At 34.8% G+C, this 55,500-nt stretch overlaps 6 protein-coding genes and 1 non-coding gene across 7 annotated transcripts; 4 read left to right on the forward strand and 3 right to left on the reverse strand.

Annotated features, from left to right (window-relative positions):
- The first annotated feature begins 591 nt into the window (after nucleotides 1-591).
- Nucleotides 592-1,784, forward strand: LOC133876310 (uncharacterized). Its single transcript, XM_062314586.1, has 3 exons — nucleotides 592-707; nucleotides 797-1,125; nucleotides 1,222-1,784. The coding sequence occupies exons 1-3, from the start codon at nucleotides 592-594 to the stop codon at nucleotides 1,782-1,784; spliced, it is 1,008 nt and encodes a 335-aa protein (XP_062170570.1).
- A 5,809-nt stretch (nucleotides 1,785-7,593) lies between these two features.
- On the forward strand, nucleotides 7,594-13,779 carry LOC133874600 (electron transfer flavoprotein subunit alpha, mitochondrial). Its single transcript, XM_062312458.1, has 8 exons — nucleotides 7,594-7,749; nucleotides 8,885-9,067; nucleotides 9,643-9,854; nucleotides 11,294-11,457; nucleotides 11,689-11,847; nucleotides 12,039-12,091; nucleotides 12,673-12,813; nucleotides 13,591-13,779. The coding sequence occupies exons 1-8, from the start codon at nucleotides 7,672-7,674 to the stop codon at nucleotides 13,666-13,668; spliced, it is 1,068 nt and encodes a 355-aa protein (XP_062168442.1). The 5' UTR covers nucleotides 7,594-7,671; the 3' UTR covers nucleotides 13,669-13,779.
- A 694-nt stretch (nucleotides 13,780-14,473) lies between these two features.
- On the forward strand, nucleotides 14,474-14,544 carry TRNAG-CCC (transfer RNA glycine (anticodon CCC)). Its single transcript has one exon. It is a non-coding gene; the product is annotated as a tRNA-Gly (tRNA).
- A 2,982-nt stretch (nucleotides 14,545-17,526) lies between these two features.
- Nucleotides 17,527-18,453, reverse strand: LOC133875959 (vascular-related unknown protein 4-like). The gene is made up of 3 exons (XM_062314249.1): nucleotides 18,059-18,453; nucleotides 17,898-17,948; nucleotides 17,527-17,769 (listed from the first exon to the last, which is right to left on the reverse strand). Exons 1-3 carry the CDS (start codon nucleotides 18,365-18,367, stop codon nucleotides 17,629-17,631), a joined length of 501 nt encoding a protein of 166 aa, XP_062170233.1. The 5' UTR covers nucleotides 18,368-18,453; the 3' UTR covers nucleotides 17,527-17,628.
- Nucleotides 18,454-32,542: 14,089 nt separating this feature from the next.
- Nucleotides 32,543-38,042, forward strand: LOC133876311 (homeobox-leucine zipper protein ROC2-like). Its single transcript, XM_062314587.1, has 9 exons — nucleotides 32,543-32,691; nucleotides 32,847-32,917; nucleotides 33,803-34,365; nucleotides 34,620-34,724; nucleotides 35,631-35,831; nucleotides 35,928-36,099; nucleotides 36,487-36,761; nucleotides 37,505-37,600; nucleotides 37,689-38,042. Exons 1-9 carry the CDS (start codon nucleotides 32,543-32,545, stop codon nucleotides 38,040-38,042), a joined length of 1,986 nt encoding a protein of 661 aa, XP_062170571.1.
- A 2,032-nt stretch (nucleotides 38,043-40,074) lies between these two features.
- On the reverse strand, nucleotides 40,075-50,077 carry LOC133874592 (uncharacterized). The gene is made up of 16 exons (XM_062312448.1): nucleotides 49,891-50,077; nucleotides 49,613-49,753; nucleotides 48,629-48,720; nucleotides 48,117-48,213; nucleotides 47,837-47,880; nucleotides 47,266-47,354; nucleotides 46,498-46,589; nucleotides 46,260-46,406; nucleotides 44,108-44,255; nucleotides 43,872-43,948; nucleotides 42,748-42,819; nucleotides 41,377-41,424; nucleotides 41,161-41,288; nucleotides 40,899-41,061; nucleotides 40,565-40,775; nucleotides 40,075-40,354 (listed from the first exon to the last, which is right to left on the reverse strand). Exons 1-16 carry the CDS (start codon nucleotides 49,999-50,001, stop codon nucleotides 40,305-40,307), a joined length of 1,710 nt encoding a protein of 569 aa, XP_062168432.1. The 5' UTR covers nucleotides 50,002-50,077; the 3' UTR covers nucleotides 40,075-40,304.
- A 2,926-nt stretch (nucleotides 50,078-53,003) lies between these two features.
- Nucleotides 53,004-55,112, reverse strand: LOC133874725 (aspartic proteinase nepenthesin-1-like). The gene is made up of 2 exons (XM_062312602.1): nucleotides 54,511-55,112; nucleotides 53,004-53,827 (listed from the first exon to the last, which is right to left on the reverse strand). The coding sequence occupies exons 1-2, from the start codon at nucleotides 55,049-55,051 to the stop codon at nucleotides 53,022-53,024; spliced, it is 1,347 nt and encodes a 448-aa protein (XP_062168586.1). The 5' UTR covers nucleotides 55,052-55,112; the 3' UTR covers nucleotides 53,004-53,021.
- Nucleotides 55,113-55,500: the final 388 nt, after the last annotated feature.

A 55,500-nucleotide genomic window follows, 5' to 3' on the forward strand; every position in this document is an offset into this window, starting at 1 on the left:
GGAACATGCAAGCAAGAAATCAACAAATTCAATAGCCACAAGCTCCTAGTCCACGCGAGAACCAAAGCCCAACCTCTGATCCAAAACATGGTTTTTCACTTTTTCCCTTCCCTTGAAGCTGGTACGCAGATAGCTAGAAATCCTTAATTACAACATTAATAGTCATTAAATTGCACCAGCGTCTTGTTGCCAACTGCTATCAATTGTGCGTACTCCACAGCTGTAAAAAGTGAAAACGTGTGTATACGCTTCCTACATTTATAGCTATTAAACTAGTCGGCAGTTGGCAATGGTGGTTGTGAATTAAATTTACATTTATAGTTTGTAGTTGAAACATGAAACACAATCGAACCTGAGTGTTCAAGAACAAATTTAAATAGACCAATTGCCTTATTGTTTTCCATCCATTTTACAACCAAGCTTGTGTTCTTTCAATTTAAATAGATTCATTGTCTCACTTATTTTAATCCATTTCAATATCCTTTCCCTCTATGGATCATATTCTTGAACTTGATAGCCTTCAATATGATTCTTCCTCCGATGATGAGTTGGAAATAATTTCAACTTTTGCTATGGTAAAAGAACGATTGGATGGCGAAGGAGGATCAAGATCACGACGTGTTTCTGGTCGACGTCGCAATACTATTTGGCGTAATTCTTTGTAAGGCCAAGAAAACCTATTCCGCGATTATTTTGCGGAATCGGCGGTATATCCTCCCAACAAATTTCGAAGGAGGTTTCGTATGCGCCGTGACCTTTTTATGCGCATTCACGACGCAATAATATCTCATGACAGATATTTTGTTCAAGAAAGAAATGCTGCTGGAAAGCTCGGACATTCTTCTCTACAAAAGATGACTGCTGCAATTAGGATGCTCGCTTATGGAGTAACTGCAGATTTGATGGATGAATACTTACGGATTGGAGAAAGGACAGCAATGGATAGCTTTATACATTTTGTTAAAGCGGTAGTTTCAATTTTTTCTGCCGAGTACTTGAGGTCGCCAAACTCAGAAGACATTGCTAGATTGCTAGCAATTGGCGAAAGTCGTGGATTTCCAGGAATGCTGGGAAGCATCGATTGCATGCATTGGAAGTGGAAGAATTGTCCAAATGCTTGGAAAGGTATGTATTCTGGTCATAAACGTGAACCTACAATTATTTTGGAAGCCGTAGCGTCCCATGATCTTTGGATATGGCACGCATTTTTTGGGTTACCAGGGTCTCATAATGATATAAATGTGTTAGAACGATCTGATGTATTTGCCAATCTAGCTGAAGGGCGTGCTCCTCCGGTCAACTACTCAATCAATGGTCACGATTATACAATGGGATACTATCTTGCCGATGGTATATATCCTTCGTGGGCAACATTCGTAAAAACAATTCATGCTCCACAAGGAAACAAGAGAAAAAATTTTGCTGCAGCTCAAGAGTCGGCAAGAAAGGACGTAGAGCGAGCGTTTGGAGTGCTTCAAGCACGATTTGCAATTGTGCGTGGACCTGCACGGTTATACCAACCTGAACTTCTTAAAGATATTATGATGGCGTGCATAATATTGCATAACATGATCGTTGAGGATGAACGAGATATGTATCTTGGAGCAGATGAATTCAATTATGAGCAAATCAATGACGTTCCACTCGAACCACCGTCACACGAAGTTACAAATGAAGTTGTGGAGTTCATGCAAAATCGTCATCGTATTAGAGATCAAGAAACACATTTGCAACTTCAATTAGACCTCATTGAGCATTTATGGCAAATACATAGTCAATCGTAAGAAATTGTTCTCTCTAAAATTTGGTGTCATGTTATGTAGTTTGGAAAATTTGGTATCATGTTATGTAGTTTGGAAAATTTGGTATCATGTTATTTAGTTTGGAAAATATGGTATCATCTATCTATGAGTTCAGTTTGAGAACTATAAAAATTTCCATGCCTTCCCTTAATTTTTGTTGATTGAATTGGTTATTCGTCATTGCAAAAAAGAGTAACTTTGATTCAATAACCATCGAGTTGAACAATGCACCCTCTGTTGCACACACTGATGCTCATGTTTTTGCACTCTATAAATTCTGAACATGACATGCCCTTTTATAAGCACTGTTGTCGGTCAACAAAAGCTTAATAGGACTTGCAGATACCAATATCCTCCTATTTCCCATGAGTGACTTCTATGGAAGGGGTATATATATTTATGGTCATATTGTCATCATATTGCTTCAGATTATTTTATTCAATCCCAAAATAATTGAGAGTGGAAGTCGGAAATGCAGCTACTGAGTCATTGGACAGGATGAGGGATGAAAGCAAGAAAGCAGCCTTGCAGTTAGTTGACATGGAATGTGGTTATCTAACTGTTGAATATTTTCGCAAGCTTCCCCAAGATATTGAGAAGGGTGGAAATCCAACGCACTCAATTTTCTTCAAGTGTCCAACTTTCTCTCTCTGTGACTGGGTGTGTGCGCAAGTGTGGGCTCACTTGAAGAGGGGTCAAATTTTCTTCAAGAGAGGTCAAATTTTCTTCAAGTGACTGGGTGTGTGCGCAAGTGCCTTTGAACTTCAAGTGTCCAATTTTCTTCAAGTGAGTTTACCCCTCTTGAGAAAAAAAAAATTGTCCTAATTTCCTATCTACAACAATTTTTTTTTTTTCTCTTCTTTTTGCAGTCAAAACAGTTGTCTAAATTGTTGGATGAGGATCCAGCAATCATGCAGCGCCGGGGCAACCTTGGGAAAAGGCTAGAATTATACAGAAGTGCCCAACAAGAGATTGATGCAGTTGCTTGGTCCAAGTAGAGGGGAGCAGATTTATGCCAAAGTTTGAAACAAAGCAAAGGCAATGCTGATTGCAATCGGGGAACCTTGAACATGGCCCCTGGGTTACGGATTATGGAACCAAATGCTTCAAGCAAGCCTATTTATATTCAACTTTTTTTATATATATATATATAGTTAAGTCAGCCAAAAAGAATAAGTAACTCATAAGGCCCCACTTGACTTGATTAAAGGCAATTGCACAAGAAGAAAAGGACATCAGATAGAACATAATTAACAAACCATACATGTGCTACATCATAAGGCCCCACTTGACTTGATTAAAGGAAAACACGTACAGGTGCTACATGTAAGCATCATCTTAATTGACCACAAACCATAAAACAAAGCTACCCCTAATTAAAGTTGAATGAATTCCTCCCAACAAATACTAAGCCAAATTTGACCTATGATTCACAGATTCAATCAACTGCAGAAGCTTCAATCTCCTTGTGTGATGGCATAAACAAAAAAACACTTAACCATCTAAGAGATTTCCCTTTTGTCTTTTCTAACTAACAAAAAACCAAAGGTATAAACAAAAAGCCAATGACATAAACAAAAAGCCAATAGCATAAACAAAAGCCAATTACCAATGACTAGTTAGTCCTACGCTTCTGCATGATTTCCATTTGGAGAGATTGAATATATTCAAGCTGAATTGGTGACAAGCAGCTTGTATCCATCATCATAATTTCTCTTTCCTCTTTCTTTTGTTCTCTTGCCTCTTTCCTAAGTTCAACCTCAAGCTTTTGTTTCTCAATACGAACAATCTCTTCCTTTGCCATATCAATATTTTTCATTCTCTCCTCATACGATCTTTTCTTCACTTCCGTTAATTGAGTCAAAACCTCCGTTATAATCTCTTTATCTCCACAATCTTTGCTCTTTCTTTTTTTCTCTCTATCTTTCGCGGCCTTCTTGCCTATAGGTCTCTCCAAGTCTACAATAACGTCTTCTTCATCATTGTCAACACTTAGATTGATCACAGGTTGAAGAGAAGGACTTATGGATTTCTTTCTCAGCATTGTTGGCTTCAACTGCTTCCATTTTGGCAAGTTCTTCAACAACTTCCAACAATGTTCAAATTGAAATCCGATAGAGTATTCATCCCGGTACATATCCTTTGCCAAATTAATCTGAAAAAAAGAAAAGAAAAATAATTAGAATCTTCAAACTAAATATAAGGTTAATTTACTCTACTAGTAACAATTCATTTTTACCTTATCTTGCTCAGTAGCACCACTTGGATTCTTTGTTTCAACTTGTGCCAAGTACCCACAAAATTTGTTTGTAAACTTTTGGATTGATGACCATCGATTTGATAGAGAATGAGCGGAACGTTCCACCGTGTCTTCTTTCTTGTTCTCATGATAGTTCATCCAAATTTTATCCCAAAATTTGTTGCCTTTTTGATCAGTCCCTTGAATTGGATCAATGCTAGTACTAATCCAAGCCTTTACTAGTAGAATGTCTTCTTCAATAGAGAAGTTTGTCTTCTTAGTAGATTTTATTTTAGGTTGGGATGGAATTTCTTGGTAGTTTTGCAACCCTGATTGTAAGAGCGTAATGAAGCTTTGGTTTTCGTCTTGTGAATCCATGAGAGTAGGCTACCAAACAACAAGAAGTTAAAAAAGCAAAAACATGAAGATTTAATCAACCAGTATTTAAGCCAAAGATTAAATCAACCAGTATTTACAACTGAACTACAAAGATACAACAGCCAGTATCAGAACCTCTTTACAACTTCTCCACAAGACCCAAACAAGAAGCAACCAAATATACAAAACAACATTTAAAAACCAGAAAAACAACTCCTTCACTTTTCAACTGCAGCAATTCTGCAGAACCATAAACTGCATAACTAAACTAAAGTTTACAGAATCAAAACTCCTTCACTTCTCATCAACAATAAACTGCAGAAAAATAAACTTAACTACTGGACCCTCAAGATCAATTTTTACTCGGGTAAACATTCAACTGCAGCAATTCTGCAGAACCATAAACTGCATAACTAAACTAAAGTTTACTATATCAAAACTCCTTCACTTCTCATCAACAATAAACTGCAGAAAAATAAACTTAACTACTGGACCCTCAAGATCAATTTTTACTCGGGTAAACAGTAATTCTGCAGAAAGCATCTCGTAAAAATCTCACTGGGACCGGTTTACCACTTATACCGACATCTCCTCTCTAATAATGCTCTAATTACGACACATATCTACATTCTCAACGTTCCTTTTAAACCCATCTTTCCCCAAAACTCTGGTTCTCACCTCCCAATTTTTTTTTTTCTTTTTCAAGATCTGCTTCTCTGTTTCTGATTTCCATGCTTGGTCTCATTTCTATTTCTCCACATATTATAAATTGTGGAGCTCAACACAAGTCTACAGATATTGGCAGCCAAAGACTTCTTTTTCCAATCACACACTCTCAGCCATACCACATCGTCCCAATCATATGGAGGATGACCAAATTCTCAAAACAGAGAACAAAACCAGAGCTGGCAAAACACCTAGCAAACCATATTATCCAGCAAGCAACAGTCTCTATGGAAGATCTTGTGACAACAAATGCTCCAAAACCCATAACAAAACTTTCCATAAACAAACATAAGAATCCATGGATACCAGGTTCAATACAGAACAACAAAACACACCCTGTACTACAAAACAAAAAACCAGGGAACTAAAAACACTCTACAACAAACTTAACAGAGATTACAAACTCCATAAATGAACTAAGTGAGCAAGTGCTAGGAATGGGTATTTGCCAAAACTTCTGTTCTCATATATATGTTTCTATGGCTAAAACAAAAATCCATAACAATTAAAATTTTGAAAGACCCAGATCAAGAATTTCCCATATGTCAACAGAAAAATTTCCATGAAGAATCCGGTAATGTTCTAGAGATAGAAACTCCAAAATGCCCATCCCATGATTTACGACATGTACAACGAAAATATTGGAGACAATAAGAATAACCCACATTATTTTTCAACATTTTCTCGTGATAATCATGAAAATAGGAAGTGTACCTCATGAAACAGCTCGAAAATACACGAAAGAACCGTCAAGCTGGAAGAGAGATGCGAGAATCAACCCATCGACAAAAGAATGCAAGAATCAACCGCAAACTTGACTTCAACTAACAAAGAAAAAAACCCAAAGCAACGCACAACAAGAAGTTGGTTAAAATTTAAAGAAGGAACACAAACAAATAAGTAGAAACAAAGAATGGGAAAGAAAAGAACGGGTCTGGGTGTTCACCGGCGCTGCTCCAACCACACATCAACTACCGCAAGACCTGCAGCTTGTCTTCCTCGCTCCCGCCGTGCAGAAAGCTAGTGAAGAATTTTTCATCGAAAAAAATAAAGCTAGTGAAGAATGAGGGTAGAGGCGTGATGGAGGAGTTGTTTAATGGGTATGGCGCGGGAATGAAATTCAGATGGAGGGAAATGAAAGCAGAAATGGGGTTGCGTGAAAGGCAGAGATATGGCCGATTTTTTTTCGATTAAAAAATTTGATTGGGAAGCTACAGTGCTACCCAATGTATTGGGTAGCACTGTAGCTACCCAACCAAAATGGTTAAAATTGGGGTAGCTATTCTGGGTCACTTTTTTGTGTTTTTTATCAAATTTTCCCTATATATAGGGAAGGGAACCATTATAGGGAATCTGCTACTAGTGCTCTTAGAGGGTATAAGAGCATCCTCATCGAGCTCGATAGTTCAAACTTTTCACCAAATTTTGCTTAAACTTCTCAAAATCTCTCCTGCATCAAACTCTTTATTCTTTCACCAAAATGGATCTTGTCATATTCTATCACCAAATTTAACGCTTAAAATCTATTCGCCATTTTTTTTTTTTTTTTTTTTTTTTTTTTTTTTTTTTTTTTTTTTATCTCATTCTCGCGCCTTCTTCCCTTCTTCACTGTCATCTCCCTCTGGCCTTCCTCCCTTTCTTCACGCCCAAGCCCAAGATTTTGTTTTCCACACCTGGCTCGCACTGGCGGAACCCTCGGCACCCACAGCTTCCTCAGCAACAACGGCGCTGGCGTGTCGTGCATCCAGAGAGAGACCGGCGCCAGAATCCACTGCGAGGCAGCGGCGCCCGGATCCGACCACCGGATCGTCCTCCTCGTCGGATCTGCGTTGAAAGCCGAGCTAGGTTTTCTAGCTCCTCGTCCCCCTGAAATTGGTAGAAAATCCGAGCTCCTCGTCGTCGTCGTCGGAGAAAATCCCTTTTCTCTAGCTCCTCGTCATCGGATCTGGGTTTCTAGCTCCTCGTCCCTCTGAAATTGGTAGAAAATCCGAGCTCCTCATCCCTCTGAAAGTCGTCCGATCTGGGTTGCCTTCAAATTGGTAGAAAAATATTTTTTTTTTGGTGATTGTTGTGCTTTGGAATTTGATTTAAGAGAGTGGGATGAAAATTGGTAGAAAATCCTGCAACCTAATTTGAAGTTTTTGATTATGTGGGTAGCCGACTGTGGTGAGAGTGTTTTTGTTTGGAAAATTTGATGTTCATACAGTTAAATTGGTTGGTGTTCAAACTAATAAAAAATAATTTATAATTAAAATAGAGAAATGTTTAGAGAGTTTGATGTAGGAAGTGTTTCAAAAGTGAGAGATAAAATCAAAAAAGTAAATTGTTTAAGTTAAATTTGGAGAAAATTTTGGAGTTTGATGAGGATGCTCTAAGGGTGTGCTTTCTGCCAAGTCGGAAAGGCGAAAGCAGTCACTTAGCTGAACTACTAATACGACGACGTTTGGAACTCTTCATTAAACAAATCGAGCTCCCATCAGCCTCGTCGTTATCATCTCTCACCGCGGAGAGAAGCTTGCACAAGCAATGGCAACCCGCGCGATGCTCAGACTCAGAGCGTTCGCGAAACGCACCGTTCCGTTCCACTCTTCAATTTCTCGATCCGTAAGTTCTCGACCATTTACATGATTGTTATCTGAACTGCTTTCAAAGAATCCAAGCTTATATATGTATTTATGTACGTGAATTTGAAGATATATATGATACGGATTTAATTCCAATACATGTGTTCTAGCGCTTTCTTTGTTGAGATTTGCGCTGGGGAAAGCTTTGTCACAATCATAAGGTTTAGGCACAATAAGAGAATATCTGAATCAAATATGATTTAATTGGTTTTTTCACCACACTCAAGCAAAGGAATCCATTGAGTTCTTAGTCAAAGAGAAAAATTTTATTGGTACTTGAACTCTATACGCATACTTCTCAGTCCTCGCTGGGCCTTCTATGCACGAAACTTGAAAGAAAATGAACTAAAACGTCTTCTATATACACTAACCTGTAAAGGCATATGCATCACCCAGACCAGCTTTTTGTTTAACTGTATATACTACTTATCCCATAAGCTTGAACGGATAAGAAATAGTTAATTTAATTATTTGATTAATTCTTTAACACTCCTCATATTTGGGCTCAAACTACATTTTAATAAGTGTGACTCAATACGTAAAATATTTAATTGAAAATGAGGCGTGAACTGTGAAGTCAGGGTTTAAACTTATAACCTTTGCTTTGATACCATGTTAAATCACCACTTATCCCAAAAGCTTAAGCTAATAGAAAATAATAAATTTAATAATTTAATTAATACTTTAACATGTACGAGTTGCCTCAACTGGCAAGTGGGTATACTCCACACATTGTTGGTTGAGGTTCGAATCCCCTCATTGACCTAATGCTTGGGTAAGGGATAGCTCAAGTGCTCGAGGTTTACTCATACATTAATACATTATAATCCCTAGGTTAGCTGTGGTACATAGTTTTTCCTGTTATGAAAAAAACATTTTGTTAAACTAAAATGCCAATCATGTGGCTGATTCTTTCAATCAAAGCACAACTCTTAAGAAATTCAAGAAACAACTCACACAACCAAAAGACAGAAGCAAATGCATTAGCATTAGTCTTTCACCTATTGAAATGCATGCAAAGAAGAACACACATGCAAAGCATGCTTCTATATATTAGGTTCACAGACCTACAAGTTGGAGTTGAGGATGACTCTCAACAGTCTTTTTCTATATAGGCGAGCACATTGGTTCTTGCTGAGCATGAAGGTGGTTCTATCAAGGCCTCATCTGTGAGTGCAGTAGCGGCTGCAAGTTCTTTAAGCAAGGACAACTCCATCTCTGTGCTATTGTCCGGCTTGGGTCCTTCACTTCAAGAAGCTGCTTCACATGCTGCCTCATGTCATCCTGCAGTTTCTCAGGTAGCTTAAGCTCAACTTGTGATCCTCTTACTCTGCATGGACTTCCTGGTTGCTGCTGCTATTTCATATTTGTTTTGTTCCTATAGTCATTTCATTTTTGACGCAAAAATGCACTTAGTTGTATATCAAATTTGAGGTGCTTTTTGGGAAATCTACTGAAATGGGATTAGCACTTGCTCTTTAAGATAGAGGCAGAATTGGGTATATTGGATGTTAGAATAAGCGTTGATTTGGTTTTCTTTCATAGAGCCCATTAAGTCGAAATACTTGTATACTTAGGAGCGCCTTATGCTTTTTTAACGAAATGTTCTTACTTATAAAAAAAAAGTGTTGCTATACTTTTCAAGAGTTACATATGAACAGCGAGATTTTCACCTTGCCAAAGCCCAGAAGATTGATGACCTCTGAGATATTGTTGTCTTTGATTTTCTCATGGTTAATGTTCAAGGAAGAAAACAATGTATCAAGACTTTCAACAACATCCTGTCATCTCACAGTGATGTGTCTTTGAGACACAGTTCAAGGACATAGTATTATGGGATTCTGAAAGTCAGCCGACACTATTTCTTGCACAGGTGCTTGTAGCTGATTCGGATCAATTTACATATCCTTTAGCAGAACCTTGGGCTAAACTAGTCCATTTCGTTCAGCAGAGAGGTGGCTATTCGCACATAATTGCACCTTCAGGTTCATTTGGGAAAAACATTCTACCACGCGCAGCTGCTCTGTTAGATGTTTCTCCAGTTACAGATGTTATTGAAATATCTGAACCTAATTTATTTGTCAGGTACATTCTGTTGCTTAGCCCCATTGCATGATTTTGATGCCTTCTCCTTCTGTGTTGTCTATTGATTAATATGTGAGTTAATGTTGCTTAATTCTATGTTAGTTACGCACTTCACATACTTGAAACCCTTTGTACAAAGAACCCTCTATCAGGTAACAAGCAGAATTCAAGCATCGAAACTGATATCCTTCCATTGATACCATGTCATTGGTTATTTGAACATTGAAAAGCTACTCCATCAGGTCTTGAGTGAGGTCTAATTATAAAACTATGTTGAAGTTAATTAGGACAGATTGCAGTACTTTTACCTTTTAGGGCCATATGTTCTTGTATATGCTATCAAGATACTATAGCATTCTTGTGAGTTCAAAGTTTTTTTTTGGAGTTCGAATTTCCATCCCTATTGTGAAACCATGCAGCCTACAGCCTACAGGGATGCTAAAGTTACATCAGCTTCTAGAAGTAATATAGCTTACTCTGAAAGTTGTTGATCATTGTTTAAAGTTATCCAACGGAAATACAACACATTGTTAGATATCTATGTCCTCTGTCTCTGAGGAAGGACCCATTTTTATTTTTTATTTTTCATTTTAATGGTTCATATCTTTTCTTCCCTCTATGTGTTTCCCTTTGTGTCTATAAGGAAGGAATTTAAACAGACAAAAGAAGAGGTAGTTACTACTTTTATTATTTAATGTCCCTATATCTGTTTTTTCTATGGGTCTGGCTGGTGCCAAGTAAAAGTTACTTCCCATCTTTATCAGTAACTTTAATTATTTATGACAACTTGCTGCTCTTGTTTTGAGAAGTTAACAAAACTGTATGTGTGTGTCTATATATATATATATTCAAACAGTAAAATGCAGAAGATTTTCATACATTCTACAGGTTTCACAATCCATTCCATTTACCTAAAAGTCCAAAACATATTGAGTAATATTGCTAAAAGAAGTATCGTTAAAATTCTAGGCATTCATTTCTGCTGTATTGTTGTCATTATCATGTTTCTTCAGTTAATCTACACTGGTAGAATGGTTTTTGCATATCACATGACATTAGCAAAGAAAAGGATTAGCGATTTCTAGAAATCAACTTACTTTACCTAGTAACCGTTCTTAAGGTAATGCTAATTCATAGACGGTTTTACAAGCTCATTATGTCATATAGATAATCAATATAAAGCAATGCTTGAAAGTTGAAATATTTGAAATCCTCAATGAGGCATCACATTCGCATAAAATTTGAAAGCAAACACAAAATGCCATTCAAGTTCACTCTTAATGGTGTCTTTTTGGGTCCTGGAAAGGTGCTAAAGTGAACCATTTTCTGGTCCTCGTGCTTTGGCATTATCCAAAGTAACTCTTAAGCCTTAACTACGTGTCTAAGGTAAATGAGATTTCCTCATCTGACTGAAACTAAGATCTAAAATCATTTGGCAGGCCAATATATGCTGGAAATGCACTTTGTACAGTTCGATATAATGGTGCCAACCCTTGTATGCTGACCATTAGATCCACATCTTTCCCAGTGCCCCCAACCTCAGCTGATTCAAAATATAATCAAGCTCCGATCTCCCAGGTTGATCTCTCAACCTTCGGTGAAGGTCTGTTTTTCTTTTTCCAATGGATAGGAATTCTTTTTGTCGGCAATTCTCTGCCTTGAATATTTCCGAAGAAGAGAATGTGTCTAGTCCTCTGTTTATCTATTGATTTGTAGTTCTTGTTCAATATTTAAAATGCTAGAGAGTTAATAATCTATTGGGTGATTCTTGGTAATTAGATTTATCTGGTAATTACTAGCATTTCCTGACAGGTTATTGTGTATTTATTAACAGATTCTAAAGGTAAATCTAGATATGTAAAGCAGACATCTCAGAATACAGAACGCCCAGATCTTGGGAATGCACGAATTGTAGTCACTGGTGGCCGTGGGTTGAAAAATGCTGAGAACTTCAAGATGATAGAGAAGCTTGCAGAGAAACTTGGTGCAGCAGGTACATTTTACATTTCAGAAGAATTTTTATTCTTGCATCTTGGACCTATAAGCATATGCTATTGTTGTAAATATGACCCTGTCTCTGTCTCTGTCTCTCTCTGTCTCTGTCTCTGTCTCTCTCTCTCTCTCTCTCTCTCTCTCTTAATAATATAAGTATAATTTGGTGATTCTTTCTTTGTTTTTGCTTAGTTGGTGCTACCCGTGCTGCTGTTGATGCTGGATTTGTTCCTAATGACCTCCAGGTAACACCTATTATGGGTATCTCCAAATTTGTATATATCATTTAATATCATTACATGATATCATCAGATAGCCCTTTCATTCCATTAGTTCCTTGTTCTTTATTTGTTTGAACCCATTTGCTCTAATTGCTGTTATGCAACACAGAAGCATAGAATTGTTTCAGCTGTTCATTCTGACTTGAAAGCTGTGATGATTCTGAATTTGGAACCTAGAAAAATAGAAAGAAAAGGAAAGAAGGAAAAAATGTTTGCAATGTAGATCCTTCATCTTGAGTACTTATTACAATACTCATACACGCAATAACGCCGTTTATAATTTGAAATATGTACAGAATCACATAATATATTTTGGTGGTACCTCTGCCTGATGCTTGTGTATATAAGTTTGGGATTCTCATGATGGCATGAGAACTTATTCAGTTGCTGTCTTTTGGGGTTCTGAGGTGCCTCTGATAACATTAAAAGTATATTTAAGGTTCACTTCTACATGTGTTATAATTAGTTGATCATGTTATTGAGGGGGGGGGGTTCTTATATTTGTTTTCTCCCGTGGTCTTAGTTGTGAGTGCCTTTTGTGTCAGGTTGGCCAAACTGGAAAGATTGTTGCCCCAGAGTTATATATGGCTTTTGGTGTATCAGGAGCCATCCAGCACTTGGCAGGCATGAGAGATTCCAAGGTCATTGTTGCTGTTAACAAAGATGCAGATGCAGCCATATTTCAGGTGACGGCTTAGCCTTTTGTGCCCTTTTGCTCTCTTAATACTGTCAAGGTCATTTTACCATGTTAGTACCCTTGGCTATTCAAATCTCAAGGTTTATAATAAGATACAGTTTATCTCTTCCTTTCATGAAAGTAATACCTAATAAAAAAAACTAGTTTTTTTTCCTCTGGGGTGGGGCGTGTTTGAAAGGAAAACCTTTCCAATTAGTTGAATTTGTGCGTTTCAAACCTATTTTTCATCTTTTTGTGTTTGATGAAATAATACACTTACATGGTGGGAAATGGTAACTAAGTATTCAAATGAGACTTGCAATTCCATGTCTTGTGGTCAATAATGCACTTTGCCAGTTTTCTCTGCTTACGTTATGCAATTGCTGGTTACATTTGGGATATGAGATCACCAGGAAGTTGTCTTATGTCTTTTCAGTTCGATAAAACAGTTAAAAACTTATAAACTGAAATTTATTTGTCCCATACTAGCGAAATGTAGTCCTTGAGCAAACTGCTGATGAAGAGTACTTACACTTTTCAGAATAATTGAAGTTTTCTTTATCTTACCTTTCCTGCTTTGACTGCCAAAAAATAGAAACTACTTTCAGATTTTAGAGCTAGATAACCTCTTTTCAATTGCAATAGAATGATGCATTAGCCTTTGCTCAATGCTTTAATCACTGTATAACCTGCTTTGCTTTCATTTTTTTTTGGATGCAAGCTTTTGTGGAAATAGATTTTGCTTGCATCTGGTTCTCGCCCTTCTAATGCTCTCCTTGAATTGCAGGTTGCTGATTATGGACTCGTAGGTGATCTTTTTGAGGTGATACCAGAATTGCTAGAGAAGGTTCCAGAGAGAAAATAAACCTCTAACTAGTGCATTTCCAGGCTCCTTGTTGCTGAATATCTTGTTTATAAGAAGTTTCATTCTGTATGAATAATAATAATCATAATAATTGAAATTTGATTTTGAACACGTCCGTGTATCACTGCTTGTGCTGTTATCTTATTTTCTTTGAACTTCCTTCAACATATAAGAAGATTTGAATTGGTCTCAGCCTGTAGCCCATAGATAAAATTCTCATTTAGAGGAATTGTTAACAAACAAGAAAATGGGAAAGAGTGGGTGAAGCTTCTCTATATAACATCAGAGCCACTTCTCTAATACAAGTGGATTGCCCGGACAATGTAAACTCCTTTCCTTCAAAAGTATCAATACATTTCATGATCCCAGATTCCCAATTACCAAGGTTGCTGTTGAAACATAAAGAAGATGTAAAATTCTTTTTCCTGATTTTACTTATAAGGGAACAAATTATGGTATGTGATTTCTGCTCTTTATATTTGCCTTCCATCAAAGGTCCATCAAAGCTGTTTTTTTATTTGCTGAAAATTCTATCCAATATGAATAACCAAACCATTTAATAATAATAATAATAATAATAATAAAGTATGTTTAGGGATAGAGTAAGGATACAATATGAGATGTGACCGAAGTAATCTTTGGTAAAGTGATTTTTATTATTTTATGGCTGCCCACTTATCTTCTAAATTATATTTATCGGATTTGAAATTGTAATTAGGTTTATATTGCTTTGAATATAATTTGTGGAATCTTCTGATGTAGAGAACGGTAAAGTTTTGTTCTTGTTGTAAAGAAGTTTCAACAGGCGCATCTAGTGTAGTGGTATCATAGTACCCTCCCACGGTACTGACCGGGGTTCGATTCCCCGGATGCGCAAAATTCCTTTTATTTTTTTGTTTGGAAAAAAAATCTTCTCTCTTTGGTCCTCTTCATATGATATCATTCATTATGGGTCACATTTTATTCATTAAAAAAAAAAAAGGAAAAAAAAAGGATAACTTTGGTCTCCCAAAGGCTTGAACAGTCAAGTGAAAACGTGTTTAACGTGTTGGGAGGGACACCCTCTGCATTGTGAGGAATCGAGGACACTGAAATCATTTTGATTGGATAGCTTTGTGGCGATAGCCACTAGAGGGTGGCACAAAAGTTAAAATGGGGTCAGAATAAAATCCGTTCTATATCAATCAATTAATGTTTACATATACGTGGATTGCTATTTGTCGAACACCATGTCTCCGGGTCTCATCCACATCTTACCATGTGAAGGTTGTCCCTTGAAACCATGAAAAATGTTTCTAAAAGCTTCAATTCTCAAACATGTGGGGATTATTGCTAACTTCTTCTTAAACATATGGCCACTTGGATTTTAAAGGCAGCTACCTGCTACCAGCCACCGGCACTTGAATTGTACTATCGAGCTAGGGTTTGAGTTCACACGAAAACAAAAAAAAATAATCAAAATTTTAAGATTCTAAGATAAGTAATGACGTAACAGTTTGATTAGGTCGGAACAATTCGGTCTCGACATTCCTACAAAGTATACAAATGCTAGCTAGCTAGCAGCCTGATTTGGGCAAGTTGGTTTGGAACTTCCAGAAAGCAATTTGTAGTCAGATTTGTCATCCTAGTTAGAAGAAAATCTATGGGAGATTGACTTTATGAGATGAGAATAGTGTCAGGACAGCAATCTGATGGGGCCATGGAGACCCATTTAGGTAAGTGACAAAGCTCGAAGAAGAACGCCCTAAATTACAGACAAATTAGCTAGGTGGCCGGCATGCACAGGCACACACATTTTAGTTATGGGCATCCCATGAATTTCATATTCAGCTTAGTTCAACGAATGTAGGCATATCCATGAGGTTGCTTCTTCATTTCTTTTACCAATTAATTAATTAATTAATCAATGAACTATATGTAGCTTTTGCTGCTCTTCCTTGTAACGAAAAGCCTCTACCTTAAGGCAACATGAACTTGTAAAAAAAGGTGAAACTCATTGTCTTAACAAGTTTAAAAGGTCATAATTAATTAATGATATTTCGTTAAACTATCTATTTAGATGATTTTTTTTTTTTTCGTTTGGTTTTTTCCGATCATACACATTAATTGACAAACTATATATATATTAAAATTGATTTGTCTAATTTTTATTTAAAATCATAAATTTGAAAGCCTCTAATTAATTAATTTCAAGAAACTAATAACTTTGGTTTCTTTTCCAAACTATAGGATAAGCTTTAAAGTAACAAACTTTTTTTTTTTTTTTTTTAATAAATGTCTACATGTTAATTTTTATTCTTCTAAGGGCTTGAAAGTTTGCATGAGCACATATTTGTATGACCGAGTATATGTTAGTGATCTGTTCTCAATGATTGAAGGACTAGCAAACTTCGGTCCAGGGGTTAAAGATCATTTTCATTTACGTTTCAGATTAAATTTTACTGATTTAATGATGTATATATTGTCAAATTATTTAAAATTTTAAATGACATGACGTTATAAGATATGGCAAAATAAAATATTAATCGTAGAGGCCAGTAATTCCATTTACTAAAAGCCCCCTCATGCCCAACAAAGCCCCACTCAAGCCTAATAGAACTTATTACCCTCGAACTTTGGAAGATCCAATATATTCGCCCCCAGGACGGTCTGTGCCTAGCGGGTTATCCCTCTCTCGGGGATGGCCCGAATTAACAACGGTCTCCAGATTGACGGTCGCTTGCTTGCTCAATGAACACACACACGTTGTGGGAGGACCATAAAAGAAAAGGTACGTACCTTGAGTATCCCTCTAGTTATAGTCTTACGTACCTATTTAGACTTGGCCGAATAAGGGAAGGATTCGTGGGAGCACCAGTGACCCGCCTAAGGATAGCAATTCATGAGAATATATAACATCTTCCATATTGGACCTTGACCTATGATCCTTGCCATAACTAGCCTACTTGCCTTAACAACGGCATTCCTATAATTAGTAGAGGTGTCAAGCCATGCACACTATCCCTTTTCACTCTCTTACCTCCCAATGCATTCTTTAAACATCATACTAACTTAGGCATTAGAGTGTCTTCCGCTTATATGTACCTTCAATGAGTCACCTATGTCTGTTTTTTTGCTTTTGCAAGTCTCTTTACCTGAATTATCGACGTGCGGTCAATTGTACCAACACATCCTATTCATCCATCCAGATCGCAGCGATATTGCAAAGTATGAATAGTTGTTCAAATTGTTAAATTATTAATTAAATGATTAAATTTATCATTTTTTATCAACTTAATTTTTTAAATAAGTAATGATTTAATATGATATTAAATCTAAGGCCATAAATTCAAACTTTTACCCTACAATTTACTCTTCCTTTGGTTAAATCATTTCGGCTTTAAGCTTTAAAATAAATGATGAGTTAACAAAAATTACTCTCTTTTTTTTTTTTTTTTTTTTTTTGTCGGTGATCTGGAATCTGGATCCCAAGGAATGTCGACGTACCTCAACTTGATTTATGGTTGTCGTACGGGATATCAATCTTTTTCCTATACTGCAGGCCGGTTATTATGGCCTTTTTGACTTGTAAAGAATAAACAGGAAGGAACATTAAAAGATTTTTTTTTTGGCTTTTTTTTCTTTTTCATCTTTCCTATATTATTTTGCCGGTTAAAATTATCTCTCCATTTATTCTGAATATATTTACCATTTCTTTGTTGCATTTAAGGCATTGATGGGACATCTTAAAAAGCAAGCAAGACGACTTAAACCTTTTTTTTTTTTTCCCTTTCTTTTTCTGCATAAATTGTGGCTCTCAATATTTGGAAAAAAAAAAAAAAAAAAAAAGGAAAAGAAGTGGCTCTCAATAGTTGGAGATACTAAAATAATGGCTCTTAATTAAGTTCATTATATACAGCAACAGTTTAACATGATTTTTGTTCATGCACACAGAGAGAGAGAGAGAAGATTAAATTGGAATTACCCAAAATAATTCATTAACATAGAGAAAGGAACTAAGCAAAGGCCCCTCTTCTTCAGTTCTGTGCAGTCACTATCTCTCCCAATAAAACCCATTTCAGTACTTCTCCCCTCTATCTGTCCTGAAGCACTTCCTTTCTCCTATAAAAACAACATACAAAAGGCTCCTTGTAATTAGGTGATCATATAATATATATGATTGAGAAAGCCATAAAAAAAAAAAAAAAAAAAAATTAACAAGGAATAATTAATAGATATTAATGTTTTACCTGACATATTTCTGTATTATAGTTCCGTTTTGCAATATTCAGATTACAAACCTACCGAAACAGAAAAGAGAAAAAAAAAAATTGATCATTTTCCATACAAGATCAAAGAATGCGAATATGAAAAAAAAAAAAAAAAAAAAGAAGAAGAAAAGAATTCTGACCTTGGGACTGCTGACAGGAGAACTAGCAGTATCCTCTAGAGCATCATCAACCAAAGCTCCGATTGTTTTCCTCTTCTTGAAGCTCAATCTTTTACTACTGATCTTATCCAAAGACTTTTTTCCGGCAAAAGAAGCAGCATCAGAAACAAGAGAAGAGCTTTTAAAACGGGAAGAGCAATAGCTGTGTTCTTCTTCGTTGTTGTTGTTGTTGACTAAGAAATCTTCAAAGTAGACAGTCCAGCCACTCTCCTCTGGAGATCTTTCATTGGAAGAGAGGGCTTTGCTCATAGAATTAGTTGAGTTCTCCATCCAAAAAGCAAGAGAAGATGAAAGAAAAGATAATTGAATGAGGTTTGAGACTTGAGAGAAGACCTCTTAAAGGAAAGCACCTATATATATATATATATATATAGAGAGAGAGAGAGAGAGAGAGAGAGAGAGAGAATCCTGAAGCATATGAGTTGGTAATATTGGTGTGGGACATAGGAAGTTGGGGAAGTTAAAACTTAGATTATGCTAGAGAGAGAGGGAGAGAGAGAGAGAGAGAGAATCCTGAAGCATATGAGTTGGTAATATTGGTGTGGGACATAGGAAGTTGGGGAAGTTAAAACTTGGATTATGCTAGAGAGAGAGAGAGAGAGAGAGAGACAGACTGACAGAGAGTTTGACATTGTTATATATATATATATGAAAGAAGATTAGATATGTACGCATGCACCAACAGAGGATTGACAAAGATTTTTTTTAGGGTGGACTTACCAGATTTCTACCAAATGCGGTGAAGCAGCCACAGAATTCACTTAATTAAAGCGACCTTGTACCAGTATGGTCATTTTGTTAATCTCAGGAGAAGTTGTTATTTCTTCTTTTTATATATATATATATATATATATTCGGTTATTCTACGTAAATAGATCCATTAGTTTCACAATGATGTAGATTGCATATATAATATTATATCTTCTTTTTCAAACAATATTCCATTCTAAGACCTACTCAGACCATGACCACTACCCACTTTTGCCACTGAACCACGGATCTGTGCTAGCTGTAGATCGAAGATGTTTGGTTTTGTTAATTTTTGGCAACCTAATTATGATGATGAGAGATTTTTAATATTCTCCTCTCTCTCATAAATAAGAACCTCTTCTTGCTTATAACCCATGCACCTACCCACAGTTATAATATACTAGTATCTATATATATAAAATTTATCATTGAATTTGAAAGATTCACGTGTGGGTTCATAAATTCAATTGTGAATTTACGTATTTCTTATACGGATGTGGACAATAAATGGGTACAAGAATGAAAACAAATTTACTTATAAAAAAAAACATTTCTCTAGAATATATATTGATAAGAATAAAAATCATTTATCATAAAAGGGAATTTGTTTAATTATCAGATTGATTAATTAATTGTTATCAGGTTTAGTTATCTTATTTTCACCCATTCCAATATTTAATTATCTTATAAATAGGAGTCGATCATTTCTAATATAAATATCATCAAGAAAATATATATAAGAGGACATAAATGTAGCTCTACTGGACTCTTTTCCTAGTGGTAAACATGTACGTGTATCTAACACAGAACCACCCATAAATTCTAGTCTTCATTTTTCTCCATTTTTTTTTTCCGCTTAATTTCCTATTTTGTTTTCCATTTTATCATAAGTTTCTCCCGCTACAATGTTAAGTTAAAACTAATCCATAGAATAATGGACACAGTAGTACTTCTAGAGTAAATTAATGCTAGAAGATAGACTTTTGCCCATTCAAAAGTGATGTAATTTTTAAAATAACTATTGCATCAAAGTTCAATAGTGATTCATTTTAAATTTAGCTAATGATAATTTTAAAAGTCACATCACTTTTAGATGGACAATAAGAAAACAAAAGTTTTCTTTCTAGCATTACTCGTATTTCTACTAACTGCAACAGTTTTTGCCATATATTATACTTAAACATCTATCTTTATTAACTGGATTAGATAACTACTAGTATTTTATACCATCACGAAAATTATATACTAAGCATCTTTTTCAGGACACTATATATAAGTAGCTTGGGGTCATGATCAGATAGGATTGGAATTCAATCTTTTGGTCAAAATTTCCTTTCCAGCCATCCAAACACACCTTATAAACCAACTTGCTATTGATCCCATGAAGCATGGATCGCAACATTACATTCTCGATCTGCACTATCTCGTGAGAAATAGAAATGCTTTTAATTTGGTCGATCACCACGCACGTTCGTTCCAACTTTTTTCTTGGTCATCCGTTGAAAACCAATTAAGATGGCCCCCATGCATCATGGATGAATTATATATATATATATATGTATTGAGAATATTGACTTCGGCTACAAACAAACATAAAATATAACGAGAAATTTGTTTTTTTGGAAAACTAAAATAGCTTATATATAACTTGTAGGGCTTTTGTTGCCTACTTGTTTAATTAATGACCAGTTTGGTATTTCGCTGACGTTGATTTTTTTTTTTTTTTTTAATAGTTTTTGCGGTCGACCCAATATACCTCATCATAGATTGCATTACGATTGGTTTTTCTTTTTTAATTAATAAACTTTACACCTCTAGGATATATGAAGGGATGCCACATAATTGGGAACATATAAACAACATATTCTTTGTTTTGATCGATGATAAACTATATATATTTGGTTTTACGATAATTAATGTATGTACAAGGCACAAAATTAAAGGAAAGATATTTAATTTGAGTAAAATTAAAAAGAAAGGGAAAGACATCAAAGTTCAAACTTCCAAGTTTTGAAAACTCACTACAAAAAAAAGGCAAATTCTGGACGGTTTTTAAAACCGTCTAGAATTAAATTTTTACAGACGGTTTTCAAAAAACCGTCCGTAAAAAAATAAATTACGACGGTTTTAAAAAAACCGTCTGTAAATTTACAGACAGTTTTGAAAAACCGTCTGAAAATGTAAATTTTTAGACGGTTTTAATAAAACCGTCAGTAAAATTACAGACGGTTTTACTTAAAACCGTCTACAAATTATTTTGCAGTCGGTTTAATTGAAACCGTCTGCAAAATTGCAGACGGTTTGAATTAAACCGACTGCATTTTTACAGACTGCAATTTTATTTTTAAAAATATGGAGTCCATGTCATCGATCCGCACCTCAAATAAACCCCACATCTCGACTGTCTCTTTCATTTATCAACGACCCACAGTGTTTTTAAATCCCTCTTGGCCAAGATTTTCCCTAAGATCAGGCAAGGCGCGACTGAAGATTGGCGAGACGGGCGACGGTATCATTCTTCTTCTTCTCTCTCCGGCCGGCAACTGGAGACGGGCGACGGGATCTGGACTGAACGGCGGGATCGGGATGACAGGAACGGAATGGCGGGAGAGAGTGTCGGATCTGTCAAACCCATGCCGGTGTGCGTGGGTTTCCGACGGATCTGGCGATGTTGTCGAGGTTTCCGGGCTGATTCGGCCGAAACCGGCTCTGGGTCGTTGTGGGTTGGAGTTGATGGGTTGGTGATTGGGGTGGGTTTCGGTGATTGTTATGGGTTGAAGCTGACGGGTTTGCTTCTTTTTTTTTTTTGATTGTTTGAGGTATATATTTTTTGGTTGATTTGTGAAAGGGGGTTGGTTGGCTGTGGCTGTGGAAGAGAAACAGAGGATGGGTTGAAGCTGTCGGGTTTGCTTTTTTTTTGATTGTTTGAGGTTGATTTGTGGTTGTCCAGAAATATTTTTTGGTTGATTTGTGGTTGGTTGTGGCTGTGGAAGAGAAACAGAGGAAGACGTCGATTAGCTAGCTTGTAGCAGATTTGGTGCGGCTGAACGGCTCGATGGTGGTGACCGGAGCTGATCGATTTTCGGTGTATATTCCTGGACTCCGGTGGAGAACGAGAAGGAGCACCGCTGGACAAAAATAATAATTAAAAAAAAAAAAAATAGGTTCCCGACGGTTTTGGGCAAAACCGTCCATAATTTTTCTGGACGGTTTGGCCCAAACCGTCCAAAAATTCATTTAGCGACACCATAACCTAGACGGTTTTAAACCGTCTAGAAAAAACCGTCTGGAATTGATTCCAGACGGTTTTTTTTGCATTTCTGGACGGTTTAAAACCGTCCAGAATTTGCTTTTTTTTTGTAGTGACTAAATCAATTTAGAACGTACGTGTCATTTTTTTTTTTTTTGACAGTATTTATATTTCTATTAATATTTCACTAGGCTTTGATTATGCTGCAGATAAAGTATAGCTCATGAAAACGGTACCGATCGAAGAAAAACCTTGACTATTGTGCTTGTACTGGTTCAATAGTGTGTTAATTTTATAATAAACATGTTAGAAAAAATTAGAATATAATTAAACAAGTAATAATAATTTGCTGAGTTCATAAATACAAAATTTCTAAAAGAATTCACCGGAATCTCTATTCTCCTGTAGAACAATCTAACATTTTTCTCACGCCATAAATCATCCGCTGTAGCAGCTACCATATATAATTCTAATTACAATGGAGAAAAAATATTTTGACTCTAAATTGGGAGGCTAGCCAATGAATAAACTCCTCCCATGCCAGTTTCTATGATCCCAAAGAACATTATATATATATATGGGTAGCAAACAAAGAGATGGTTAATATATTTTCTCTTCACCAAACCCATGGAAAGCACATTTCGCTTGCACAATGAATAAAATGTAGAATAATATTTTACTTTTTTCAAAAATAAATCATATTTTATTTAAATTTTTCAAATTTTATCTCACAAAGTCAAATTTTGTAATTCGCTCAATAAATCAAAATAATATTCCAATTCAAAAATATTCAACACCCAAACAGACCAGAATTCATCTTCTTGAGTAAGCCAATTAATAACAACCAATTCTTAATTAAGTATACAATCTTTTTCTAATTGCAAGCCAAAAATTAAAAGAGTGGCCCGCGGAGAATTATTTTACCATGCCACACTAGCTTGTGCCTGAACACCTCGGGGAAGAAGAAGAAGAAGAAAGTCTCACAAGTTCTCCCAAGCCTGTGTAACCAAGTAAACACAACTAGGAACCATCAACCAAGATACCTTATCCGAATAACGCGTCTAAGCTCCAAAATCTTTTACCAAGACCAAGAGCAATTCCTATTAGTCTTCATATCGACTACTAAAAGAATGACGTCCTATACCGGTGAATCTTTTCTCGGAGCTTGTGTAAGATACACCAGGAAAAAAAGTCGATAACAAAACAAATTAACGCCAGTATTTTAATATAAGTGCCGAAAAATAAGCATCGATGTAAGGCTGATTTTTTGTATATCCCAAAAATACCTATTCCTGATAAGATTACAGCTAATCCAACTTGACTAGATGGAGTTGACATTATTGGAGCATAGCCACACATGTTTCACATCTCCAAGTTTTTATTTTTTAACACCTAGCCCACCTTCTTTCTTTGAGAAGACAAGGATAATGTCAAGTCACTTTAGCTCATGAACTATTAAGCTCATCTCTCTTCCATAAGAAACGTACACCTGAGAATCTACTCCGGCCATTGCTTGGATGATGACACCTTTAGGAATGATAAATTAAAAGAGAAGACCAGTTCACTTGCATGACAAAGATAATTGAATTAATCAACTGTAGTCTTCCTACATAAGAGATGGCTATGCTTGCCCAGCTCTTGGCCTTGGAAGCAAGACATCCTCTCAGCCAACACCACACGATCAGCCTTATTCAATCTTAAGGGAACCCCCCATGCCTCACTAGAGGCCCTGCAACTCCACAAGTTAACAAACAACTCTTATCAGAGTTAGTAGACAACCCTAACATATCCCAAAACTAATTCAAACAGTACTCTTAATTTGATCATAGCAACAGATCGATTTTAACTCACCGACGTACCCCTACATAAGATAAGAAGGTCATCGGAAAAACAAAGACGAGATTTTTTTTTTTCTAATTAGATATTGATGAGATATGTTCTCCCTATGACATGGAAATGAAACTGGCCCCTCTTAATTAGACTCTCCATAAGACATGAAATAGCTAGCCTTAATCACCAAAACGAACAGATAAGGTCATGACAAAGGCTAGGGTTTCCTTTCCTAAGACAAAGTTGTATAATCTATAGATGTTGTGTAAGTACATTATATTGTCGCCTCAACTGTTGCTTACATGATTTTGAAGGGGAGTATATATTGCGGGATTTTGTCTAGGTTTGTTGGAAAAATATAAAAAGAACAACAATATGGAGCCATATTCACTTTGAGGCAGTACTTCCTTTTAGATTTTGATTCATTTTCAATGTTGGAAATTAAATTCTATATATTAATCAAGTGCATTTTCCTTTTCAAATTTCAATAAAAGACCCTTCTTTTTGTTTAATGTACCCCTTCATGACATCGAAAGGAAGTTTTAAGAGGATAGTATTTGAACTAGCTAGTAAGACGAAATTCACAAATATAAAAAAAATGAAAAAAAAAATGGGCACCAAAAAAAAATTTCACTTAATTTTCTTTGCCTAGCTAGTATTAGTAGGCAAGCATACTCGATCTTGACTAGGGACGGAACCAGGATATCTTATCGGGTGGGGGCTAAAGCATGAACGTACGAGAGGCCAAACTCAATTTTGATAGAAGCTAAGCCTAATTTTTAAGTCCAAATATGAGTATAGATATATATATACACATATTTTTTTGAGAAAAGTTTCAAAATCGAGGGTGGCCATGATCTCTGACCCTAGGTTCTGTCTTTTTTTTTTTTTTTTTGTTAGCAATACGTACGGGAGAAAGGGAGAGGGAACCGTTCCGTCCTTGTTCCCCTCGTTGTAATCTTCTAATCTATCCTTCATATATATATATATATATATATATATATATATATATATATATATATATATATATATATATCTGATCACCCATTTACATGTTTAATCCCTTAATTAGACCCCAAACCTCATTTCATAAAGTCCATTTTATATTACATTATGAAAGTAGTACCATCTTTAATTCGTACACTAATTTATAATTATTGACTTTGCATCAGCCTTATAACAATCTTAGCTAGAATATTTAGGAAGATTTTGTTCCGATAAAAAAAACACGAACATTATAAGCCTCAAATAAGGGCTTAAACCTACCCCCATCTCATATGATATATATTACTCTTGGGTATAGCTAGCCAGCTAGGTCAAGTCTTCCACAATGAACCTAATATATATATATAATATATGCAGGTCACACATCCAGTCACCCATATTTCTAATTATATGGATCCTGACCTAAAAGTGGGCGACCTATATGGGTCCCTGCCCTTAAATTAAAGAAGGAAAATCTATATTAAAAAAAAAAAAAATTAAAGAAGGAAAGAAGAGGAGGGTGATGGGTCTCATTTCTGATGACATGGAGAAGTGAGTAGTGACCACTATTTAGTGGGTCCAACCAAACATGATTCCTCAAGATTAATTGTTCCAAAGTGATGGTCAAATATATTCTAATGTTTTTTTTTTTTTTTTTTTTTTTCTTTTCTTAATTTTCTTTACTTTTTGAAGATCAATGTTATATATCCAACCGTAGATTTCGGTCATGGTCATATGCATGACTCTTTCAAAGTTCAATCATCATCATGAGGCCTAAAAACAGTCTGCCCTACCGCTTGCCAGAACATGCCATGCCAACACATGCGAACTTATACGCGCAGACAAATTAATGAGTCACCAAATATATATTTAAACGTGAATTTGTCTTCTTCTTCTTCTTTTTTTTCTTTTTTTTTTTTTTTTTTTTTTTTTTTTTTTTTTTTTGTATAGAGATGAAAAAAAAAAGGCAAAAAATAAACCAAACATTTTTTTAAAAATATATGGTTTAGAAGTTTGTTTTTTAAAAAAATAATATTTAAAAATGTAAAATAATCTGTATTTTCAAATTGCAAGTAAATGTGTACTTTTTTAAAAAATAAACATTTTAAAGGTTGAATTGCGATTTTAAAGGGCAAACTGTGATTTTACTAAACGCTTAATTACGTTTTTAAAAATCGCTTTTCAAATCACACATTTTAAAATCACAATTTTTAAAACTCACTTTTTGAAGTCGCAAACCCAAACAAACTCTTAAAATGCAAACCAAAACTCTACTTCCAACATGTTTTGCTCATTTATACTGTCTAATTTTTTAGGAGTAATGCTATAGTTCTCCAACATTGATGTGAATTTTAAAATCATCATTAGATGCGTATTGTGTACACATATCATTCTCAAACTACCACCTAATAGGTAGTGTTCCGCCCAAACTACCAATTGTAACAATGTCCCCTCTAAACTACCAAAAAAAAAAAAAAAAAAAATCCAGTTTCCAAGATCAACAAAAAGGCAAAAATAGCACTAATTTTTTTCCCAATAAGACAAAAATGTCTATATAAATTCAAAAAAAAAAAAAACTAACTATTTTTTTTTTAAAAAAAAAAAAAGAAGAAAAAATCTAAAAATTTGAAACATTACTTAAAAAAAAATTAAAGAAAGAAAAAATGAAAAAAAAACTAAAAAACTAAAAAAAGAACGAAATTTTTTTTTTATATATATAATTTTCAGTTTTTTTTTTTTTTTTTGTTTTTAATATAGTTTTAAGAACTTTTATAATTTTAAGAAGGATATTTTTGTCATTGGGAGGGACATTGACATTTTTTGATAATTTAGAAAGATAATGACACAATTGGTAGTTTGATGAGAACATTGACAATAAAATTATAGTTTGAGGGAAATATATATATATTTCAATTTTTAATTGGTTAGTAAAAATCGTACAAAGAAATTATATATCATCTATCGATATATATATGTGGCTCTTGATGACATAAGAAGTTGACATATATATGTAGGTGAAGATTATAGGTCGACCCTTTTGTCTGTGGCTAGCATTAATTCTCCAAGAAAAACTTGGTCCACAAACTGAACTACTAAAAAGTAATCAGATATATACAAGGAGAAAGACCATGATATATATATATATATATCAGATATATCGACCAACCTTATGTCTTTGATCAGGTACGTACTGTGACAAAACATAAAATGTAGGTTTTTGTTACAAAGTGTGCACGTAAGTATAGGCAACAGGGCTGAAACAGACCAGTCAATATGGTTTTTTTTCTTTCTTTCTTTCTTTCTAAGCCAATTAATAGGGGGAAAAGGGACCTGTCAATATGATTGAGTGCTACAAAGAGACACATGCATGTAGCATAAAGTGGTTTTCCAGTTAAAGAGGAAATTAAAGATGCACGTGTCGCTAACATATAAACACGGTGCACATGCATCCCAATGCGTAATTGCGTGCTGCGTAGGCCTGTCGATGCTTCGGAATATAATTAGCTTTCTTTTTCAGATAGTGATATCCAATATATACCACATTTTGTTTTCTTCTCTCTCTCTCTCTCTCTCTCTCTCTCTATATATATATATATATATATATATATATATATATATATATATATTCATGATAGATATTCATTTTCTGAAGAAAACAAAAGTTCATCCTCCATGCCCAAAGCCCGTCTCGTTTGTTGGGTTTTAGCTAGATCGAGAAAGTTAATTAGATGTATACAAGAATTGAGGCTTAATTTGTTAATTAGGGAATAGGATCCTCGATCTCCATTTCATTAAATGAAATGAACACTCTTCATTTTAAATGAAAGGTCAAGATTTGAAGTTAGTGCATCTAACTGTGTATATTATAAAATTAATGTTGGCATGCTTTTCAAAATTTAAAATAATGTAAAATTATGTACATCATTAGATGTATTAACTTTAAATTCTAACCATAAAATGGATAGCATCCATTTTATTTGAAATGGAGAGTATCCTATTCCGTTAAGTAGCTTTCAGAAATTTTATCTTTTTTTTTTTTTTTTTTTTTGATATGTCTACAGAAGAGGAAGGATGGGGGATTCGAATTAATGACCTCCGCTTCGTGAGGCGTGATTCCCAGCCAATTGAACTACTCTTTGGAAACCGGAAATTCTTTCTATTAATGTTCATGAAGAAGAATATACTACATATACTCTCATGAGCATTCTTAAATATGAAAGTTTTGTCCTGTTAATTGTCAATTAGGCCTGTATTTCTACGGCATTAATAACAATTAATCCTTGGAGTATAAATTATATATTCTCATTACATTGAAAACTTTATTATATTTAACAGATTGGAGATGATTAATTAAATGGGAACTTCAAGCTGATAAACTCACAAAGGCAAAGTGGCTGGATGAATCGATCAATTTTGCTAGTAACAGAAATTTCCAATAAATCAGTTTGTATGAAATTTTCTATAACCCACATATAAGAGTGACATGTGTCTCTAAGATATAAGAAGCACATATTTTTTTTAAAACAACATGTGCTTCTCAGGACACGTGTCAATTTTAGATATGATTTATATAAAATTTTCTACAAATTAACCAATTTATAAGAAATTTCGCGTATGGAGGTGGGTGCCACCGATCGAAAAAATTGGTCAAGGATTTTGATATCCAATGTGAAAATGTTGATTTGGTTGTTATATTTGTGGACCACTAGGAAGCCACACCAATTCGTACATCATTGAAGGTTTTTGGTTATTCCATGGCTTCATGTGGATTAATTGTCCTTAGGCAGGCTATATCAATGTGAACTTAACAACTACCTTCAGTACATACCTAGTTGATGTTAGAATATTAATTAAATGATTAAATTCATCATTTTTTATTAGTTTAAATTTTTAGAATAAGTGGTGACTTAACATGGCATTAGAGTTAAAGCTCTTGAGTTTGAACATTCATTACAAAAAAAAAAAAAAAAGGCATTTATGAACAGTTTTTTTCCGGACGATTTTCAAAATTTGCAGATGGTTTTTTTGAAACCGTTTGGAAAAAATTTATTATGGACAGTTTGATTAAACCGTCCATAAAATTCCAGACGGTTTTCACTAAACCGTCTGAAAATTTTCATTTCCAGACAGTTTTTATAAAATCGTCTATAAATTTATAGACGGCTTTTTTCAAAACCGTCTGTAAATGTTATTTCTAGACGGTCTAGTTAAAACCGCCTGGAATTTTATGAACGGTTTTTACCAAACCGTTTGGAAATTTATTTTCCCACGCCATGTCATCAATCCGCGTGATGCCCCCTTATTTCACCACATCCCTCCAATTTATTTTCCAGCCAAAATCAGAAACATCGATCTCTATAATAATTAAAACCATCTCTCTCTCTCTCTCTCTCTCTCTCTCTCTCTCTCTCTCTCTCTCTCTCTCTCTCTCTCTCTCTCTCTCTCTCTCTCTCTCTCTCTTGTTCTTCTTCTTCCCCTAAAACTCTCTTCTCTCTCTCGTCTCTCTGATCCTTCTCACTATCTTTTTTTTTTTTTTTTTTTTTTTTTTTTCCATAGGACGATCGACCACTCACCCCCACCTGCTTGGCCGCATGACTCATCGCCACCACCCGGGGAGATCGGGCGACTCGAAGAAGTAGAGATCGATATCGAGAGAGGGAGGAGATCCGGCCACGGAGGAGGCCTCTTTTTAGTGATTTCTGGTCCTTTTTTACGGTGATTTTTTGTCCTTTTTGTTGGTCGCCGGAGTTGGTGATTTTTGGTCCTTTTTGTCGGTGACAAAGATGAAGGGATGAGGTCTCGCTAGGAGTCGGATTTTAATTTTGGGTTGGATTTCATGGGGGGAGGAAGGGGAAGATTTCGCCGGCCCTTGAAGAAGTTTCCGGTGAGGGAGAAAAAAAAAAAAGAAAAAAAGAAAAGAAAAAAAGCAACGAGAAAAATTCTGGATATTAATTAATGATATTAATATATAAAACAAAAGGAAATAAATCGAAACAGGAAAAAAAAAAAATAAGTCTGGACGGTTTTGGGCAAAACCGGCCAGAAGCAGTTCTGGCCGGTTTGGGCCAAACCGTTTGGAATTTTGAACGGTTTTGCCCAAACCGTCCAAAAATTCATTTAGCGACATTATATCCTAGACGGTTTTAAACCGTTCAGAAAAAACTGTATGAAATTGATTCCAGACGGTTTTTCTGCATTTCTGGACAGTTTTAAACCATCCAATTTTTATTTTTTTTTTTTGTAGTGATTGTTTCTATATATCAATTTATTTATCATTTTAATTAAATATTTTACGTGTTAAGTCTTACTTATTAAGGGAAAGTTTGAGACCACACTTGAAAAGAATATTGAAGTCTTAAGAATAATTATATTCTTAAGCTTTCGGGATATGTAAGTGATGATTTAACAATTAGGGTAGGAGAAGGTCATGACTTCGTCTTGTAGATGTATATATGCTCAATTTGTTTGTGATCATTTTTTAAATGTTATTCAATTTTTTGAATATTAGGGACCTCAATGATACTTCCAACTAGAGAGAAGAGGGAAACTAATCCATGAGGACTATATATGTTTCCTTTTTTGGGTTAATTGAAGCTAATATTGAGGCTGTGAACAAAGATATGTTTTTATTTTTATTTTATATATATATATATATTAAGGCTATTGATAGTAACTGAAAGGTTCTATCTAACTGATAGTAACTTTTGGATGGGAGAGCTAGGTTCCACTTATTTACACACACACATATCACTACAAAAAAATTAAGAATTCTCGACGGATTCAAATCGTCTAGAAATTGGAAAAAATCGCCTGAAAATGGTCAAGATGGTTTCAAACCGTCCAGAACAAAGTGTCGTCAATCCGGGTTATGGATGGTTTGGGTCAAACCGTCCACAATTCCAGATGATTTTGGAAAAATCGTCCATAATTTATATATATATATATATATATATTTGTTATCCACTTATCCATCGTCCATAATTTATGGACGATGGATAAGTTGATATAAATTATGGACGATGGATATATATCTAGGAAAATACAACAAAAGGGAAGGGTTATATATCAACTGCTCTTCTATGGATCGCTAGTTTTAAGGGTTCGTTTGGGTCTACGATTTTAAAAAGTGAGATTTGAAATAACAATTTAAAAATGTGCGACTAAAAAAAAATGATTTTTAAAAACTCAGTTAAGCGTTTGGCAAAATTGCAGTTTAGCCTTTAAAATCACAAACTAGCCTTTAAAATTTTGCGTTTTAAAAAAAAAACAATCTTACATGCGATTTGAAACAACAGATTTTTTGTATTTTCAAATCGCAATTTTTAAAAACGCAATTCTAAATAGCGTTTTGTGATTTGGTTTAAAATCACACTTATTATTTATAAAATCGCAACTCTAAACGCACTTTTAAGTGCAAGTAAATTCTTAATTCGAGACGGAGGCTTGAATGTTTTAACCTTCATTGGACTGCGAATGTTTTTTCATCATTGAATCTTGACTGTTAATTAAACTAATTAATGGAGATGTTCAGTTACTCTATTAAGTGTACGTAAGTGATCAGATCCTTTGGTAGCTAGTCTTTTTATTTATTTATTTATTATGGTTAATTTGCTCAGAATAATCTGAGACAAGAATTCTTAATTTAATTAACAAGACAGCTAGATTCTTGTCAAATCTGAACAATTTATACAATGACCAATATTATTTCCTTTGAATTTTGTTGCATTCCAAATTAATGCCCTCAAAGGTCCAATCTTGATCCATATATATTCATCCCCATCTAACCTATATTTATTGTAAACCTCTCTTCTTCTTTTTTTTTTTTTTTTTTCAAACTCTTCTTAATTAGTTACTACTTTTTGGATATATAGTCTCCTCTATCAAGAATTAATTAAACCATAGATTAATTGAAGTAATAATCAATTGGTTAAGTACTATAGAAACTTTCAATTATTTTTTTTGTTTCCTGCCCCAATTGGCACAAAATCTTATGGGTGACGGCAATTATTTCTTCGACACTCAAAATTCATGTAAATTTACGATGACTATATCCCAAATATATATGTTTGGTGTCATTTAAATTAGGTCTGACAGATATTCCATGCTTCGGCTGGTCAGAATATGGCTTTCCCGCAGTCATCTTTAAGTTGAAGCCCGCACTCTCACGAAACAAGCAAAAGCGACCACAGCCCTATGTTAAAAAAAACTGCCAATGACAGAGAAGCAAACAGCCACGTAAGCCTCCTCAGGTGCCTTTCACCTGGCAGTTCACTCAGCCCAACAAGTGCAGACTCCAAGCCATGACTCTATGTTCCACCAATTGCCAAACACTCCTAGTTATCCACGAGAGACACACACAGACACAGAGACACACACACAGAGAGAGAGAGAGAGAGAGAGAGAGAGAGAGAGAGAGAGAGATCGGTTACATTGATAGTTAGCATCTGTATGTAGAGAATCTCGCATGATTTTTTATTTTTTTTTTCAATTTTTTTAGACTTTTTTATGATTAACCCTTTCTTGTTGATCATGTTATCATCTTCTTCACTTCAAGTGGTTTCTGTTGATTTATTTTCGAGGTAGAATAAGAAATGATAAATGTAGATGCATGTGTATGTTTACAGCGGAAGATGGGTGGGGTTGGACCGTCCGATGATGATCATATTCAGAAGATCGAGGACAATGACTCCATGGGCGAAACGGAGTATAAGACAAACAACATCGCTGATATGAATGATGATAGTATCGCTGGGATTGATCGTGAACTCGAAGCTATGAAGTAGGTCTCTTTTGAAGTTTATGGAGAAGGAGAACATGCATTTGTTTAATTTAATTTAATTTTTTTTTCTTTTTTTTAATGTACTTGTGGATATATCATCTTAATTAATGTATATCATTTTGATTCTAAAGGTTTTAGGGTTTTGGTTTGTACAGTGTTGGGGAAGATTCTCCACTTGCAAGTGAGAAGATGGAGGTTGAAAGACAATTAGGGTTTGAGCCTGACGTGAATTCTAAGGTAAATGGGGCTTATATATAACTACCTTAAGCAGTCCTTAAGAGAGCCCTAAAACCAAAACCTTGATTTTCAAAAATTTCAGTCTCATGAAATAATCTACATTTCAGTCTCATAAGCAGTCATCGATCTGGTCCCCTAGCTAATAGCTAGTGCTGGTGGCCAGTCAGCTGTTTCTTGTATTTTTTTTTTTTTTCCATTGTTCTAACAAATTTTTGCTTATTCATTGAAAAAGAAAAAGAATAAATAATCTACAGCAGAATTCCCATGAAACTGTGGTAAAATAATGAAACCCTAAAACCTGGAAGTATAAGGTTTTGTGTGGATTTCCAAATTCAAAATGTGCGATTTTAAACTGTGACTTTTAAAAACGTAGTTAAGCATTTGGTAAATTTACAATTTTGCCTTTAAAATTGTAGTTTACCATTTAAAATCATTCATTTTAAAAAATGCATCCGTTTGGCTACAATTTAAAAATGCAAATTTTTCTATGTTTTTCAATACAATTTTTTAAAAACGTACTTTTAAAGATATATTTTCCGCGATTTTGTTAAAATCCCATTCTAGTTTATGAATTCATAGTGCCAAACGCACTCTAAGTCAAGATGTTTAATCATACTAGACAAAATAATTGCTCCTGTTATAGAATCAATTTTAGGTCTTGTTAGATCGAGGTGGGATTTCTACTTCTGGTTCCATTTGACTTGTCATGAGACTGTTGCACCTTTTATAAAATGATCATCTTAAATCACCATTAATATATATATATATATTTTCTTCTGGGAAGAGAGGTTTGGATTTTGTTGCAGATTGTGGAATTGTTGATGTATATATGTCTCTAACTAGTAACTATATATCTTCCTACTTTTTTTCAAAAAAAAAAAAAAATTGCCCCAATTCCAGATTAATAGCAATTCAGAAAACAATAAAGATGCTGGCTCCCCTCCACTTACTCCTCGCTCTCCTCCACATTCACCTGGCAATAACCACTCAGACTGTGGGTCAAACTCATATGTCGGGAGCAACATTCGACGAGCAAGTGACCTTTTCATGGCAGTTTCAGTATCAGCTGAGGTAAACAAGATGAAAATCACTGAGCTTGCTGTTGCAGCCATGGAAGAGTTGACAAAAATGGCCCTCGGGGGAGAACCCTTATGGCGGCTCCAAGAAGACGGGAAAACTGAGATTCTAAATGATGTTGAATACATGCGGGAATTCAGGCATGTTGATGCCACATTGATGGAGATAATGAAAATGGTTGAGGTGGGAAACTCTCAATGTCTTGCAAGCTTGGACAGCAATTCTGAATCCGAGCTTGAAAGTGAATACAAGCCGTTGCCTCAGGAGCTTGGACCAGATCCTCTACATACTGAAGCTTCACGTGAAACTAGTCATGTTAGAATAAACCCAGTCAACCTTGTTGAATTGCTTATGGATTTGGTAGGTTTTTCTTTTCCTTTCTCATAAAAGAAATACTAATGCTATTTGTAGACGGCTATACAATTAGAATGGCATAGTAGTAAAAATAAATTTGATTTTCGTTTTTTATTGTCACATCATCCCAGTTATATTGCAGTCGTATATATAACAGTCTACTAAATAGCATTACTTTTATTTTAATTATAGTGATCAACATAGTAAGTTTGATGAAGCTTGCATACATATTAATTCTTTCCCTTTTGTTTGATAATCAGAAGCAGTGGTCATTGGTGTTTTCCAATATCGTTTCAAAAGCGATAATACTTGGAGTTTTATCATCACCAGGAGTGGAAGGGAAATTGGATGGAACTCTGCAAGTGGTAACATAAATATTCTTGCCATTCTAAGTGTCTGAATTTTATGAATATGTGATTCATATGCATGCTTATGTAAAGTTACTACTTCAAGAGAGTTTGATCACAACTAAATAGAGATCAATGCATGGGTTGTGATCACTGCAATAGAAAGTCTCTAAGCAGATTGACATAGCAGTATTAGCTAGTGCAATATGTAATCGTTTTATCTGATAATTCACAAGCTCGATCTCACACTATGGAAAAGAGAAAATGTAAAAACTTAAACAATTTCATGCCGATTTTCCTATTAGAGTTGAGCATTCTTGAGGTTCGAATAAACTTTACATTAATAAATGAAACATATATTCCAACAAGGAATTAAGCATCAGCAATATCAGTCACATGCATCATAGGCAAATATCTGTTTCCTGTTTAGATTATAGCTAGTGACCCTCCAACATTCATTTGGTGGAACTAAAATTTTCACTAATTTGGTGCTGAAGAACATTGTATGTCGTTTTGCTAGATGCATGAGAGTTAAGCTAGATTTATTGAGGCAATATATACTAACATTTATTGACATGCGTTCTCAAACCCCTCTAGTTTTGTTCACATAGTACTACTGAGTAATTTTTCACACTAAAATCTTGTTCATTTTGTTAGAATATAAGTTAAACGACAAACTTCACCTCTTCGTATCAACTTCAACTTTTAAGACAAATGGTAATTTAACATGATACTAAAGCAAATTAGAGTTTGAATTCACACATAAAGGATTGTTATAATATAAATTAAATAATTAAATTAACTTATTTCTATCCGCTTAAATTTTTTTAGGTAAATGGTGTTTTAACACGTTCATGGTTTTCTTCGTGTTTTAACACATTCATGGTTTTGAAGAAATTGATCTCTGTATGATTTTTCACCCAGATGACAGCGGAATTTCATGTCCCTTCACCACTTGTTCCAGTTCGAGAGAGTTACTTTGCAAGATACTGTAAACTGCTATCCCCAGGGACTTGGGGAGTCGTTGACGTATCTTTGGAAAATTTATTCCCTTATCCATCAATAAAATTTCGAAGAAGACCATCAGGCTGTCTAATCCAAGAAATGCCAAATGGATGCTCCAAGGTGAGGCAATTTCTGATATAAATCTAGCTTTGTTGAGTAATTAACACTCAATCTATTAATTTATGAGATTTTGATCGATCTACAACCTCTAATTAGATTATATGGGTTGAGCATGTGGAAGTGGACAATCGATTGGTGCACAATATCTTTCAGCCGCTTGTCATCTCTGGTTTTGCATTTAGTGCAAAGCGTTGGGTTAACACTCTAGCTAGACAATTTGAACGCTTTGCAACTCTAATGGCTAGAAGCACCCCGACAGATTCTGGCGGTAAAAATACACCACTTTGTTCCATGCAGTATTTAATTAATGAAGCACCATATATCTAATATCTAAATTAGGGTAATGTTATTTAGTAGACTATTATACCGATATAATTAGGGGTGAAATGCAGATACGGATGCGGTTATTATCTACTATCCGCATATGAGGTATAATGGGCATTTTGGGCATTGAAGTAACGTGCTAGGATGACATATATAGCAGTGAAAATCAGCTTTTAGATTAACAAGTTTTGTAAAAAAAATAATGACTGATTTTCACTTCACGTCATCTCAGTTGTATGACAGTCGTTTAGTAGTCTACTAAATAACATTTATCATATCTAAATTTAAGCTAATTAACTAATTAAGTGATTTTCTTATATATATTAAACAGTACTAATACCACAAGCTGGGAGAACAAGTCTGCTGAAGCTGTCTGAGAGAATGACGAGAACCTTTTGTGTTGAAATCAGTGCTTCTACAGAAAACATATGGATGCAATTTCCTTTACCAGGGGCTGAGGATATCAGGATCATGACTAAATACAGTACCGTGGATGATCCAGGGAAGCCTCCTGGTCCCTCAGTAGCTTTTGCTACTTCGGTCTGGCTTCCAGCCTCGCCAAAGCTTGTCTTCAATTTCCTTCGTCATGAGAATTTTCGAAACAAGGTATGTTCTGTTTCATGCATATATATATATAGGGTCTACCCTTCTGATTTTTGGGGTCTATATATATATGTGTCTGTGTGTGTGTTCTGTTAAATGTGAATGTTCTACATGTATACGTAGGTCCAAATTCATATACAAGCAGTAAAAGTTCCAAATTCATATACAAGCAGTAAAAGTTAAACAATATATGTTAGTACACATATACCTATTAAATAAGCAAAAAAAATCACATAATTCTTCAGATGAATGATAGTTAAATGCATAAGTACGTAGTGATTTTAATGTGTTTTATACTTTTAACAGTACTACGTTAATTTGACAGTACACAATCACATTATTGCAAGAGAGAAATGCTAGATTGTTTCAGAAGAGAAGTAGGCCAGGATTTTGGGTGCATTGTTTTGTTTTACAGATTATATATGTTTTGGATTAGATTAATTCAAGGTTAACTCCTTTATGGGGTCCCCATGATCCTCCCATTAGTTGCTTAATAGTTGACTTTTAGGCTGTCTTGTTTAGAGGAGTTGCTTATGAATCTTTTTGTTCTTGTTAAGGGTTGAGTTTCTTTAATAAATTTTTACTTCTAAAATAAAAATGTACGTGAATTACCAAAGCTTACATTACCTAACTATTGATATGATATACAAAAAATTTACTAAGCGTAACTTTGGTAAATACCCATTTTTCACACTTAATATTGATCTTGCTTCCAATTTATTTGTGATCAATATTGCAAATCAAAGTGGGATATCCTTTCATATGGACACGCCATCCGAGAACTCGCATACGTCGTTAATGGCGAGGATCCAAGAAACCGCGTTTCTATAATGGAAGTGATTGTAAGTTGCGCGCAGCTACCCCTTTTGGTTAATCACCCTCTTCATCATCATAATCATCTTCATGTATATGCATGCATGATATTTGCAGGCTTCGCCAGTGCTATATCTACAGGAGAGTTACACCGACTCAACAGGCTCTTACGTGATTTATGCCCCAATGGATGCGTACGCCTTGTCCATTGTCTTGAATGGCGGGAACCCAGACACTGTGGCAATCTTGCCCTCAGGGTTTGCTATCCTCCCCGACAGGCCGCCGACATGGCCGGAAGGAAAGGAAAGCAGTGGAAGTCTTGTTACAGTTTCATTCCACATAGTTGATGGTGCTTCATCTGAAGATTTTATTCCTCCTGAATCGTTAGACACCATGCGCCACATCATCATGGAAACTGTCATCTCCATTCGGATGGCTGTGACATCAAATAATAATCCACCAAAAAACTAGTAATATATTAAGGTGGTGTTGGCTACAAATATGGTAAGTACCTGATCAGTCAACCTATACCATTTATATATTGGATTAATATTCCCTCATGGATTCTAATATAAGATAAATGTTATTTAGTATATTACTATATATACGACTGCAATTAATACAACTAGGATGACATGCAGACAGTGAAAATTAGCCATTGATTTTTCTTTTATTTACAAAGGTCTTTCTGATTTAAAATTTGATTTTGACTGCCACGTCATCTTAGTTGTATGACGTACAGTTGTATAGCAATTTACTAAATAGTATTATTATTCCTAATATAGTATAAAGAAATGTTATTTTACATTCTTCCAGAATACTCAGCTGATGTGTCATATATGCTTAATCTATCGGTGAAATTTTATTTTTTTTCCTCTTTAATTAAGATTGATCTAGGAATGGATTGAGCGTGTAATGCAAAATAACGTTTTTCTCTATAATATGGAATTTTGCAATGCTTCTTTAATTGAGGTCTAGGGTTTAGGTTGCCTAGCTTTAACTTGTATTGCTAGGGTTTTGTAGAGAAATTTCCTCTTCCTATTTTTTTTTCACGGTTTAGATTTGATGTTATTGCTTTATTTTGTTCAATTCTTGGACACTTTAATTATTATGCATAGCTTGCCAAAAGAAAATATGTACTGCTAATCGTTGCTAGAAAATTCATTGAGGATGAAATAATTAAGTTGAGTATGTTTAAATGCCAACAAAAGTTTATCATATATTAATTCTCGATCAATTAATATATATATATATATATCATTCTTTCTCCAATTAAGCCTAGCCTGCAGGATATATAATACTTGAAAATCAAGAAAAGAAAAAGAAATTAAGAATGAAGGGACACATGACGTCCCACAGTGAATTTTCTTCACGGATGCATATTTAGCAATCTTAATTAGACCAGTACTATTGCAGTGTGATCCTAACAACCCTGTTGACATTGTTGTGATTGTTGTTCCTGCATGCAGTTAAAAATAAACTCTGGAAGTAGAGAAAACGGACTAGCTCATGATGTGCATCTTGGTCGCCATGAAAGTGGGAGAAATATATTAATTAAGAGCTCACAGTAATTAATTAAATAAAGGATACTTAATTTAGTACCTGAACTTTGTTGTTGTATCTTTGTAATTTGTATCAGGCTGCATGTGTGCTGTGCTACTATTGACATGGTAGTGGAGCTAAAAGCTACTCATGTTAATAGCAAGTGGATCTTGCATGAACTTAATTAGTTTTATATATATAATCAAACAGAATTAATATTAATATTAGTATCAATTATTACTATTATTATTGTTATTATTACTGCTTTTTATAGCATTGATGAAATCATACTACAACTACTAAAATATACTAAAAAAAAAAAAAGGAAAAAAAGAAAAAGAAAAAGAGTAGATTAGAATATATGATGCTGCCGTTATGCTTGTTGGCAAATTAAGGTGTAAAATCCACTCATATGGTTAGCATCTAATAACTATTAGTTTGAATTTTTCATTTTTTTTTTTTTTAATATTCTCCACAAAATTCTCTCATGTTCTTTCTTTTAACCCTTTTTACTCTTTTATTATTATTATTTTTTAATGTAAAATTGTCGATTGAACAAGTAGCATTCTAGAGCCAGCGATGTGGAAGAATGAAAGCAACCACTGACTGGGCCGGGCTGTTTACCAGAATTTGCTTGCAAGGATATTCTATCACAGATGGGAAGTAAGAAAGATAAAATCCAAGCTTAGAATTCCCTTTTTTATTTAATAATTGAGCAACGAATCAGAACGAAAGTTTCTTATTGTGGACTTGAAAAAAAATTAGACAAATGGATATAAATAGAACTAAATCAAAAGACAAGGGGAGTAATTGAGTAAATGTATTTTATCCTAGATCTTTTTCTTTTTTCTTTTTTCTTTTTTTTTTTCCAATTTTAAAATCAGTTCTATTAATATTATAAATTAAGTGCGAGGCATGGAAATATTGGAAAGAGCAAATCATACAGGTGTAAGAGGAATCAGGAAGGAACTTATTTTTCATTTTTTTTTTCCTCACAGGAAGTGAAAGAGCACATGTTTATTCATTGATCTTACTATAAGATGATATGGTACAAACAAGGAGTACTCCCTGGTGATATTACACAAACAAAAAGAAAGAAAAAAAAAAAAAATCACTTCATAAACTATAACTGAAATGAAATGTGCATTTTTTCCAGATCCAGACAACTTGTTCCTGCAAGAGAAGATTCATTCATCTTCTTGGAAGGATATCTGAAAATGAAAAATCATGGAAGGGTGGACCTGCAACAAAGAAAACATGTAGGAATAAGTAGCAATTTTGCAAAAAATAACTCATACAAAAATTCATTCCAATTACTTAAGGAATGGCACTATGGATTAGCCCATCTGAAATGGCGTAAAGACTGGATTTTATGACTAAAGCATTAACAGATTATAGTAAAAAAAAAATATAACATTTTTCTTGCAAGTCTTATATGCAATATTCCTGACCTTCATGTTCACCAAGGATGTAAAATGGAATATGTGCAATCATCTTGGTGCGGCCTTCGCTCCAGTTTACTATGCCAGGATTCTGCGTTTGTCCACAAGAAGGTCGTGAAGGACCCAAAACAGACAAACAAATTGCAGGTTCACTCATTAGACCCAAATAATCACGAGCCCGCCTCCAAACCCTCGCATCTGAGATTCGAGATCGTGCTACCTTGACATGCATATCCAAGTTAACATGAGTACGTTAGTTGATAAAGAACTTTAGCAGCATTAAATCCACACAAGTTTTGCTGAGAATATTGTTACAGATTATGGCCAACACTGATAAACAGACCTTGCCCAACGATACGCGTGCCCTTGGCAGTAATTCACGGTGATGTGTAGCAAGCTTTGCAATAGCTGTTACAACAAAACATAGAAGCCTCGACTGTGACGACTTTCTGCTGAAGGTTTCACTATCAGTGCTCAGGGCTGACTCTTGCCTTAGACCTAGACGACTTCCGAAGGGAACAAGGAGATAGAGTCAGTAACATGTAGTCAACATAGAAAAAACAAATTACTACAAAAGTATAGAGCAAGGCTATCCTAATTTATACCTAGACGAAAGGTTTTCATACAATAGTAGCTCTAAACTCTCAAAAAGCTCACGAGCTGCATCTTTGTGTGATCCGCCGCCACCACCATGCTCCCCAATGGCCCAGCACAATTGTAATGCCAACTCTGTCTACAAAAGAAAACAAACAGGGAAATAATCCGTCAAAACAAAATAATATCACCTTTCTGCCTTGATCACTGAGAGGCCATCAACTGACCTTTGCAGGGCTGTCATAAGCTTCCCCGAGCCTGTCCATTATAGGCTTCTGCAAAGAAATTAACCAACTATTTATTGAAAAGTAGAAAGATCAAATATCATTATGGCTTTAGGTTTCTATTTTACAAGAACCCTTCAGAATGTGGCTTCAGGACATGTCAAGAGAAGAAAAGCTTATCAAATCACTAGTTATCCCAATAGTTATCCCAATAGCTTAAGCTGATAAGGAGCTAATTTAATCATTTAAAATATTTTAACACTCTTCTTCGCGTGTGAGCTCAAACTCTCTCTCAACAAATGAGACCCAACACAACTAAAACAGAGAATAGGATGTGGAGTAAAGGTTCAAATTCAAGATTTCGGCTTTGGTACTATGTTAAATTACCAATTATCTCAAAAGCTTAAATTGATAGGAAATTGTGAATTCAATCATTTAATTAAAATTTTAACAAAGCTTACAATAAAAAAAAAAAAAACAAAGAAACAAAGAAAGAAAGGAAAAACTGTGCCACATTAGCATGAGATAGATAACATTACAACTACACCATGTTGGCAGTATCAATAAGTTGTGACCAGCTGACCAAGCATTACTTGCAACGTTAGCATCAAAAAGAAGACCCACCACTTAAAACTGCCTTCAAATTGTTTCGAGACCTTGAGAAAGTAAATTTTATCAAGATAACAACAAAGCAAGATGATTAAGAATAACTTCATCACAAGGTCATGGTGGTTCTTTGCAAGTTTAAGTTGGAGAAATCCCAGCTCACCCACCCAAGAGTCGAAAACTCTTCTGAAAAATTGAGGTTGAGCTTATACAGAAGAATATGACCACCAAAAGCCTTTACAAAGGCAAATAACAACAACAAAAATGCCAAAAATATATTTATGTGCAAAAGATCTGTTAGGTTAGACACTGAAAATAGTTAAAAAGATAATTCCATACATAGGAGAGAAGTGCATAAGGAATGTTTTTTACAACTAAAATATTTAAATTAAAACACTTTCCTTGAATGTCGAACTGTATGTTCTCAATATTGAGGACACTAAATATTTTTTCATGAATTTTTTTTTTTTTTCTATTTTTATCTTTTATCTTTTTTCTGGTTAAATGTTTCTCTTGTATACTTCTTATGTCGCCCTTTGGTTTTTAATGAATTTTGATTACTTATATATAAAATATATATATTTATTGAGGATACTTTTCCACATTGGTGCTAGTAACACACTTTTGCACCAAGCTGTTCAATTTTTTATTTAAAATTCCTCATGACACTACCTTGCAATATTTCTTAGTAGGTGGATCATCAACAGGCAGTCGAAAGACAATTGGTGCAATATCAACCATAGAAGTAATGTGTTTTCATGAAAATACCTTCAAAAGTGCGATAAAATCTGGAGAGCGCTGAAATGCAGCAAGCATGAACTCTAACAGCCTTTTGCGAATCTACAATCATAAACAACTTTTTTTTTTATAAGAACAAACATAAACAACTCCTCTGACATATATACTCCCACTTTCTCAAAAAATCTTGTATCAGTTGTAATTTGTCATGGAAATATCTAAGCAATAAAGGATAACCAAGATTATAAAAACACATAATCATATTTCATGCACAATTGACTAAAAAACATATGAAACATCACTAGAATACAATACTTATTCATGTTATTGGATATGCATTAATAGTTTCGTTACTTGAGGCCTAACTGTAAATGCATTTTCTCAGTCCTAAGGCTAATGACAATACTTTTCTACTATGAAATCATTTTTTCCTGTATTTGGGACACAGAGAAACAAAGAATAAAAGAACAGATAACATGAGAAGAAACAAATTATTGACACTTCTCAAGAGAACTTTTGAGAAAATAAATAAGGGGAAATACAAATCCATGAAGGAGAAGGATACTGGTAAGCAGCTAGAGTTCAATATGATCTAATCACCAGAATTACTATAAGCAATATTTAATCTATTTGATGGCTTTTTGTAAATTTTTATTTGTATTTACCACACTATTGCATTGTTTTAACAGGCCAACACAACTCATGCATCCATATAGGACTGCTGCTGTGACCTGACACTCCACCCATAATTTTATTGAAGGAGATTTCATTTGGTCCAAAGACCATTTCTTTTAATACTGCAAATTGAAAAGAAGATGTACATAAATTCAAAGCAAGAAAGCCTATTCAGTCTACTTTGTATGCCAGCTTACCTAAATTAACTTTACCAGCCAACTTTCTCTATAAACTTACCAAAATAAACTTTATTTATTTAAGAAGTAAGCCAGCTGAATGGCATTTTCTTTATTGGATTGGTGAGGCAGGCCATCCTATACAAGTTACAAGCTTAGTTATGGATCCCATACAAGGCCCCTGTTCCCCTGACATCTAGTTCTTCTATACCTTATTGTAAATTTGCGAATCAAACCTACATGGCAATGACAAAAATGCACGTCAAAGGAAATAAACTCAACTATATTGAACTACATACATACCTCATAAGAGAAACTTTTGTCTGGAAATATTGTAGCATTTTTTGTCATTAGCAGGGGTATCAGTGCACAGATTAAAGCTGAAAAGCAAACACACACAAATCTCATCACTGTCAGCAACTTACAGGGAAAAGGTCAAGAGGCTTCAATAAATGACTTTTGCAAATTATGATGTTTCTATACAACTAAAAAAAAAGGATACCGATGTTAAAAGAAAATTTAAAATTGTATCAACATACAATTATTGACACCACGTAGTCCTATGGAAAAGTACACATCAAGAATCCGAGGTGCCATTTTAAGAATTTGTTTTAGCCTATCAGACTGAGGGGTATTAATTGCAGCCTGTAATGCTGTGGCCATCCCAGGAGAAGTCCAGTGGCGTTCCTGAAATACAATATCAATCACAAAGTTAAGAATTAATTTCAAGCATCTAGTATACACATGAGTGTAGAAAGTTGAGTCCCACGTTGCAAAGATGTTATGTGTGCAAGTGTTTAATATAGCACGGTTTGGCCCAAACCCATAGGCTTAAACTTTTGCTTTGAGTGGTGTGTCAATATGTTTTTTTTTATAATTAATAAGTCAATCTCATAAAAAGCGTAAGGCAGCCCTTAGTAAACTGCGAGTATACAAAAGGAGAAGCCTAATTAGAGAAACGAATTAGAAAATCATTAGAACTAAACGAAAGAGGGGACACGTAAGCCGAAAACCAAAGATACAAAGTGTGGTAAAAGGAGGATAAAATCTCCTCTGAGGTCTTCTCTAATTATTTCTTTCCTTCCATAAGCACCAAAAGAGGTAAGTAGGCGCCATTTTCCATACCATAGCACTCATCGACCTACCCGAGGACCACCAACAAGCAAGCAGATTGAAAACACGTCGAGGCATAACTCAGGACATCCCAAAGCGATTGAAAAGAGTATTCCATAAAGCAGAAGTCACATCGCAATGGAGAAGAAGATGGTCCATAGACTACTCAGTCTTCTTACACATGCAACATCTATTGATCAGGATAACGTGGCGCTTCCTGAGATTTTCCAAGGTGAGGATCTTTCCAAAACTCACCGACCACATAAAAAAGGCCGCCTTTGAAGGAGTTAACTAGAAAACTTCTCAAGGTATCAATCTCTCTAACAAGTAGAATCGGAGTGATTAAAAAATTTCTCAAGGTGCCAATTTGCCGAACAAGTGGTATTAGAGTTAATGGTAGTATGCAGTATGGTGGATACTGGTCCTTTTCACAATTGGAGTGAGGACGACGCGCATGCATGGATGGTAGGTCCCTTTCACAATTGGAGCAGGGACAAAGGTGCATGACACAGATAAAGATCACATAGCCCACACAAATGATCCTAGAGATAGCCATAAGATTGATAAGGCTTCCATTTAAGGGGGAGTGTAGCAGTATAGTGGATGATAGTAGTCCATTTCACAGTTTGAACGGGGATGGTGAGTCCTTTTTTACAGTTAGAGTAAAGACAAAGGTGCATGACACAAATAAAGCCCACAAAACCCACACAAGTGATTCTAGAGATGGTCTATAAGATTGATGAAGTTTCCATTCGGGAGGGAGTGTAGCAACGTGGTCATAGACTTGTATGTGAAGGGGAGATTTTTGAGCATACACAAGTGAGTATAAAAAGTTAAGTCACATTGAAAAGATGTCATACGCGTGAATGGTTAATATAGCATAATTAGGTCTAAACTCATAGTCTTAAACTTTTGGGTTGAGTGATGTCTCAACATGTTAGAAGACTTCCGAAGATATCAATCTCCCTAGCAATAACATATTGTCAAATAACAATCATATGATTCGAGTTAGAAATTAATAAAAATATATTGTTTTTAAAACATCCATGACATCGCAAAAAATAAAAAATAAAAAATTGGTATAGGCTTAAAAACCAAAATATATTCTTACCTGAAAGAAAGCCATAAGTGTTCAATAAACCCATTCACAATTAAATTTACTTCCTCTTTGTTATAATGCAAAGCGATTTTTTATTAGTTTGATAAGTATTATGATTAAATAGAAATTCACTAGGAAATTATTAAATTGGAGATAACTAGTATACGACCAGCAAAACCAAAGACATAACTAACTTCAACTAAAAAAAAGCACTGACAAGTTCATTGGGCAAAATTAATTGTGAAAATAGCTACAAGAAGAAAAAGTAAAGACGCACAAAAAATGCAAATATATTTTTTCAAGGGGGTAGAGGGAAAGAAATAAACAAGAAAAGGTAGGGAAATACTCCTTTAGTCATTAGCTACAATACTTTTGCACTAATAGACAATAGTTTCATTAGGTCCTTCATCATATGTATTTATCTTGTAAGATACTTAGAATAGGCAAAATGCAACTTGAGGCATGAGAAGGGGACATACGGCAAGGCCATCATTTTCATCCTTTAAAAGCTCAAGGAACAAAGGATCAGCGGCGTCCATTGTGTTGCTATCATCAGACTCAGAGTCACCCCCTCCATCTCCTATGGTTGAACCAGTATAAGCTTCATCCATGAGTGCAAGTAGCATCTGCTTCCACATAAATTCAATACTGTTAATTGCACTTCATACAAAGTCTTGGATAGACTCATGTAGTTTCTTAAACTCCCAAAAAAACAACCTCAGGAGCCGCACTCTTCTGGATTGAAGCTATGCTACTTCCAATTAGTGATCCCGAGCTCCTTTCTACCTTTTCCAATGCGACTACCAAAACTAATACAGGTGAATACAAAAAATGTCAAAAAGGACATAATTTGTGTAAAAAGAATTTAACACAACATAGATATTTACTCCAAACTAACTAATGCCAAATTTTGGGGGTCACTAACTTCTCCTAAGCACTTTATTAATGAGTAATTCTAGAAACCTTAGATTTTTCTTTTTTTTAGCAAGGACTGATCCAAGGGTTAGTTGAGACTGCCAAAACCACATTGTGGGATAATTATAGTATAAAAATGTGGTTAGTAGCATTAATCTTTATTAATTGCAAATTAAATGAGAAAAAAAATGAATGATAGATTAAAATCTCATACAATTTTATTTTTTTCTCGAGTTAAAAGCAGCTTTCTAATTCTTTTAGATCAATCATAAAGGAATCCAGCTCTACATTCTACTCAAGCTTGATATGCTCCAACTACACGAGATGAAAAAACCTAAAGAAAGTGGCATGAGTCATGCCTATTTCTCTCTGGTGTGCAGAACAATCCATATTCAAAGAAACATCGATATGCCTTCACACAGGTTAGTAACAACTTGTATTTATGTGGTTTGTTTGTTCCTACTTATCCAAAAGAGAGAAAACAAAAATAAAATAATAATAATAATAATAATAATGTCAACATGGAAAGAATAAAACATAGTCATATATAAGCCAAATACACAAACTCACTTGGAAAGTCCACTAAGGATGGAAATAACGGAAGAAATGACCCAGGTGACATCAATCCAGGGAAAACCTTCAAAAAGGACTTTTCTAATCTGCAAGTGCAGAACAGGTAACTTCATGTCATTCTTTTCTACTTCAAAGAATTTTTTGATTCTCAATGTAATTAGGTCCCAGCATCAATCCCATCAAAAATCCCAATTCTGGCATCATAGTAAAACTGACACACAAAGACCTCATGTAAAGTATTTGAAAGTAATACCAATAATCGCAGCTACAAAGATATGTGAATCGTACAAAAGCAACTTCTATATAATTCGAAGGGCATCCTGTGCTAAATTAAATGTACTAGTGATGTGTATATGAAGTACGAACCAAGACATACTTCCAGATAGAAGGCCACAGTTGAACGATGAAAAGCAGTCTATAGATACGAATCTATGAAGAAGTAAGCATAGCTAACTTTAAACATAAATTACAGTTTAACCAATAAAAATCAACTCCCTAACAAATAAATGTTTTTGTGACTGACATGTCACCAATAACATTAATTAAAACAGAGCTCAAATGGACCTACCTTTCTCCATTCCATGCAATCAGCTTTAGTAACAATGGAAAGAACTGCAAAAAGATTATCAAGATTAGATGGCAATATATATATAAAATAAAAATAAATAAAAAAAAAAAAATCAAACCATCCAGTTACCCTCTTCCGTATTTTAAATTAGTTATCACCAATCAATTTATCAAAGGAAAGACTTACTAGGGAAACGGAAAGGTGAGCCATACATAGAATAGTGCAAAGAGAGATTAGACACATACTTTGTATCAATATATGCAAATACCTAAGAGCCTACCTGAGGCAGTAAGGTAGGGAAAGAAGTTAGAAGTTTTTTCTTGTTCATGTTCAGAAAATCAAGGGTTGCTTCTGCAACAACAGGATCTGAAAACTCACTGCAACCAGATTAGAACAAATCGGTGTGTGCTGATCATAGAATGTTAATTAGATGTTATCTGAAGAAAATTTCATATTAGCATAAGCAGAAAAAAGATAAACAAATTCCTGAAGAAAGACAGAATAAAATGATGTTTTTATCAAAAATATGTAGGATCAACATAACAAAAGGGGCCAATGTCCCATTTCCTTCATGTTATTCTTTAACCATCCTCTCATGGTGGTTAAGGACTAGGATAAGTTTAAGAAATATTTTATTTGTTCATGTCTAAGTAGTTAAATAAAGATCACTTGGCCAAGAGGGGAATAATAAAATAAACACCGTAAAAGGAAAGTGAGTTCAAAACACATTTTACTTTTGATACTCAAAATCTAACCATATAATTAATCAACATGAGATAAATATCTCATTACCGGCTCAAGCATGAACGGAAAAATGCCCTCAGACTTGGATCAGCATCATGCAGAACCATCTCTCCAAAATCAAGGAAAAATTGCAGAATAGCCTGTTAGACAAATGACTACAAAATATGAGCAATATAATACTAAAAAACGCGGGCATGCATGTGATCTTGTTGATAATATCATCAAAAGAATAAAATAGATATTACAAACTCAAGGAGACAAATCCAGTCAATAATATTATGAAAAGAGAATAATGTATTGTATCTGACCAGTAACTGCAGTTCAACTCAAGCTTGAACTTTTACATAAGCCAAATTTTTAGTCACAAGCGCATACACGCACAAAAAAAAAAAAAAAAAAAAAAAAAAAAAAAAAGAAAGAAAAATTCTTTTCAAACAAGCATTGAAGCAGCTACCATCATGGGAAGCAAGGTAGTCTTTTTTTTAAAAAAAATAAATTATTACTATGTCAGCGTTAATAACTCACGTGTAATACATGAACACTAGAATTTGGGTAATTAGGGTTAATAACTCTCATGTAATACGTGAACACTAGGGTTTGAGTAGTCGGTTAAGTCTCCTATATAAGCCTTGTATTCCTCTTTGGCAAAACAGAGAATAACAGTATTACAAAATTTGGTTTTCTTTAACTCAACCCTTCCCAGCCATACTCCTTTCTTTAACACAACAGTGCGTCATCAAACATATAATGATATCCGAAACAAAAAAAAATAAAAAAAAATAAAATTATAAATTTATAAATTAGCCACAATCCAACTTGAAATGCCAACTCCAAGCATCAATATCGCTTTTCATATTATTAGGCCCTAAGGCAAATAGATATCATTTAAACCACACTAACCACTGCTAATTTGGCTATCAAGCTAAGCATTGATAGTTAAGACTAACACCACAAATCTACAGCTACTTTGAACAAATTACGATCTCAAAACAACGAAAACATTAGGGAAAATTCCGAGAAATGAAGCCGAACCAGCAAGAGAAGGCCATTGGAGGTTCGAGACTGAGCAAGCGAAGCCACCGCCCGCTGAAAGAGCTTGTTGATCTGCGGATAAAACCTTGCCACCAAATCCTCAGAGTTCTCAGCTTTACACAATTCATAAAGCTTCTTCACCTAACCAAACAAAAGCAAACGCATTACTGTACAGAAAAAGATGGAGAGAGCGATATTTCTGAAAATGTTCATTTTCCTTCCTTTTTTTCTCGGGAACCAAATAGAAAATTGAAGATTCAAGAGAGAGAGAGAGATACGGAATGGAGAAGAGCGGGGTCAGAGGAAGGGTCGTTGGCTACAGTGAAGTCTCGCGTGCTACTGGATAGGGTTCGGAGATGGAAATCCCAGTCTCTGTCTCGGTTTTCCATTTTCCGGAGACGAATTTGGAAGTGTTTATCGTGTTTTCGTCGATGGAAATCAAACAGAGAGAGAGGAAAGAGCGAGTGGTTGCAACTTTTATAAGAGAGATCCAACTGTAAATTAACGGGAGCGAGCGCGTTTTGTCAATGAAACGACGCCGTTAGATCTCCTCAGTACGCAGCGTTTTCGCAATAGAAAAAACCCCCCCCAAAAAAAAAAAAAACATTTTGTAAATATTATTTTTGAAGTTTCTTACATGCATAGAGCTTTTAAAATCAAAAAGAATTTTGGAGACAACTTAAAAATGGCCTTTCTTATAGCAAAAAGTCAAAAAAATATTTTTGAGTCTTTTACCAAACTAATTAACTTGTTTTTGGGCACAATTTTTTATGTACTAAAAAGTACTTTTTAATGCAATCACAACAAGCTCTTAAATTCCTTCACGAAAAGAAAATAGCTCTATTTTTTAATGTTAAGCTTGTACACTTATTTATTATATTTATTTATATTTGTTCTTGTTAAGGGATAATTGCACCGTTAGTCTCTGTGGTATGCCATAATTATTTTTCACTCCCTATAGTTTAAAAAGTTCATGGGAGGTCCCTGTACTATGCAATAATTACAAATCGATCCCTAGCGTCAAATTCTATTAAATTTTTTAACAGATTCCGCCAAATGCCACATCAGCGCCACGTGTCGCCAATAAGATGGCGACACGTGTCCATTTTAATAAAAAATATAAATTTATTAAAAAATAAATAAATATACTTATTTTTTAAAAAAAAATTAAAACTCCAAAAAAAAAACCAGCAAGGGGTGGCTTGGCCACCCCTTTAAGAACCAGGGGTGGCCCGCGGGCCACCTATGCCACCCTTTGCTTCACGTTTTTTCTTTTTCTTTTTCTTTTTTAAAAAAAATAAGTATTTTTATTTATTTTTTAATAATTTTTTTTATTAAGATGGACACGTGTCGCCGGCGTTGACGTGTAGAGCTAACAGATTCCGTCAAAATGGTGGATGAAAAATCAACCCAGGGAGTAAAACGTAATTATTGCATAGCACAGGGACCTCCCATGAACTTTTTAAACCATAGAGAGTAAAAAATAATTATGGCATACCACAGGGACCAACGGTACAATTATCCCTTGTTAATATGATGTGTTTTAAAAAAAATAAATTAATGATTAATATAAAAAGTTACTTAAAACACGTCATATCAACTAATATAAAATGAGTGTAACGAATAATAATACTTTATTATTCATTTCTAATAGCATTTGATGAATTGGGTCAACTTCTTTGCTTGAATCTGACATACTAGGACTATGTTTGCCATTAATACACTGTATTCTTGTTTTCTGTATTTCGTTTATACTCAAATACATTAACAAATATAACCTAAAATTGAATTTTTTTGGTTTTTTTTTTAAAATCTCATATTTTGTGGGGACAAACCCAATAGCATGTCTACTAGTGGGAACAAAATTTTGAAGAAGTGACAGTTCAAAGAATAATGCTTAAGACATGGTGATTTTGTTTGTTAAAACATTTTCGTTCCCCCCTTTTGTTTTATTTTTTTAAAATAAAAATATTAACAAACAATTTAAAATGCAAAACAATTACAAAATATTCAAAAGAGGTGGGGGCTGGGCGGGACGATGTCCCCCCATCAGGCCCCCTTAATTCCGTCACTGTATACAATATTTTTATTGAAAAAAAATGCTGAATATACCATTTGTTTTTCCACGTGTCAACATGTGATTAAAAGGTGTTAGAAAGTGTTAAACGCGTACATTTTTTTATTCCAATCATGTGCTAACACATATGAGAAATTATAAAAGAATTGTATGCATAATATTACTCTAAAAGAATATCCCAGGACACTACAAGGATGAACCCTTTGTTTTCTCATAGTCCCTACGACCTATCTCCACATCCATTGAATTTTGAGAGATGGGATTCTCATTCCAAATCATATGGCTAATTTATTATAATATAACATATACTTATAATATATTATATATAATATAAGAAAAACTTCTTTTACACCTTTCGAGGTATAAGCAGTCTTGCAATCAAAACTTTAAAATTTAAAAATTTGCAACGTATTCTGGCAGGTGATTATGAAATATCACTTATCCAATCAGGTGAGTTCAAATTTGAGTTCTTGCAACGCCGTATTGGATAAGCAAAGGGATTTCTTGAATCTTTCTTTAGCAACAAGAAAAAAAGTGAGGCAGTACAAGGCCTCTCTGACTTTCTTCCTAGCGAAGCATACCTCCTTCACGCGGCCCTAAGTGGCAACCCTGGCGGCGGCAACAACCTTGTGGATGGACGTGGTAGCGATTCGTGCGGCGACCAAGAGTGCCTTGGCCAAGTTGAGTGCATGGACAAAGTTTTTTTTTCAAATTGAGTCGGAGGAATTTTCTTGAACCAAGTCTATTAAACTCACATGTGTCTAAAATCATATAATTTTCAAATACATTTGAGAATCACATACTTATTAAAAATGTACATAAAAATTAAGAAGAATGAATATAAGAATCACATACATTTTAAATACATATCAATTTAATAGATTAGATCGGTAGAATCCGTCACTCAATCTAGAGAAACCTTTATCAAGGTCGAGGTCGATGGCCAATTTGGGAGTGGGATGGAAGAAAGCGAAGCTAGGGTTAGAGCGGGGAGGGTCTCGTACAAGGCATATTAAAGAATTTTGGTATGTTTAATATCATGTATCACTTTCTGTCTAACAAAATTAATGTGGCAGGTGATACGGTAACTGGATGTGTCTTAATTTATATTTTTAACCTTTCATTTTCCCTTCAACTATCATAGTTAATAATTCCTTGAAAGCCATAAATGAATGACAATTATAGGGTAAATTAATATGGAAATGGGATATCTCCTTTCTAGTCGAACAAAATGACTATCCATTAATACGCCAAGTTCCAATTTCTTTAATTAATTACTCGAAGAAATTCAGCATAAACATGAGCAAGGGCAGAAATAAAAAGAGAAGAGAATCAAAACTTGTCACTTGCACAATTCTCGGGAGCAAACCGGACAACACCCAAATTGAGATCATAAACAACACGCATATCTTGTTGCTGCCATGCCCCCAACAAAGTTTTACCTGTAAACGGCATCAACGCCACGCAGAAATACCCCTTTGCCTCGTAGTGAAAATACATATACGTTGGCTCCACCTTGAAGTCGGCTCCTTGAAAATGGAATGTCATCGACAAATATGGCCGGAACTTGGGATTCGACTTGTAACAATATTCCAACCCTCCCTCTTTGTGCACTCTCTCAAGCCCAAAAGATGTAAAATGCTCATCAAATTCCCTCATCACTCTCTCGTACGGGCCGCGGTCGATGAACGTGGCTATTGCTCCGGTGTCGATGATGCAACCGCCGTTTCCGTTCGGTTTAAGATCAAAGGTCCGGGGCGGGAAACCGATGCGGTGGTCGCCAACACTAATGTCTAGCAAATTCAAGTAGTAATAGGTTGTCAAATCCCTGTACATAATTGGTGTCGTTTTATAGTCTCTTCTCATCGAAACGGTGTCCTCACCAAACCTCAGGATACTCGTAGCCTCCATTTCACGGTAGCCATAGACCAAGCAGTATGAAAAACGGCCTTGGATTGTGCTTTTCAGTTGGCTTACTAAAGACTCTGGGGCTGTGTTCATGCCCAAAATCCCAGAAATTTTGCGCCCACGAAACGTGAAATCTAGATTGTCGTTGGAGCAGCCAAACATCATGTTTGGGACAGGCAGGACACTATCCTTATTATATGCAAACATGAAGGTTTCCGTAGAGAGTATACCTGTTAAAATATTAGTTAATTGATTAAATTTTTTATAAGTTTAAGATTTTGAAATAGAGTAATGTTATGTACAACATTTTCATCCGATTTCACTCGGATAGAAAGGTTTTTCTTTTACACTTTTTTCTTCCCTCTCACTCGATCATTGTGAAGGAAAAACCTTCTCATCCGGATAAAATTTGGATCAAAGATGGGACATATAGCATTATTTTTTAGAATTAGTGATAATTTAATAAGGTAACGCATTCAAGGTTTTAAGTTTGAACTTTGTATTCGTCATTTATCTCACATTTCAAATAAATGAATCACGATTCATTACAATTTTAAAGAAATTTTAGATTCTTAAATTATATGAATTCGTGCCGTTTCTTGCATCGAATGGTTTGAAAATGCTACCTATTAAAAAGGTGGTGCAAAGGTTTTTTTACCCAATTCTTATTGGTAACATGTCACATTTTTAATATGTAGCATTTTTTACGTCGTTCGATTCAATAAACAGTCCAAATTCACATAATTTGAGAAAATAAATTACATGTAAGAATCCCTTAACCCCATTTATTAAGAGGAAGTTTGAACATACAAGTAACTAAAAGCATTAAAATATTAGTTAAATTATTAAATTTATTTTTATATATATATATATAAAATTAAGAACTTTTCGAAAAATAGTGATTTAAGTATACCTTTGGTTACAGCTCCGCCGCCATACCGTTGGCTGTACACACAATTTCCATCGACACATTTACAAAGCCGCTTACGACAACGAGGGTCAGTGCATGGGATCTTCTGGTACGTTGAAGAAGCGGTAGAGTTGTACAGGGGAAGTATTTGATTGAAGCAATTTATGCAAGGCAGGCACTGTGTCCAGATGAGGCCACTGCCAGCATCGATGAGTAAATATTGAGAGATTTGTGGGGTTCCAAGAGAAAGTTCAGCAGAGTAGAAGGTGCTGGCTTCATGCACCGGGAGATGGATGCTTTCGGGGTCGTCCATGGCGGCATTTTGGGAAAAAACTAGATAGTTAGCCCTTGCTTGGGAGATTTCGACCATTTTTTGATTTCTTTCAGATTGGCTAAGGTTTCCAGGGTACAGAGGAGATTCTGGGGAGAACCTGGGGATGAGCTTTAGGCTAAATCCTGCAGCGGATTCTGAAGGAGTGAAGTAGGCTAAAGAGACTGCAGCTGCCATGAGGCAGAGAAAGAGAGAATTTTGAAATGGGGCCATTTTGGGAGCTAGGTGGGGTTGAGCCTGCTATAGCTAAAGGATTAGCACCTCCATTACTTATATTCTTTTTTTCTAATTGCAAGTTAATTATTACACAGAATGGCCATAATCACATACTTAAATTGCTTAATAAAATTCTTCTAAAAAATGAGTTGCGACTTTAATTTAGCATCCTAATATATATAAGAAAAAAAATATATATTTAGCCCATAAGTTTTTTTCAGATTTGAATTTAGAGTCATTGAATTACTTTCTAAGTTTAAGAATATAGTTCTTAAGTTTTGCTCATATTTTAAATAGGTCTCTCTATCACTTTTTCGTCAAAATGAATAATTTGTTATATATTACGTATGTCTTAATCGACACGCTAGCGTTCATATCAACACCTAATATCAATAGCATATCATTAATCGCCAAATCATCCATTAAAAAAAAAAAAAAAAAAAAAA

Source organism: Alnus glutinosa, chromosome 8 (genome assembly GCF_958979055.1).
Source record: "Alnus glutinosa chromosome 8, dhAlnGlut1.1, whole genome shotgun sequence".
NCBI classification, from domain to species: domain Eukaryota; kingdom Viridiplantae; phylum Streptophyta; class Magnoliopsida; order Fagales; family Betulaceae; genus Alnus; species Alnus glutinosa.

Bases quoted from the DNA above. Each gene is read 5' to 3' on its own strand.
- LOC133874725 (XM_062312602.1), bottom strand. From the start codon at position 55,051: ATGGCCCCATTTCAAAATTCTCTCTTTCTCTGCCTCATGGCAGCTGCA. The intron at 53,828-54,510 runs GTATACTTAAAT...ATATTTTAACAG, and splicing joins CGGCGGAGCTGTAACCAAAG to GTATACTCTCTACGGAAACC.
- LOC133875959 (XM_062314249.1), bottom strand. From the start codon at position 18,367: ATGGAGAACTCAACTAATTCTATGAGCAAAGCCCTCTCTTCCAATGAA. The intron at 17,949-18,058 runs GTCAGAATTCTT...CTGTTTCGGTAG, and splicing joins CTCCTGTCAGCAGTCCCAAG to GTTTGTAATCTGAATATTGC. The intron at 17,770-17,897 runs GTAAAACATTAA...TTGTTTTTATAG, and splicing joins ATAATACAGAAATATGTCAG to GAGAAAGGAAGTGCTTCAGG.
- LOC133874592 (XM_062312448.1), bottom strand. From the start codon at position 50,001: ATGGAAAACCGAGACAGAGACTGGGATTTCCATCTCCGAACCCTATCC. The intron at 46,407-46,497 runs GTTGTTTTTTTG...ATGTGGAAGCAG, and splicing joins AGAAGAGTGCGGCTCCTGAG to ATGCTACTTGCACTCATGGA. The intron at 44,256-46,259 runs GTATGTCCCCTT...ATTGTATTTCAG, and splicing joins ATGAAAATGATGGCCTTGCC to GAACGCCACTGGACTTCTCC.
- LOC133876310 (XM_062314586.1), top strand. From the start codon at position 592: ATGGCGAAGGAGGATCAAGATCACGACGTGTTTCTGGTCGACGTCGCA. The intron at 708-796 runs GTATATCCTCCC...ATCTCATGACAG, and splicing joins ATTATTTTGCGGAATCGGCG to ATATTTTGTTCAAGAAAGAA. The intron at 1,126-1,221 runs GTATGTATTCTG...TTGGGTTACCAG, and splicing joins TTGTCCAAATGCTTGGAAAG to GGTCTCATAATGATATAAAT.
- LOC133876311 (XM_062314587.1), top strand. From the start codon at position 32,543: ATGGGTGGGGTTGGACCGTCCGATGATGATCATATTCAGAAGATCGAG. The intron at 32,918-33,802 runs TGAATTCTAAGG...TTTTTTTCAAAA, and splicing joins ATTAGGGTTTGAGCCTGACG to AAAAAAAAAAATTGCCCCAA. The intron at 34,725-35,630 runs GTAACATAAATA...TTTTTCACCCAG, and splicing joins TGGATGGAACTCTGCAAGTG to ATGACAGCGGAATTTCATGT.
- LOC133874600 (XM_062312458.1), top strand. From the start codon at position 7,672: ATGGCAACCCGCGCGATGCTCAGACTCAGAGCGTTCGCGAAACGCACC. The intron at 9,068-9,642 runs GTAGCTTAAGCT...TTTCTTGCACAG, and splicing joins GTCATCCTGCAGTTTCTCAG to GTGCTTGTAGCTGATTCGGA. The intron at 11,848-12,038 runs GTACATTTTACA...GTTTTTGCTTAG, and splicing joins AGAGAAACTTGGTGCAGCAG to TTGGTGCTACCCGTGCTGCT.